This window comes from Megalobrama amblycephala, linkage group LG13 (genome assembly GCF_018812025.1).
Source record: "Megalobrama amblycephala isolate DHTTF-2021 linkage group LG13, ASM1881202v1, whole genome shotgun sequence".
Classification (NCBI taxonomy): Eukaryota; Metazoa; Chordata; class Actinopteri; order Cypriniformes; family Xenocyprididae; genus Megalobrama; species Megalobrama amblycephala.
In genome coordinates this window covers 29806802-29878890 of record NC_063056.1, presented here as the reverse complement: position 1 = coordinate 29878890, position 72089 = coordinate 29806802, and the positions used below count along the sequence as shown (strand labels likewise).

Here is a 72089-nt window from a genome sequence, read left to right as displayed (position 1 = left end):
GCATCCACACTACCAGAAACACCAATCGCCAGCAGGTGCAGACAGGGTATAAAACTCCTGTGCGTGTCAGGATGAGACCGCTGGAGCCAAGAACTGTGCTTGACTTGCCTGGGAACTCCACAAACATCTGTTTCCACCCATTGGAGAGCAGCGTTTGATTCACAGTTTAGGCTCTTTCTTATTTGCACATATTAGCTAAAGAATATTCTTGTCAGGTTTTCTAAATCAAGTCTATTGAGACTAATACAGTCTAGGCTCTTATACTCTGATTCTATTATATTGAAATGACACTGACACAAATAATGGCCCAGGTACATTAGTTTGTTCATTAAAGCCGGAATAAAATGTAAGTTTTCTTACATTTGTTGTGTCGTAGGCGTATATCCGAGTGAAACGGCTTCTCGAACAAGAAAAAACGTAAGGCGGGACTTATCGTGTGAGTGACAGGTTGTCCCGCTCTCGCGCTAGTAAACACGTCATCAAAGAGAAGAGATGAGGGGAAGTTATTTTGATTAAAGATTACGAGGGCTCAAGAATTAAAAAAATAAATAAATAAAATAATAATGTGCACGGATGAATCATTTATAATACATACTGCATATTCCATAAAAAAAAAATGATTTCATGGTGACTTTAAGATGAGCGAGAATGCTAGATGGCGAACAAGGTTGAATCATAAATATAGAATGATTCATTCAGGTCATCATGTGTTCTTTTGTATCATAACAATGTCAAGTTTACCTTGCGATTTCATTTCTTTGTATGATATGATAGATCAAGGCATTTTAAAAACGCTCGAGACGCACCGTATCATTTGTAGTTTGTGATTATGTGTCTTGAGTTTTGACAATAATAGGAAAGTGCTGCCACTTAGTGGTTGTTGTACTCCAGCACTTCATCTGAGGGTCTTTGTGTGCAAGACGTTTTCTTTTAATGATATGGTTTGCTATATAATTACTTAGGTAATTTTGTTGGCTATATCATTTTCTAAGGTTATGTGACTGAATCTAGGGGGAGAGCGGGACACAACCTAACGCTTTTTGACTTTCTCAGTTTGTGTAAATCTACTTAGGGTTCAGGGAATTTCTTTTGTTCCACATTAATTTCACACGTCTGGTACAAATGTGTGGCTTTGTTTCATTAATACAGTGTATACATTTTTCTTTATTTACCCCGAAAGAAGGCAAGTGAAATGTGACAACATGCCCCATAGGTGGGGCACATTATAACATGTGATGGGGCATGTTGTAACATGACCATATGACAGCTAAAAATATTATCTGACTTAATTAAAAAAAATATACATGACAAACTAAAATATTTTGTCAATAAAAGACAATTTAAAAGATATTTTTTCATATAAAATAATAGCTTTTTTGTATAAATTCAAATTTAAATAATTTTGTAGTTTGACAATGAACACTGCAAAACACAGCTGTACAGCACTGGTCAAAACAATACACTCAAACACACACACATATATATATATATATATATATATATATATATATATATATATATATATATATTATATATATATATATATATATGTATATATATATTAGACATATATAAGAAATATATTGGACATTCAGAAAAACACAGACGAGACAAATGCTGAACATTTCTTGAAATAATATTTTCTGGATGTTCAGGTTCTTCCTCTCAGTCTTTATTCACCTTTTTTCCCATAGTTTATCAACAGAAATTCATAAAGGTTGATTATGCCAGCTGTATTGTAACTATAGAATAGTATAGTTCTAATAGCGGGGCACATTGTAACGCAGTGTTACGATTAGCATCTGCGCAACTGGAATTTAAACCTGGCTAGTGTCTTCTGATAGTTAGTGAAGCATTAAAGAACTACTCAAACTGTTAATCAACAGATTGGAGATTAAAATAATATCAAATTTGTCTAATTTTAAATAAAAACAAAAAAATATATAGATGAAAAATTAGCTTAAGTACAAAATTTACTTTTGCTATTGTTAAATAAATGTTCAGTGATTTCTTCCAAAGATATTTGAATTTTGGCACAATTTTTTCTCTATATATTGTCGATATACCAACTAGTAAATACGCTAATTTTCTTCATGCCAATTTTTAATGTGATTAACTAGCCTATTTATGTGAACTTGAACTAAATTCACATGTAGCCTAAAATTCTAAAAACATGGCTAACGTCTTATATTTACTATAGCCCATTTTATTGTAGATTCTTTGAAAGTCACATTTGTTTGAACAATTTTACAATTAACAATTTACAGGCAACAGTCAAAAGACATATGCTAACAATGAAAAATCCTGGGGATGATTTCAAGGGCAGGGTATAATAATTTTATTTAGTCAGTGAAATTTATTTATTTAAATTTAGGGGTCAGTGGGTCAGACGGGCCACGAAAAATCCTTTGACCAACAGAGGGCGCTGCTCGCTTTAGCAGCCTCACGACGTGTTTTTTTTTTTTTTTTAATCTTTCTATATTAATTACATGCTTGTTTTGCCTTAGAAACTGAACTTGGGTCAACAATCGTAAGGATATGAGTTATCAGTCATTGTGTCATCATTATCATCTTCAAAGTAAGCCACACAAGAACTCCCTTATGCATTAGGCTACATGTGTTCTCTTCATTTATTCATAGGCTATTGATTTATGAATCATGCAATCATAATGGTAGGCTACATTATATAACCAGCTTATTAGGAACATTCTATTCTAGGCTAATTGATATTCATAAGAAAAGGACTTACAATACAGGACGCACATACACAAGTAGCCTAGTTTATGTCCACTTCATAGAAGTTGGTGACACTTTATGAAAACTTTGATGCTTAACAGATCAAATAAATAATTAAAATAAAATAAATGAAGTTGAAATATTTATGTACGTCATAAATGTATGATTAATATGATTTCATACATGTCCTATTCATAAACTACTGTTTAATGCGTATTTTTTGTTAATGTCGACTCTATTTATTATAAAACGTTATCAATATTCCTGACAGTTTTGATATCAGTGAAGATGTCTAATGCTCTTTTTTTATTTATCAAGTATCTTGATATGTCTCTGAATTGTGTTGTAATTTTTAATTCGGTTCTGTTTGTGCATGTGTTGTATTGTGACATTGTAGACATTATAGTATAATGTTGATTGTGAATCATTCTTTGTCCACTAGAGGGCGGCGCATCATAAAATTAACTTCGTTCTGGTGAAGGAGAAATGTACTCTCGACTGATACCTGCTGCTTATGCAGTAGATATTAATAGTCATTGCACATATTAAGGATGAAAATAATTAACATTTTTGTACTGCTGTTTTTGATTGGGTCCTAAAAGAGGAAGCTTGCCAAATGGACTCATGATGAGACTCGATAGAGTAATGTTAAGGTTATTAAGGAAATGTTATATAATTCACTTTGATCATTATGTGTGAAAACTGCCCTACTTATGTTAGACCTCAGATCTTTTAGACATCAGTGTAATAATTGTGAAACGCCACAGGGCCACATGACAGCTTGTCACGCTGAGTCATTTTTAGCTCCTGCTATCGTGTTTGTACTCTTAATTGCTTAATTTAATGCAATAATTCCTGAAAAAAGAATTGTTTGAAGGACGATGTGCAGTGTTTTCAGTGAATTAGACTTGGCTTCACATGACCTGATCTACAGGTGCACATGCCAGAGTAATGTTAAAATAGAAGCAGCAATAATAATACAAATAGAATTTAACATTTAAAGAAATGTTTAGGAATTCTCATAGTTGCTAATCAGTGTCAACATGATGTCCTGCCAGCATGATTTTCCTGATTAGTCACATGGCTTCATGGCAGAGCTGAGCAAAGATGGCAACCAAACTGTGAACTTCCAGCGCAAACTGAGCAAATGTTACCGAGATAAATAGGAACGGGTATTACAGAGCCTTCCTTGATTTTAACCTCTGACTGAATTCCTTAGAAGTAATTTGAGAGCATCAATTGTAGGGTGTTTGTAATTGTCTCCTTCACCTCATCTGCTTCACATTTGCTTTCCACTCATTGATCTTACACAAAGACATGTTTGTTTATTAACCTTAATTTTTGTTGTTTGAGTTTAACTTTGGAACACTTTTCAGATGGTCTGCTGCATATTTGCAGTTGACCGTCTTATATTGATTAAAATGATATGTTTAGAACCTGAACATCAGTCTTTATCTGATCTTGCACATTAAATCATCACTTTTCACAATCATTTTATGATTTCATGATTTAAAGGTGCCCTAGAATTAAAAATTGAATTTATCTTGGCATAGTTAAATAACAAGAGTTCAGTACATGGAAATGACATACAGTGAGTCTCAAACTCCATTGTTTCCTCCTTCTTATATAAATCTCATTTGTTTAAAAGACCTCTGAAGAACAGGCGAATCTCAACATAACACCGACTGTTACGTAACAGTCGGGGTGTACGCCCCCAATATTTGCATATGCCAGCCCATGTTCCCAACATTATTAAAGGCATTAGACAAGGGCAGCCAGTAACTTCTGGATCTGCACAGGTGAATCAACAGACTAGGTAAGCAAGCAAGAACAATAGCAAAAAATGGCAGATGGAGCAATAATAACTGACATGATCCATGATATCATGATATTTTTAGTGATATTTGTAAATTGTCTTTCTAAATGTTTTGTTAGCATGTTGCTAATGTACTGTTAAATGTGGTTAAAGTTACCATCGTTTCTTACTGTATTCACGGAGAAAAGAGCCGTCACTATTTTCATTATTAAACACCTGCAGTCTGTATAATTCATAAACAACTTCATTCTTTATAAATCTCTCCAACAGTGTAGCATTAGCCGTTAGCCACGGAGGACAGCCTCAAATTCATTCAGAATCAAATGTAAACAGTATAACAGTATACAATACTCACATAATCCGACGCATACATGCCGCATGCATGACGAACACTTTGTAAAGATCCATTTGAGGGTTATATTAGCTGTGTAAACTTTGTTTATGCACTGTTCAAGGCAAGTGCGAGCTCCGTGGGCGTGGAGCACGAGAATTAAAGGGCCAGTAGCCCTGAATCGGCTCATTTATAATGATGCCCCAAAATAGGCAGTTAAAAAAATTAATTAAAAAAAATCTATGGGGTATTTTGAGCTGAAACTTCATAGACACATTCAGGGGACACCTTAGACTTATATTACATATTTTTTAAAAAAGTTCTAGGGCACCTTTAAATGTATGCAAGATATAATGGCACCATAATGATTATTGGCTATTAGATTTTGACCAATATTGGATGAATAATAATATTCAGTGTCACATGATCATTCAGAAATCATTCTAATATGCTGATTTGGCACTGAGTTATAAATTACTGCTGGTGTTCAATTATTAATATTTCTAAATACTATCAATTTTGAAAACTTTTTATTTTTGTGGAAACCGTGATATTTTTTTTTTTCAGGATTCTTTGATAAATAGAACGTTCAAAAGCATTAAAACAAATGGTAATTATTCCAAACTTTTGACCGGTAATGTAATTTAATATTTGTTAATGTAATGTTCAGCAAATCTCAACATGAATGTCCCTTTTTTTATATTGTAAATGTACATTATAATGTTGTTTGATTGATTTTACTTGTTAGTGTTATTCAGTTTATTTACATAAAATAGCATAGAATTTTAATATTCAATCAATTTATTGTTTATCAGCCATGAATTTTAATATCTGTGCCTCACTATTTAAATATCATAAAAGATTATAACAATAGCTGATAAAGCAAATAACTGTTTTTGTTTCAGCCACCACAGTTTAACAAAATGCAGCTCGTATATGCACGTCCAAGTACATGTTTCGTTGCCAAATGGAGTTTTGGTGATATACCAACACAAATGTAACGGACGGCGTTCAGTTGTCTTGCTGTAAGCCTGACACATTGTTATATTTAGGCAACGCAGCCCTTTTTCACCCACAGAAATGGCTGCTTGAAGAATGGAGTGTCGGATAACCACTCAAACCATCGTAGTCCATCCACAGGAAAGAAATGTCTTGACCTCAGAGCAAGAGAGAAAGATAAAGACAGAGAGAAGGGAGGAAGAATATATTTTGGGGAAAGCCAAACCGCAGACGCAGCTTCCAGACCTTTACCATTAAACATCGAGCCTGAGGGTGTCACTTAAAGACTTAGACTGATGACTTTGTGTTTTGCCATTGAGCTACAAATTCTCTCATCTCTCATTTCGGCCTGTTTTGTTGACAGGAATCGAGAGTGATGAGGTTTTTGAAAAATCTCTACAGCAAAAATACATCTGGCTCTATTTGGCGAAACAGACCTCAATGATGTTGTCCCTGACAGAAATATCAAATACATCGACTGTACTTTTGAACTGGATTAATATAGACGGAGAGACATCCCATGTTCCCACTTTTAATTCCCCACAGGAATGGATTGTGACCAAAATCAGCTTTCTTTATGCAACTGTAATATTTGTCTATTATTTTATGTTGTGAGATCCTGTTTATTTTGCATATAAAAGCATCTGTGTCTCCAAGTGTTGACTGCACAGACATGTCTGTGGCTAAAGCAACGACCGAGCACCATGTCATGTGGACACTCGCTCTAAACCAAACGCTAACGGAGACCGGTGGAGAGCTTCTCTGGGATTGTGAGTAAACCCTTGGAATGCACTGCCTGGTTTTACACGGCTCCTTCGCTGCACATGCCTAGTGCCACGTTTCACAGCGGCAACAGTGAAAGGTCATCCCTTTTTTTCCCTTTCACAATTCTTTTTTCTCCTCCTCTTCTCGCTCCATTTCTCTTGCTAGTTTAAACACACCAACCTCTAAATTATGATGTCGCCAGATATGATGTTTATTATGCTTGATTTCGAAGAAAGGAATCACCTCACTAGTGAATTGCACAATTTATACATACAATTTTGAAACTTCTAGATGAAAGGTGCCTAAAACCTCATAGGAATGTTTGCAAGACGTGTACAGTGCAACTGTGCGCTATTAATTGTCCAGAATACCATATATAATGAGGATGGCAATAGCTAGTAAAACTGTTGACTTGACATTTATGAACATTAGACCTAAAAGTTTAACAATATTAATCTAAATTACTGACCGTTTCACTGGAAAGAATTTCGTATGCCAATATTCTGCAGTTTTAATTTGCCAGTAAGAAAACTTGCATCACCATCTAGTGTGTCGGAAATGGATAATATATTAAAGGTACAATAGGTGATTCATTTTTAGTTATACTGGTCTCCTCATATCTTGATAGCAATCACTATGTTAAACAGTCTAAGTGTACTTTTATAAATATATACTGTCTGTAGAAATTTGAGGTAATCAGTTACATTAAATTTTTTGAGTTATGATGTTCCTAATTCTAAATAAGCAGAACTATCAATTTTTGAGTTTGTAGAACTCATGCATATTAATTGCTCCTAACTTAACTAACTCATACATTTTAATAGAAATTAGCTTTTATTTTGAGTTCTTGCAAATCAAATGAGTTATTTACTTCACTGTAAACCCTAATATGAAAATTCAGAAAACACTAATTTGTTAATTTTTTAACATGCTAAAAATAGCATAGTATAACACTTACTGAATGAGTACAGCAACTAAAAACATGTAACTTACCTGCTCTCAAACCAAGCAGCATGTGCCGCTTGTCACCATGATGGTTACTCTCCAAAAACTCACATTAAACTCTTCTAAATTAGCATAACAAAACATTAATCACTATTATTTCCCCCTTACCATTAATCTTGCACAAAAAAACAAACAAAAAAAAAACATGATATAACACTTAATTTTAGCATTTACTCTCCCTTTCGAGTGCCATGGGCAAAGCATGCTGGGAAATAGAAATCCCAGCCCAATTTCAGTTAAATTTAAGTTAGTCTAAATTAAAAGAAATGAGTTCATACAACTCAAAACGATGAAATAGTTCAGTTTACTTGAAATATGTCAGTGCTGTGATCTCAAAAGAAAAAGAAAGTTCTAAATACTCATAACAATTAATTTAACTGAACTTATTTGCTCAATTGAAGTTTGTCCTACTCAAACCAATTAAGTATTTTGAGAGTTAGGGTTTACAGTGAAGGCGTAGGACCATAAAATGTTCATCCAATTATTATATTCGGTCCGAATGAAATAATACAATGTCCTACCTGCCTGTCAACATAGGTTTTTACATTCTCTCTCGCACCCTCTGCGCAGACTCATACGTCATCAGCGCGTTTCATGCTATGCAGAGTTTATACGCATTACAGACAGACCTCAGTCACAAAGCACCGCAAACAAACAGCAGCCACCTTTTAAGCCGGGGACACACTTAACGATTGTAAGGCCGTTTATGAATGTATTTGATACGACTGATCATGCCTAAACGTGCCGAGTCAGAGTCAGTTGCGTTCAGTCAGTATTTTTTTAGTCAGCATTTAAAAACATATAGTGTTGAGTTCAGTCTTAGAATGTTTCAGCTAGTCATTAAGTGTGTCCCCGGCTTTACAGTTCCTACCGAATCAAAACAATGCACTTATCCAGTGTTCACACCATAACTACTAAGAGATGGCAACCCGTTCCACTCGCACGGAATTATTGTGTTTCCATGTCAACAGTATCAACACTAAAAAATGAATCTGCAGCAGTCAGGTGGTACAGGTCAGTGCTCTCTAAGTTGTTTACATTCATTATTACTGTAAAAATATGTCAAAATAGCGATCAAAGACTAAAGATTTTAGCCTAGGATTACAGGAATCTTTTAGGATTCTCAAAATTTGTCTCGGATGACCAAATCGTGGCCAAAATCACACAGTGTGAACCCGGCTTTAGTGCCAGGAATTGTCTCATCGATCAGTGGCTTGAAAAATCACTAGGTGTTCATGTCAACTGAAACCATGTTCCATACTTTGTCTTCTTGACCTAAAATTATATCAGAAAACAATCCAATAATTGACTTTTACACAGTTATTTAAGAATACTGACACAAGGTAACACCAACCAAGCTGACTAATCATTCTGAAAGCCTGTCTAGACATCTACCTATGGGACTCTGTCACTCTGTAAACTGCAGCTGTTTTGTGAGTGATACGATATCAGCACTGACATCATTTATGACTGTAACAGTTTCGTTTCCCTCCCTCATTGTTAGGACACATGGAAAAACTTGAGCTGAAATGTGTAATCAATGTGATTCATAAGGACTTTCAACGGCTGCGAATCTCCTCAGCTCCTAAACTGCTTAGGACGTTGACCTTGCTTAGCCATCATATATGCTATTTTTAGGTTTTTGTTGTGTGCGCCAGTATTCAGCAAAAAGAACAAACGGGCTACTTTTCCTGCAAATGGCTCCTTGATCTGTCAGCTCAAACACAGATTTCATAAAGGTCATTCTGGTAAACAAGATTAAATGCATTTCTGGGAAATTCATTTGACCAAGAACTTTGCTCAATTTAAAAAAAATTCACAATAATGTTTAAATTGTGATCAGGTGTTTGTCATATGGTGTGACCTAAGTGCTAGCGCATAACGTGGATGCTGTTTGCTAAATGGACTGATCTGCGCTTTATAGAGCCACTTCCTGTTGAGATGGAGTCCCGGTTTTAATGAGCATTTAAGTTCCATTAGCCTCCCACTAATTTTACAGCCAAATTTAGCGTGATGTCTTTACTGGTTAAATAATCACTGTCTGGCATGTGTTAGAGAATGCGTCTTGATAATAACAAGCAGACACATAAACCAGTATTACATTTCTTAGCTTATCTGTGAAAAATGTAATGAGACTTGTAAAGAGAAGAACCACAATCACAATTGGGGTTATCGAGACACATAAAGCTGAATGTACGCGAATACAAAACATGTTATAAGCTATTGTTTCCCACAGTGCTTCATTACTCTCCACTTAGTGTCATCATGGGAACTAGCAGTGTGTACAATAAATCATCTGGTATTTTCAGAGAGCATTTGGCTTCACCGGACAGGCTAATTGTTATAGACATTTCAGCACTTAATATACAAAGCTTTCAGATGTCACTTGAGAATAAAGTGAGATGACATCACACACTTTCTCATGCCAGACTTTTCTCTGCTGATTCTCTGGGCATGATTTGGATAAATAATAATTCAAGTAGAATCCAAGGAATGCAGCTTAATTCTGTTTGCACAAATTACATCGGTGATATTTTGGTTTAAAATGAACAAGAACATAAGTTAGATGTTCTTACCTCTGCAATTTATACTTTTATTGCCACTCTGGTGAAATTCACTATTTATTTGCCAAAGTTCTGTTCTGTAAATATGTTTTTAAATGACAAGTAATGCTTCCCAGTTCATTTTGTATTGGTTGTGAACTCTGCTATGAAAGATGCACTGACTGAGTTTGATTCAAACCACTAACTCTCAAGTGAGTTTGAGAATGTTTAGTGAATCAATTTGACTGAATCATTAAAAAGAACCAGTTCCTAAGAGTCATTTTCAACAAACGCTGTAATATAGAACTGCCCTAAACTCTATAATTTCTGCTGTCAATAGCAGCTAGCAATAGAGCACATCAATGACCTCCAATGTTTGTGGCGGTTCAATTTCCAGAAGTATTATTTTCCATTCATTTTCTCCATAGGTTTTTCAAAAATGTGACATTTTTTTTTTTTTTTTTTTTTTTTTTTAGAAATCAATTTCTCCATCGAGAAGATGAAGGGAATATTACTTCTGTAACTGTACGGTTGTGATCTTCAAATCTATATCACTTTAATTTCAAGACTATTCCCTCATTGTACTTTCTTCTGAAGTTTCTGCACTTTCAATTTCACTCTTATCAGTCTCTCCTTTACTCTTTTACAAAAACCTTCATTAATCTAGTAAATGATCTACTGAACAGCATCCCCTACCTCTCCCTTTTTTGTGAGACAACAATACTGATGTTGTCACACCAATCCTCAAGGAATGTTGTCTAGATCCTGCAGATTTAAATAATTACACATGATGTTATCTTAAATCTACCTTTTTAAGAAAATGTTTTTCCACCTGTCAGCTCCATTTTCACCAAGTTTCAAATAATCTGCATAAGCCTTTCTAGTCTGGATTTCATCCTTGACATAGCATGAGACAGCTCTCCAGAATTTCTACAGGTCTTCCTTTCTGTTGTTTCCATCTTCTCAATTTAAATCATCAACCATGAAAGGCTTTGCATGTGATACTGTCGGCAATGATATACTTGAGTAATTTGCATTGCTGACACAGGTCACTTCTGGTTCACTTCTTACCTTTATGAAAGTATAGTAGTTTTTTTTTTTTTTTAATTAACACAGTCCCTTCCTTCCTTTTTCACAAGAAGAGTACCCCAGGGATCAGTTCTCGGTCCTCTTCTTTTTGTAAACTGGTAAAACATATACTTTAGTATAATGGAATGTTATCAATATATATTTTGTTTGCAATTACATGTATTTTGTCACAATACATGGCTACTTTTGGATGTTCGTTAAAGGTGCCATCGAATTGAAAATTGAATTTACCTCGGCATAGTTGAATAAAAAGAGTTCAGTACATGGAAATGACATACAGTGAGTCTCAAACATCATTGTTTCCTCCTTCTTATATAAATCTCATTTGTTTAAAAGACCTCCGAAGAACAGGCGAATCTCAACATAACACCGACTGTTACGTAACAGTTGGGATCATTAATGTGTACGCCCCCAATATTTGCATATGCCAGCTCATGTTCAAGGTATTAGACAAGGGCAGGCAGTATTAACGTCTGGATGTGCACAGCTGAATCATCAGACTAGGTAAGCAAGCAAGGACAATAGCAAAAAATGGCAGATGGAGCAATAATAACTGTCATGATCCATGATATCATGATCTTTTTAGTGATATTTGTAAATTGTCTTTCTAAATGTTTCGTTAGCATGTTGCTAATGTACTGTTAAATGTGGTTAAAGTTACCATCGTTTATTACTGCATTCACGGAGACAAGAGCCGTCGCTATTTTCATTTTTAAACACTTGCAGTCTGTATAATGCATAAACACAACTTCATTCTTTATAAATCTCTCCAACAGTGTAGCATTAGCCGTTAGCCACGGAGCACTATCAAACTCATTCAGAATCAAATGTAAACATCCAAATAAATATTATACTTATACAACGAAAGGGTCGAGAGCTCTGGGGGGGCGGAGAGCGAGAGCAATTAAAGGGCCAGCAGCCTGAATCGGTGCATAGTTAATGATGCCCCAAAATAGGCAGTTAAAAATTATTTAAAAAAAATCTATGGGGTATTTTGAGCTGAAACTTCACAGATACATTCAGGGGACACCTTAAAAAAACGTTCGATGGCATCTTTAATGAAAAATCAGTTGGTGTAGTGCCGACAACTACCAGTAGGGGCTATAACGGCGTCATGCTTACCAACAAATCATTAACCCCTTGGTTTTGCCCCACAATAATTTGCTGATCTACTTCACTAATGTATCTTGTGTATCAGCTACAACCAGTTTTACAAACGATTGCACTATTGCTCCTATACTGAGCAATATATTGTTATATTGAGGTTACTGAACGTGAACATTTTTGCACCAGAGTAAATTAGTCAAATGTCTTTGTTATGATTGGTTCATATTTTAATACACACAGTGCAGACATTAGAATGTCAGATAAAGTTAATCCATTCACAACTGGATCAATAGAAGAGGTTTCACAATTCAGTGTTTTACTGCAGTTGTTAGGCTTCATCATTTATTCATCAGTTTTGGTGGTCTCATTACTTTATGATGAATTAAATACAGGAGCCACTTCAGTCGGTGTAGTTTGACTTCACAGTGTCTGGTTTTCCCACAAGCCTTCGTTGGTAATGATTCACCCACCACTCATGTGATCCTCCTAACCATCCTCCATTGCCTCACTGACCCTCTCTTTTTTTCCCATAAACCTCTTGACTGTGTGTATGTAACTGAACCCCAGTGGAAGTGCCATGGACCAGCTCCAAAAGCTTCAATCTTCCCTCCCTCTCTCCTCTGTCGTCCTCTCATTTTCGTTTTCAGCTGTTCTCTCCCACATGCTATCCCGACATCCACCAAAAGGTCTCCCTCCCCCACCAGCATCTCCCGATCTCCTTTTCCATTTCCTTCTTTGGTGAAAATGCTGAAAAGGAGAAGGGGAGGAAGACCTTCACCAGTGTTGAGAGGGAGCGGATTTGGCCATGTGTTTGTTTTAAGTTCTTATGCCTCATCAAGGTGAAGAAATAGCACACTCAGCACGTTTGCACATAAACACACCCATCTAGCGACACAAGGTAACCCCAAATGACATTGAAGACCGTAGTGGAAAGTAGGCTCTTGGGTATGTAATTTGGCCTAAACTCAATTTGTACCAAAAAATACTTGTTTTTGGTGCTTTTGCATAATCTAGACTCTGGAAAAAAGACATCAGAATATGTATAATTTATAAAATATTTATTAACAAACAAACGATATATTTTTTTAATTATTTTTAAAAAATGAAATGTTTTTTTTTTAACCACACCTCAAACTTACAAAAGCTTGTATCACTTGAATCATTTTCATTAAATGCACATTAGCCAACTCTTTCTCTCCTGCATTAAAGCTCAAAGTGAATATATACTTATACATTTAGAAATATTCAGAGGGTAAAACTAGTAAAATTGGCATTAAAAAAATAACACTTACTGTCTCAATTTGTCAAAGTTTGACAACATGCATACTATCGTTTGTGACATACTGACACAAATATTGTTTAATTGCATTCATTCTTAACACAAAGACATGTTTAAAAAAGATTTAAGAAATTCTGAATGTAGAGGTCATAATGTAGACAAATGAATTATCAAACAACTAAAAACAGGAAGTGAACAGAAATAGTATGTAATTTGTGTATATACAGTGTAATGCGTGCTTTATCTTGAAGTTTCTGTGCTTCTATAGATAATTCAAGCTATAGTAGTGCAAATGCAAGTCTGTCTTCCACCTGTATTCAAAATGCATTTCAAACTTCATTTTCCCACTCATATCTGAACCGCAGAAACATTTCAGCTGTTATTTTTTCTGACATTTCTATGCATTTTGGAAGACTCTCCACTGTTTTGAATGCATGTGCAATGCATCAAGAGAACTCATTCTGCTTAGATACAAAACGGTTTTAGTGAAGTTTTAGAAAATGTGCTCACTAACTACAGCATTCAATAGTCACATACATATTTATGTGACATACATGGTGTGTAAAAGCTAGATGTTCAGCTTTGGGTAGCTGCTTCTCAAAATGTAACTTTTATTGTACCCAAAACGCAAAATAAGTTATGCATTTATTCATGTTCTTACACTTTGCTTGGCACAAGAGTGATTGGAACAATTCTAAATGGGCGTTGTCACTTTAACAGAACACCAAACCTTTGACCTTTGGGTGTTTATGAAGGAATCTGTTTGAGTTCTTTCACAGGCTGCAAACACAGACTACATCCACCCATTAATGACCATTACCAGCCTAATAACAGCTTTGGCTGGCCAGGAAAAATAAAGATGGGAATAACTAGTAGGCAGATCAGATATTTTTATGTGTGCATAGAGACCTACATCATTAATATAGTGTTGATTCTGGATTAGTAGGGACTCAACGTTGCATGGCTTTCAAGTCTCAACAGCAATCTTTGGTGCATCTTTTAAAAGTTTTCTTTTATCCGGTCGTAAACCAGCAAGCCTATTCTTGGAGTATTTTGGTGAAGCTGAGACAATTGTGTGTTGCTGGTTTGCTGTGATCTCAAACAGCAGTATCAGCATGGGCTTAAATTGAGACAGGAAGTTCTCAGGTGAGGGCACAGCAGTGTAAAATAGAGACGTATGCGAGTGTATGGAAGTACGGTGTGTGGATGGGTGCTGCGTTCTATAGGTTGCTGTTGCAATTGCGACAGAGGATCTCATCTTGCTCGGGGAAGAAGCCGGCACCCACCAGAGACACGGAGCATCGAGAGCAGGTGAAGCAGGGTTGGTGCCATTGCCGTTCCTCGAACGAGATGTACTTTCCACCACCAAAGCCTAAAAGGAAATAAAAATTATGTAAGATGTCTGTAACTTTTCGTCAAATGAGTTCATGACGCGATCATTTCACGACATCTAAGTGAACACATCTCTAATCCCCGACCCCCAAAACTCCCCATCAGTTTTTAAAACATCCCTTCATATTTTACCTGTAATGGGTTTGTTGCAGGCTTCACACTTCTTAGCGTACAGGTTGCCAAAACATTTGAGGCAGTATGGGCTATCATCCCGGGAGGTGAAGTGCTGGCCAGCTAGTTGGACTTTACAACTTGTGCACACAAAGCACTCCTTATGCCACGGCTCATCTCTATAGGTAACACCACCTTTAGCCAAGGCCTGAAGTGGAGAGAGTTCATCAGAGACATAAACAGCAACCTGTCAGAACAAGCTTAAGGTATGACATTCAAATGCATTTACAATATTTAGCATTTACCAAACTTCTTTATATCCATTGTTTGCTAGGCATAAAACATCTAGAGAGTGTACATTCATATAATATGTAGCAATTGTATGATAGGGATGGGTCATAATAGTTGTCCAACAATTTAAGTTAAGTAGTTTTAACTAGATTTGAAGTACCAAGATTAAAGCACCACCGCAACAGCCTTACATATTTAGAAGAAACATAGCGTACAGTTTTATTCCTTTTTATAAAACGGTTAGTTCCTGTCCTTGATTCTGATTGGTCAACAGCTGTGTTTTATTCACGATAAATCACGGCTATGACTGCGTCACCCAACGGTTCTGTGTATCACTACACAACGCCCTTAGCAACCACTCTTAGCAACATAAACTGTATGTTCTCAATTGATATTGTTCATTGAAGCTTACTGTATTATGTAGAAGAGTATTGTGAGAAATATATCGAGTGAGCGAGTTTATTACCTGCATTCAGATTTAGCATTTTCCTTCAGGTCAGTCCTATGTTCATAATAAAAAAAATCTGTTTAAATGTCCGATGTATTATCTTGTCCTTTTAATAATTAAGGGATTTTCCCGTGACTGACAGCGCTAGTCAAAGCATTTGTCAGTTGCGTCTTGTTCCGTGTTCACAACAATTCAGTCTTTTCAATGTAAAAGTCTTCGATACTGACTGACACACTCATAAAAGACAGTCTTTGCCGCCATCTAATGGCGTAATAATGTAACTTCTGTTGCTGTTCATGGTCAGGGACTATTTTTTCCGGCGGAAGGAAGGCTTTTATTGAAAGTTTACTTCATGAAAGTTGCATACATATTTTGATACATATTTTTGGCCTTAATATTTTAATATTTGTATTGTGTGGTAACCCTTTTAATTAGTCCGGTTTTGAGTTCACCTCACCCTGATTGGATAAGTTAACAGCTAGATGGTATACATAAGCAATAAGGTACAAGAGGCTGTGTTGTATCGTGAACAAGTCACAGATGAAGGCCACTGTTAGGCACGACGCGAAGATTACGTATAACTTATTGCTTACATATTGCTTACGTATACCATCTACCCGTTAACTTATCCAATCAGGGTGAGGCGAACTCAAAACCTGCCTAATTATACCGATATTAAAAAAAAACATAGTTTTGCACATCCTATCTATGATTATCTATTATCTATGAGAGAAATAAATGTGTTTTTTGTAGGTCACTGCACAATAGAGCCAAGACTCCAAACAGATGGTGGTCTGTCAAGGCAGGATGTGAAATTGACAGCCAGAGTTAATCAGTGACTAGCAAGACGTCTGATATGCAACAGGAAGGAGGAATGAGGTCAGAATTCTGACTTTTTGTGAAGGAATGTGTGCGTGGACTGATGGGGAACACATGGTTACGCATTTCAGGCAAAGAGGCTAGTAAAATCCCACCACTGACCTGTTTACATCGAGTACAGCGTGGTGCAAACTTGTTCTCATAGCAGGGTACGCAATAGTGGTCATCTTTATCGGGGATAAAGGACTTGGAGCCTATTGGCTGTTGACAGCTGTTGCAAATGAAACAGCCCTCATGCCATGTGGAGCCAGCATACTCAAGCTTCCTGGTTCCTGTGAGAGAGAGAGAAAAAAAGGAAGCCTTTAAAACAAACAATTTCCTGCACAGACCACAGTGCTGCTACAAGATCTATAACTTTTGTTGGTAAAGTAACTTTAAACATACAATAACTAGGGCTGTGAATCGATTAATAAATATATAGACTTGAATTCAGTACTGAAGACTCACTCGTATCATTTGAATCAGTGAGCTGTTGACTCGAGAACAGATGCAATCAGATCAGTCTAATTCACAAATGAATCATTTAGTGAAATTTGTGACCCGATTTAACAGGTTGATTGAAATGAATCAGCTTGTTCACAAATCGGACACCACTATCGCATCTCTGAGCAGGTGATGATTTCTTCATTTCAAAATAACAAGGACCTACATGTTTTTATGAAATGTAGTAGAGTAAGAATTACAATAATATGCTTTGGAATCTAGTGAAGTAAAGTAAAAGTTTTCCAAAATAAAAATACTCCAATACAGTACAGATACTTAAAAAATGTACTTAAGTACAGTAACATAGTAAAAATACTTTGTCCTACTTCTAGGCAGTGTTGGACAGTAACAAAGACCATGATGCACTTTGTTTATTTGTGTCCACTGATTACTAAGTAACATGATCAGACAGTTACGCCATTGTCTGGTCCTCAAGTCAGGGGAAACATCAGTGTTCTGATACATTTCAGATCTCCCAGTTAAGTATTAGCGCCATTTTGGTGGGAAAGAGAAATTTCTCATTCTATAATAAAAGAGTCTTTCCATTAGGATCACCAAGGAAGCTTAACAGAAGTGGAGGCCCATCATAATTGCATATATTCTTTGCAGCATCCCATTGTGCGACCTGCTGATGAGCATGTCACTAACAGTCATTTCGCCCAGTTTGAAAGACAACTGCATGTTTCTTAAGAGATCTCGACTGAGACTACTTATTTCCCTACAAAAGACGAATTTGAGCTTTCTAAGTGACAAAATGATAATCAGACAGTCAAAGCTCATTAACTGATTAGAAGGTTAAAGGTTGACGCTCATAATCCACTAAACGTTTCACACGTTAACCAGATCAAAAGCCCTGTAGAAAACCTACTCAAAGAGGCCCCACTGTCAAAATCACCAAAGCTTTACACAGAGAGCAAAAGATAAAGGTCGTAAACCCCTGGATAATGAAAGACGTAGAAGAAATATCAAGTTCAAAACCCCAAAATATGTGTCACCACATTCATCAAAGCAAAGTATAATCTGTGAAACAGAGCCCTCCATCCTTTTCTCTTTCCCTTGTCATCTGCACATCACAAACAGAGGTCCTAACCACTAACAATGTGTTCCTCTGCCTAAAATTGTGGTGGAATATGTTTTATATCTTCTTGTTTTTGGTTTGGCAACTTTTGGAGGTTGTAATACAGTTTGATTTGTTCACTGGATTTAAAATAAGAGCCACAGATTTTAATGTCAATAGCAACTTGATTTACGTTTTCAGGAGGAAATACGAGTGGTGCAGGGATGACGTCAGAACCTGGAGGACTAATTTGCCACCAGTTCCTTCGAGATTTTCCTATGGGGTTTTATAATGGGGTTTTCAATTCATGAGTAAAATAAAGCATGTGGTAAACATAACTTGACAGTACTTTGATGTTTTGTTCTACAACGTAAATTACACACACCCATACAAAAAATGTGAATTTTTAAGCAGTTATGTTTATTTTTAAAAACATATGTTTCTACTAAGTAACTAGATAACGTTTGGGGTGTGAGCGTGTGCAGTTTACGCTGTAGAACAAAACGTCAAAGTATCGCCAAGTCATGTTTACCACAGGCTTAATTTCATTCATAAATTGAAAAACCCCATTATAAATCTCCATAGGAAAATATGGAATGAACCAGCGGCGAAGTAGCCTTCCGGGTTCTGACATCATCCCTGCACCACTCTATAGCAGTGCTTGCAAGCCAGCAAAATAAGTGTTAAAAATACAATCTAAAGGCGACTTTATATGGTTAAATTGGTGCAGGAAAGAAAACCAACTCCAAATCAATATGCAAATAAATGTCAGGAAGAAGATCACTCACAATTCAGTATTCAAATAATATGATGACATCACCATTGGTTATATTTTCAGTGCTGAACATGGAAGTCAATGGGAATTTTTCAGTGTAAAATTACAAAAACCAAAGACTAACACACATGAGACTAAAATGACCTACAAAACAAAGTTTAAATGGAATTATACTACATTTCAGAAGTTGGTAAAATTCTTTAATGTTTTTACAAGTAGTCTCTTATTCTCACCAATGCTGCATCTATTTAATCAAAAAGAAAAAAAAGGAAAACAGTAATGTTAAGAAATACTATTACAAAATATTAATATTTAAAAATTTATATTTAAAATGTTTTTTATATTAATGTATTTTCATTTTTTTTTTCATTTGATGTAGCTGTCTTCAGTGTCACATGATCCTTTAGAAATAATAACATGCTGATTTGGTGTTCAATAATTATTTCTTATTATTATCAATGTTTAAAACAATTGTGCTTGCTTAATAATTTTGTGGAAACTGTAAAACTATTTCAGGATTTTTTTAATAAATATAAAGTTCATAGCTCAAGTTCAGAGAACATAATTTGAAATATTGAATATAAATCTGTCAGTTTTGTTGCATAAGTTTCATTCTTGGGTTTTATGGAATATCAATGCCTTCCAGGCACTATAAAAATACGTAAAGGTCTTTCAAAATAGGGCTCACCTTGCAAGCCTTGTGAAAGAACATACGTAACCTCCTGGAATTGTTACCTACTTTTCAGATGGATGCAGCCTTGCTGAAATATTTTACTGGCTTATCTCCTCCTATCATCAGAGGTTTGGACGGCAGCCATGCGCAATGATTTGGCTGAGAGACAGCAAGCCAGGCAGACTGGCAATTATTTTGTCACATCTAACCTGGTCCTCACCGCTCTCTCACTTCTCTCTATTTGCAGCTAGTACTTTGGATTTGCTTTGGCAGAACTTTGCAACTTTCCCCCTTTCTCTGTTTTGGCTCCTTCATGTTTGTGAATCTAATGTTACCTGCATACTTGTGGTCATGAAAAGCAGTCTGTTTAAGAAGTGTGAAGACTTGCAGTCTTACACAACAGGATTGAGAACAAACTAAAGGAGCGGTGCCAGAGTGTGAAGAAAGGGACTAGACTTGAGACCAGTCTGAACAGGACATATCAGGTAATGACATGAGTTATGACCAATGGGGTCTGTGGTGTGCTGATGTCATTTATACCAGGCATGACGGTTTTATCGCAGGCCACACATTTGGAGGAGAACTCGTTGCAGTAGCAGTCGTTGCACAGAAGAGCATCGTCCTGGCTGGTGAAGGGCTCGTCGGCCAGCGAACGGTCGCAGCGGAAACAGCGGAAGCAGTGTTCGTGGTAGTGACGGTCCTCGTAAAAAAGCTCCTGAATCACACAGACACAACAAAGGCATGTTAAAGAACATTTTAAGGGATAGTTCATGTAAAAATCATATGATGTTCTTTCCTCCTTGGAACACAAAAAGAAAAATGCTGAAGAACGTAATTTTGTGTTCCAATGACAATGTCGAGATAAATTTGTAATTTTTAAGGTGAACTCTCCCTTTAAACCAACAGGTTTTCACTAGCTTTCCTGCAACTCAAACTGAACTGCACGGTGCTAACAATGCCAAGATCATGGGTTTGATTCCCACGGATAAACACGTAAATGTGTACCTTGAATGCAATGCAAGCCGCTTTGGATAAAAGCGTCTTCCAAACGCATAAATGTTATGTCAATGAATGTACAAACATGAGCTAACAGCAGAGGGTGCACTGTTGTCTCCATATTAAAATATTAAAAATGTGTGGTTATTGTTAAAGACAAGTTTGACATACTAACAGATTAGCCTTGTTATAAGAAAAAAGTAAAAAGAGGCCACAAATTAAACAGCTTTTCCTCAATCCCAAGTACATTTCTGATTAAGATCTCACGTAATGGCAATGAAACAGCATTTCAAATGCTAGCACATGTGCATCTAGTTATGTTTTGTGTGTGTGTGTGTGTGTGTGTGTGTGTGTGTGTGTGTGTGTGTGTGTGTGTGTGTGTGTGTGTGGAGAACATGGCGTCTGGGTTGACTCTTCATGTAAAATATGTAAACACATAGTAATAAGACAGGGATGGGGAAATGTATGACCTGTGCAGCCAATGGCCAAGACAAACAGCGACTTTATTTAACATCTGTTGTCCCTCATTGTCATCAGAACTTTTGTCTGTTTGTGCACAGATTCCTGATTTCCTGTGGGCAGTTTACTACGGTGCCATATTAACTGCATTGTTTGGTTTTTATTTAATTTAGATGGGATTAGTTACCCTCAAAAGGAAGGATTAAAGACTCAATTGGTTGCTAATGTTTCGCCTTAGGTTTTTAACATTGCTGCCCTGACTAAAGTTGAATGACATTTCTAATTGGACAATAAATGCCACTCTCAAAAGAACTGCTAAACGGACAGTTTCAGGCTGAAACCACATAAAAAAGCTTTCACAGTCTAATTGAGTCTAAATTTTTTTCCAACCACCATGGAAAGCTCCGGTAAAATCAACATTTTGCTGTATAAAGTGAACCAGACAGTACTAGCACGTCTTTTTTAGGGAATTGTTCACTCAAAAATATACATTTTGGTGGTCTAAAGGTCTGGTCAAATTTACTGGACACATTTGTTTGGTGAAATTTTGCAGGCAACATCCAGTCATTCCAATATGAATCATACAATCCTGAATTTTGTGTGAGGGCCAAAGATTTACTCACGCATATTTCGCATCGGGTTCAGGTTGGTCACTCAGATTCTTTGCGATGTGTGAGCTGTGCTTCATACACTATTGCTAAACTACTGACAACGGACAGGGGCCTTTTTGTCTGCGAAATTTTGCTTAAATTTGATATTCAGTAAACGTGTTAAATTAATAAGAATAAAATGTAACTCAAGAATCATTTTAGAATCGGAACATGATTCTCAGAATCGAATCGAATCATGAGGTGTCTATGGATTCCACCCCTAATTTTCATTGTATTTAAAAGAGCAGCTTAAACATTCTGCAAAATATCTTCTATTGTGTTCCACAGGAGATATAAAGTCATACAGGTTTGGAATGACAAAAGGGTGTGTACATTAGGAGAACTATCCCTTTTATTAGTGCAACTCACTCGTGAATCATGGCCAATCAGCTCTTTGCACTCATCACAGGTGTTGGCGAACAGGCTGTCATAGCATGGGATGCAGTAAGGGTTGTCCTCCGCCTGGATGTACTTCCTGCCGTACAGGGACTCCTTGCAGTTGTCACAGTCAAAGCGCTCGCTCATGTTGCTCCTAATCCGAGTCAGTCCCTGTAACACACAAGGAAGATATAGAGAGGTGAGGCTTCAATCACAGCTGCATCATACTGAGAGAAAGAGACACTAACAAACACATACAGGCAGATCTGTCATGAGGCACTGTGCAAAACGTCTATTAAGTTTTATAGCTCTGTGATGATAGCTGGGAAATGAGAGGGAGGAAGCTGGAATTTTAGCAAGCGCACAACTCTATGCTGCATGTGACGTGGCAGCGCAGCTGTAGCAGAGCTTCAATTTCTCAATTCTCATTTTGAGAAATAATCATTGTTTTAACAACTTTGTTTTGCTTGGCCACCGAGCAAAGATGACTTTGACCTATGCTTTTCAATTTTTTTTTATCACCATCTCACACTGTGATGGCTGTGTTTTTAAGATACTGTAGCAAGATAAAAGTAGTTTTAACTTAAAAATGCATCTCAAGGCCTTTTTTTTCAATCTGTTGTGTCTGCATTTTGCTGTTTTTGAAAGCAAGATCACGACCTGTGTGAACTGCCCCTAACATGGCTAGCCTTTCAGCAAATTATTTAGGACTACTTAATTAGGCAAACATTAAATCATAATTTAATGTTCACATATCAGACTGATAGATGTATTAATATTGATTTGTCACCTTACGCTACCATTCAATTTATTAAAAGAAATTCATACTTTGATTCAGCAAGAACGCATTTAATTGATCAAAAATAACAGTAAAGACATTTATAATGTTACAAATTTCTATTTCAAATAAATGCTCTTCTTTTGAACTTTCTATTCATCAAAGAATATTGAAAAAAAATGATCATAGTTTTCAAAAAAATATTAAGCAGCACAACCGTTATCAACTGTGACAATGATTAGAAATGTTTCTTAAGCACCAAATCACATATTAGAATGTTTTCTAAAGGATCACGTGACACTGGAGTCTGGAGAAATGGTATGTCTGTATGTCTTTTCCATGTACTGAACTCTTGTTATTCAACTATGCCGAGGTAAATTCAATTTTTGAATCTAGGGCACCTTTAAAGACCCAAAAGACCAGATATGATGAATGAAGACAGAGTTTAAAAAAATAAATTTTACTGAAGAATAGAATGCAGTTTCATCAGCAGAAGCCAGCTTTAAGTCTCACAAGGAGTTCGTATACAGGCCGCTCTGCATACATTCACATTTCCACAACAATTATACTCTAACAGAATCTACTAACTACGTCATTACTTCAGGTTGAATGATTCTGATTGGCTAAGAAAAATAGACAAAATTAGTAATCTTCCACATATGGACAGATAGCCAGAAGCGCATCTCCATTCGTCAGGATGTTGACGAGGGGACCCTGGATTTAGGTACTGGATGTCCTTTTAGGGTCATGACATGGCATCTGCTGGTCTCAAGCAGAGTGCCAGTTGTCCACCAGTACAAAGGACCTGCACAGAACACTTAGCGCACAGATACACATGATTCACAGCTTCTTCAAGGTTGAAGTTGATCTGAGCTCTGCTCTAAACAGGAAACTTTCCCAAAACATACTGATAAGTTGTACTTTTCTCTTAGTGAGAGGTAGACAGTATTCAAAATTATTTTCTAGTGTTTGAAGGATGAAAAGGAAAATAAATGCTTTAACATAAGTTGAAGAAGTCATTCAAATAATTTAATATTTAGAAAAATGTTGATTAATAATTTAAAGATATTGAAGCAGCAGTGGATTCCAGAATCCACCCCTTCAATTTAGAAAATAGTTATTTTGATTTGTAATAATCTTTCACAATATTACATCGCCTAATTAATATTTCATTTTACATTCATGCATTTAGCAGAGGCTTTTATCCAAAACTACTTACATTGTTTTAAAGGTAAACGGTACTTGCTTGCACATAAGGCCAAATAAGCAGATAAAGCTTTACCTTTCAGTTAAATATGTAATTTTTCATTGATTTCCTCTCTATAGGTTTTATCAAATTCCTGGAGTTTGCACCTAACCCAGGCTTTCTCGCTTTGGCATCGATGTGCAGAAAAAACTGCATGACGCATTAAAATGTCTACAAGATCACATAGGTAAGACTATACTCTTGTTTGGAAAAAAAAACTCATTCTGTTGGAGGTCTGCACATTTGCATGCTTCACCAGCAAATATTTGTGAATAAACACTTCTGCCTTGGATGCGTAGACCACCTAGGGAGAGTGTTTAGAGCAAAAGTGACAAGAACTCTTAATTTTTTTGAAAGAACAAGCGCTGAACCAAAACAACACAGATGTTTTTTTTATTTTGTAATGCCTGTCTTACATCACACAATCTTCATAGGGGAGTACGGATCAGATTTGTTCACATTCGGTACAATAACATACCCTATGTTCACAATGCGAGGTGTTAAAATTTACAGTACACACATAAACCAACAACGTAATAAAAACACCAGGTTGACCTTAATGTGAGCGTACGGCCCTGCGAGTGCCCGTCACGGAATAATATTGTTACAGAGTTGCGGCAACGCTATCAGGTTGCCAAAACATTACTGAGACGTTGGAGGAAAGCCTTATGATAAGTGATAGGCCTCCCTGGCAGAGACAAGCCCAGTGTATCAGTTTCCACCCAGCTAATAATAATAATCAGCCACCGCCGAAATAATGAATCTATTTGCGCTGCCTGTCTTACACACGCCCACAGGGAGGTTGTAATCACGGGATGTGAGATGAAAGATATCAACCACCGTGTTTCATCTTTCCTCTTTCCCCTGGCAAGACAAAAGGCTCAAATGATCGTGGGTGTGAAAGGCCAAGATAAAAAAAGGGCAATGCACCTCCTGAAGCTTCATAAATAATCAGCTGACACTCTTTTACTACGATGATACCACTTACCCTCAGCTGAGAGCTGCTCTAAAAGCTTCTTTGCCCTGAATCTGCTCGTAAATTAGGGAGTGCTCATGTTAAAGGCTCCCGTGGCCTGAGGCTGCCCCTGGTTTACATCATTACAGACCTGCGTTTGAGAGAATATGAACCTTCTCCATTCCCATCAAGGGTATCATGGTTCTGTGTTTGACACACAATGACATGACACACTTTTTTTTTGTCCTAGTCATTAATTTATTCAAAAGTATATTAAAAAAATGCATATTCTCTTTTAACAAATAATTTGGCTTTGTAGATACAAGAAAAAAATGTAATAGTTCTTATGAATTAATAATTTATAATATGTTGTAAAAAATTACTTTTCTCCTTGAAAAATACGTTTAAAAAGAGATTGATTCTGAAGAGAAATATATATTATTACTTGACGGTTACACCACATGACGTTTTAGAGTCATTAAATAAAAAATTGTCTTAAATACTATATGTTTTCAAAATTAAATTAAATCTACATTTATAAGAAATTGGCACACATTATATAGTAGATTTTTCAAAAGATTTTTTCCTTTTATTGACTCTTTATTGTCATTATACTATGATACGCCCAATCAATGCTATTTTAGAACGGCTTTTATTTTTATATTTTCAGTTTTCATTTTAATTTGTTTAATTTTTTGTACTTTGTACTATTATTTACTTTTGACATTTTGATTTTGGTTATTTACTTTTGACATTGGCTGATTTATTATATATATATATATATATATATATATATATATATATATATATATATATATATATATATATAAAATGTATTTTGTGTATTTTTTATGTATATGTGATTTGAGACTCTAATTAATGACTCTAATTAATTATTTTTTTTTTAATTTCTAAATAATTTCAATTTAAAAAAAAAAAAAAGTATTTTTTGTTTAAAAGTTTTTCATCTAAAATTTATATTTCATTTTTATTTCAGCTTTATTTCAATTAACAAAAAACTTTTTTAATAGCTTAAGTTTTAGTAAATGATAACAGCATGCCATTTGACGACAAGTAACAGGAAAAACATGTAAAAGCGGGTAAAGACAGCTTTTGTGCAGGTGTGCGAACACCTGGGATCCATCCCACAACCACCATCTACTTTCTTCATCTTGCTTCAGATCTCCAGAGCTAATGGCTCTCACTTCCTGGCAACTTTTTAGACTGAAAGAAGCAGAAATGAAACCAGGCTTAATGCTAAATGTAGCATGTTATAAAAAGAAGTTATGGAGGTCTGATAAACATCTTTTAAATGTACGTGGAGAAACTATGTTTCTTATAATGAAAGTCGACAGATCCATGCATCTTTTTTCTTTGATTTGGCAAGCATATGCTAAATTTCACTTTAAATTTCATCTAAACACAGGACGGGCTGTTTGCACATGCCAGGAAGGATCACCAACAGAGTTTCGAAGGCCTCATCGTTCACCCAAATAACGTCAACAATAGCGGTTCTGCAGCTTGACTACAAGTGTGTTTACGGTCTCTGGGGAGACGTGAGCTTTAGTTAGAATAACTCGCCTCCTGGTAATCATTAAAGATGAGGTAGGATCGAGTCCGTCACTGTACGGAGGGAAATATTATTCCAACTCAGATGATATATAAATACTTATGTTGTCTAGGGTGGGGGTTGTTATTACTTCCTTTCTGTGCTTAGTTTCTAAAACATCATGAGAGCAACATGAGAGTAAATGGGCAGTTTGGACTAAGGTGGAGGGCATGATGTCATCTGTGACCCCAGGGCTAGACGTCCAGATGTGATTCAATCCAGAAGCTGGGAAAATGAATTAAGACCTTTCCCTTTACTTACAAAGTCAGAGCTGCTTTTGGTTGAAATCTAATGTGGTATTTTGTACAGAACCATAAGGAATCCACTGACAAGTTGCAGTTGTTATTATTCAGATAAATTTGTTTTATGTAAGATTTTTTAAATTATTTTAAAAAATTGCATTTAAATTGCATTTTTTTAATCATTATTTATTTTGTTACATTCATGGAAACGCTCTTCTGAAAGGACATAAATACACAAATGTAATCCCTCCTGTTTGAACCGCCCGCTCTAAGCGGGACTCGAACCCGGGTCTGCCGACATGGGAGTCGGGCCCTCTAACAAGGAAGCTTAAGACCACAGTCTCTAGTGCCAGTCGCTAGAGCGCCTCTTGAGATCAGGGGAGTGAGGTTTACACACACAGCTCCCACCGGCCTACGTCCGATACACAAACATTTTATGTAAAAAATGAAATTATCAACACTGGAAGTATCTTTAGCGCCACATAACAGCATGTCATAACGCAAATTCAGTTGTTGGACACTTGTTGTCTATTTTTGACACACTGCAGAACAAATCCAGCCACATTATTTCTCCTGTTCAACTGAAATATAATATTTGTAAGCAAAATTATTATATGCGTGAATAGCGTATAACAAATGTCATTCATTTTACAGTATATTTAAATAACTTCTGTCTTCACTCGGAGCCAGCTCATGATATTTCTGGTCTCTGGCCTTATGTTAATATTCTTTGTTTCTATCCATGATATTGTAGCAATACTAACATACTAACTAACAGCCATTTACTGTTGCTGATTGCACAATTATAGTGAATACTCTGAAATGACACGCAGCTTTGTCGCTTGCAGCGTAGACAACCTCACTCGTTTGAATCGTTTCTCATTGTCGGTCACTTCCAGTAGTGCAGACATGCTGCCAGGCTGTCTTCCTGCAATACTATGAGGGAAATAACTGTTTTAGTGACCATAAGCCAGCTCTTAAATATTTCAAAGCAGCTATCTTGTCGCCTTTTGGTCCTATCTATATCTGAAGGATATGGCGGTCCTTCTCAGAACAGTCTGTGAGATTCTTGGGGAATGACAAGGCCACAATGGCATGTTTGTCTAACTTCAGAGAAGCCAGACTGAAAGGGAGCAAGGCTGCAGGGGCATGGGCGGCGTGTTCACGCAGACCCCCGTCCCGCTGCAGTTTCAGAGACAACAACACTAATCCTCTGACCAAACTCCCATCACGCTCCACTTCACATTAAACGGGCCGGCAGTGCCTCCCGCTGGGAAACTGACCCAGGCCCTTCCTATTCCTGGGGTCCAGCCAGAGCTCAGCCTGTCAAACGTCTGCCTGGGCAACAGGAGGCAATGGCTACTTGCCACCTCACCGTTACTATTATATAATACAACAAATTCAATAACTCGCTGACAATATAGTTCTGGAATAACATATCATGCATTCCATAGTACAAATGGATTCTATCAGATTAATACTGAGGCTGCCTTGACTGGACATCATTTTGGGCTTGTGATGAATGTAATATTCTCTGTACTGTTTATGTAATATGTAGCTTTTCTAATCTTTAAAGGTGAAGGATGTAGTTTCTGCGACACTAGTGGCATCTAGCGGAATTACAAAAATAAAGCATATTTTGCAAAGGCCCCTTTCGCACGTTGCACCTCCCCCAACTCAAACATCACAAATACAGCTCTTAAGAGTCCTTGTGAAGGCATGTCTCAACAGGTAAAAGTAGGCTACTTTGAATAAAAATCCCAACATATTAGAAATACTTTTAGCTGTGTTGTTATGTATCATGAGTAAGCAATTGTGTAGCTAACACTCTGTCTAGAGCAAATGTGAGAGTCTTGCTTATAATAAACCCATCTAACATATCTGCACAGGGCACATTTTTTGACATGACGCAACTGTTTGAGACTGTCTACACTGAACACATCCAAGTAAACAACATAAACTGGAACATTTGTCTTTCTGAATAGGTGCATGATAATGCTGTACGGTAATGTTGTATGGCTCACTTTGACATTTTCATGACCTCTTTAATCTTTGAAGGTACACTTCTGTAAAACAGACTTTTCTTTTCCCAAGTAATGCGTCATGGTCTGGTGAGTGGCGAGTGAAAATGCAGCATATGGATTAACAGACAGCAGCACACGGAGATCAGTCTGCCATTGGAGCAGCTCCAGGAACAGTGATAGCTCTAGATTTGATTTACAGTCAGCAGAAAACACAACACCAGCAGAGTGTACTGTATATCATTTGAGGCTAAGGAGGCCATTGGCAACATACAATTTCATACGTTTTGGTAAATTTGCACAGTATCGTCAATTATAATCTTATTTTCATTGACTAGATTATGCTAGACTAAATTTCAATTAATATGACAATGAAATATTGTGTTTTGACAAATCTGAAGTGCTCAAATTAATGTCTGACAAGTTCCAGGGACAAGATGGGATGGTGTCTGCCTAACAAAACACTTATGATTCTATTGTAAAGTCACAGTATCAACATGAAAAAGCTGCAGTGAAGAATATATACATGTGCATTTGGTATTGCCTTTTAGGATTGGCTCTCGTCACATCAGATAAGGCAAAAAACAGCAGAGAGAGGGCGGGAAGAAAGGGAGAAAGAGCCTTATCGGAGGAAGCAGTGAGGCAATTGGCGATGAAGATGAGATAACATTAAAAAACAAATCCAAATGTTTGCTCTCGCTCATTGACATTATCTCTGTTAAAGTACTTGATGCATGACAGATGACACATACTGTATATCTCTCTACTTTTTTTTTACTTGTATTTTTTGTACAAAGTAGCTGTCTTCACACATCTGCTGTCACATGTGGTAAGACACACCAAAATCTGGAGGAAACTACCAAATTCCTGAACCTGTTAGCATTCCACTGTACTGCCCACGGTACACATACCTTTCAAAAGAGACCAAAACCATGCATATACTCCAAATGGTTCAAGAACAGCATGCAATTTACTTTGGCTATGCCTTTTTTAGGCATTTTAGGCAAATTTTACAGGAATGCTAAGGGGTTAAAAAAATTACTTACAGTTTTAAGCTTATATTAAATGCCTACTTAAACTAGCTTATATTACATCCTACTTGAAATAATACTTTTACTGACTAGCTAGATACTAACTATAGCTAACTGGTGCTTGCCCATACAAAAGTCACCTCCACAATGCTAGGTGGTTTCTGTGGTTGTTTCCATTCTTTCTTTCTTTCTTTCTTTCTTTCTTTCTTTCTTTCTTTCTTTCTTTCTTTCTTTCTTTCTTTCTTTCTTTCATCTATATTTAATTATAACGTTTTAAAAAAATCATCAATTTTATTTTAATCTGCAGACCAATGTTTGAGATCCCCTGCTCTAGAATATGCCTCTTGGTAATGGCCGTGCTTGTGAAATTGGGCCTTTGTTGTTTACTCTCCCTGAAGCAGACAATTTGACAGTGTTAGTAAATGATCTGTTCGACTGCCGCCACTGAGTTTAAATCCTACACATTTTCTCTAGTGTGACGGTGATAACAGTTAACATGCGTACTGGCCAGACACTCAACATCGCAACCGCAAAGGACTCGGTCTCGCTTACACCCTGAATTCATCTTCTGTTACAGGCCAAGCCACGTGAAGCGGACGTCACTGACCACAGTTATCCTTCAGAATGACCATCATCAGCAAATAATCCAAACCGAGACAGCTTTGCAAAACAACAAGGTTTGACGTAAACCAGACAATGACCCGCATAAACAAGTTCTCTTTCTTTCTAACCCTTTTTATCGACCAAATGTATTATTTACCCTTACACTACTTGCCTCATTGACGCAAGGAGGCAGATACTCTTGGGTGACTGATCAGCACTGAGTCTGTTTGTTCATTTTGGATCCTCTTCTGTTTTAGTGCATGTTAGATGTGAGACAGAAACAAGCCAGAAGAACAGACATAGACCAGGCCTAACATGTCATTTCCATTGAGCCCTTTAAACACAGCCTTATGCCACATGAGGATGGCAGTCAGGTTCACCTCGAAAACATCAATGAACATTAATGAGCACCTGCTTAGGGAGCTAACATTAACAAGGATGTCATTTTCCTAGCTTTTAAGCAGAAGAGAGGTGTGAATATATGCCCTGAAAATCACCCTTACAAACCACAGGCCATTCCAGAGGTATATGGATGTGTCTGTAAGCCATCATCCAAGGCTAACTCTGACTCCCTCCACAACAATAATGGCCTTATTTGACCCTTTTTGGCTTTTTCATTAAAGTTGTTTGACATTTTAAACTTGATCTGTGCCAAGACAGTTTAGATAAAGGCTAGTGCAGTCATTAGGACATTAGGAGGACACGCAGAGCTGCACAGTCAATTAGCAAGCCCTAAAGGAGTGCAGTGCTAGCTAAAGTCACTGTGCTTTAGCAAAGGCCCTGAGGACGAAGAAATTTTCGATTTCACACAAACTTTATTCTAAATTGCAGCTCTGTATGAAAGAGGCAATGAGCCAAAGTGGAAAGAAAAAAAAAAAAAAATGATGATGATGCTAACTTTACATTCAATCTACAACTATAGCTAGATATTAATTATAACTAGGGCTTGTCCATACAAAAGTCACCGCCACAATGTTAGGTCATTTCTGGGTTGTTTCCATGGTTTGTCATGCAGTTGCTAAGGCTTTCTAAGTGTTTCTTTGCACTTTGCTGAGTGGTTCTATTGTCTGTGGTTGCTTAGTGGTCCAAATTTGAGATTTATATATTTTTGCTTGGTTTATTACACACCATTCAAAGTACATAAACTACCGTTCAAAATTTGGGGTCAGTAAGATTTTCAATTGATCAACAGTGACATTTATGTTTATGTTTAAAAAAATGCTGTTCTTTCTGTTTATCAGAGAATCCTGTAAAAAGGTATAATGGTTTCCACCCCCCCCCCCCACACACACACAAAAAAAAAAAAAAAGCAGCACAACATTAATAATAAGAGATGTTTCCTGAGCACCAAATCAGCATATTAAAATGATTTCTAAAGACTGAGAAATGGCTGCTGAAAATTCAGTATTTTGAAATATATTAAAATAAAAAAAACATTATTTTAAATTGTCATAATATTATTTCAGAATAATATTAATGATAAGAATGTTTTTACTGCACATTGACAGAATCATATTTCTATACCATGAAATGTATTACTTCATAGATACTTCAACTTTCTTTTTTTCTTTTTGTTAGTGTTTGCACCGCTGTTACTCTATCTGCATTTCAGGTGTGCTTCTCCGCAAGCTACTATGTCAAGGAAAGGTGAAAATAGAGGTAGATTTATTCATCATTTGTATTTATATCCATGTAGATGGTTAAAAAAGGTCTCGCCTACATATTTCTTCCTGTGTAGTGAGAGACAGAGGAAAAAAACTGCCATACATTACAGTTTAACATCTGCTTTCTATTGACAGAAGTATGCAGTTGACTCCAGAGTGCCAAAGTAGGTTTGGAGAGTCATTGCCCGAAGAATGCAGGAAGGGCTGTCTTTTCTTCACTTTTTGTGGTATTTGCCGGTAAGTGCTTCAGAGGCAAAAATAATACAAAGATAGAAACTGACAGTATGAGGGGCGTACTGGGATGAAACTAAAAAGGAGATTTGTATGGTTTGAGTTGTATAAAGTCTTGGAAATCAAGACAAACCAGAGAAAGACCCAGTGAATGAAATGTTCACAGCTTTGTTGCAAAATGAGAGCAGTGGAGAGAGTCAGAACAAGAAGTAGTCTTTTAACCGGGGCGAAGACGACTGAGGTTGGGTTATTGTTGGGGGAGGGGTGTTCAGAGGATAATGTAAGACAGTAAGAAAGAGGCAGTGAGCATATTATTGCTCCAAGAACAAACAAACACAATTGAAATCCCATGAGCCCGCTTGCTTTACTGTTTCCCAGTGGCTACGCAGAGTAGAATTTATGACCAAACATGGTCATTGGCGTCACTGTCTTCCATGTGTCATCAACCTTCTGTAACTGAATGCTCCTTTGCTTTAACGTCTGAGAACTGTAACCTAAAGTCACATACGGTCAGGTGAATATCAACACATGCTCCTATAAGAGGATGAGGCCAGAGAGGAGAAGCATGATGAAGAAAGGAAAGAGGAGAAACAAAAGCATGGAAAGGAAAATAAAAGCAAATGGAAAAAGAAATGAGAAAAAAGTAAAGTAACTTGGACAGAGGAAAGCAAATGGAAAAGGAAATGGAAATAAGAAAGGAAAGGGAAAAGGAAATGGGAAAAGAAAAGGAATTGGAAAGAGGAAAACAAAGGGGGGGAAAGGAAATAGAAAAGGTAAATGTGAAGTAAAGGGAAAAGCAAACAGGAAAGTAAAAGTAAAGCAAATTGGAAAAAGTAAAAGAAAAGGGGAATGTAAAACGGGAAAAGGAAAGAAGAAAGCAAAGGGAAAGAAAATAGGAAAGGAAAATGCAAACTGCAAAGCAAATGGAAAAGGAAAGGGGAAAGTAAATTGAAACAAAAAGGTGAAAGCAAAGGGGAAAAAAAACAAGAAAGTAAACTGGAAGGAAAGAGGAAACCAAAGGCAATAGGAAAGAGGAAAAGTAAAGGGGAAATGAAAAGGAAAGGGGGAAGAAAAGGGAAAATTATTGATGAATGATTGACTGACAAAACTCAAATAGCAAAATCAGTAACTCTTTCTCATTGTAGCTGCAATACACTTGACTCGAGTAGAACCAACGCTGAGCTGATCACTCATCAGATGTGAAGTGTGGACACTGGATGCCTGAGTGCTGCCCATCCCGCTCTGAATATTCTAGAACAACCCTACGATTAGAGCAGAGTGCTGCAGAGGCTTGGCAATGCTACACGTCAGATGTCTGGACTCGTTCTTCCCCATGCCGAGTAGAAAATAAAGACAGAGAAAGGTGGTCTGGCAAACACAAGGGGCATTTGTAAAGCATTTCCTTAGGCTAAGGGTGGGCTCCTAAATTTCACTGGTGGTTTTTCAACACGCTGTAGCAGAGAGCTTTTTAACCTCTGGAACACTTGTCTTGATCAGATGTCTTTTGATGTTGTTGATGGAAACCGCTCGAGCACACTGCTCCATCCTCAACATGACAAATTATTTACAATGGTTAGAATAATCGCTGGTGAGCTAGATTGAGCGTAGCATTCAAACCTGCCTTTCCAAACCCGCTTTATAGGAATGCCCAATGACAGCGCTGACTGAGACGTTGTATAACCACTCACTAGACAACAGTATAACCAAAGAGCCTGAACTCATCTGCTCAGTTACCAAAAATTAAAAGTAAATCTTTTTTATGTTATTTTCACTTTCTTGCGCCTCTTTTCCACCCCAAACAGTTGACAGAAATCACTGAGAACCCAAAGTCAAGTTGATGATGTGCTCTGACCTGTTTTAAGTTAGGAAAACAATGAGAACAGTGGGAACATAGTTGTGATATTGAGTCAAGTTGTGATTTTCCTTCAAGTGCCATAACATAGCAGGCAGTGAAGGGGTTCAAGGCCTTTCCTATTTGCTTTCTGTGTTTGTACTTCTCTCTGCTAGTCACAACTGCTATTCGTTGGCATCACAGTGTGGCCTGTTAGGTCTAGTCTCCAAGGTTTTTGGTGCTATCTCCTACATTCTTTCTCATGTCAACACAGAGCAAATGAGCTGAAAGTGTTGTCGTTTGTTTTTCACGTTTTCCATGCAAAAGGGTACAGAATAGCCTGAAACTGGTCAGTTAATGGAAGTTTAGCCTTCTGATATTGTTGAATGGCAACTTTGGGAAATCAAATTATTTTATTTTCATGTGAGGTTTATTCATGCTATGAAAGAACAGAAAGACATGTCTAAATACATTTTAAAACTCTGATTTGAGTAATTAGAATATCAAATTATGCCAGAATGGTATCAGGGTTGCAAATTTAGCATTAATTTTAAATATCACTCAGTAGAAACTAGTTATTTTGGGACCAAATGCTGGTTTGTATTTATTGGTTAACTTTCCCTTTAATTAAAGAACTATAGTTTATATATTATAATACATTTATAATAAATAATATAAATAATTATTACACCATCCAATAGTTTGGAATCTGTAAGATTCTGTAAGTCTCTTATGCTCACCAAGGATGCATTTAATTGATCAAAAATACAGTAAAAAAAAAAAAAAAGTTATATTGTGAAATATTATATTAATATAATATATATATATATATATATATATTATATTATTTGTTTCATAATTTGACTAATGCAGTAAACATAATATTAATAAAAGAAAAATTTGATTACTTTTTGGTGTTACAGGCCATTCTAAATAGGGACTTTTCATTATAGGTTAATTATGTAAAATAATTTATCACCACAGTGTACCATATTAGAGGAAAGTACCTTTTATCTTCAGTCCAAAATGGGAATTATGCACGGCTCTAATTTTGCCACTGAAGTGACTCCAACAAACGACATTTGACATCATATGAAGTTTTCAGAAATTAAATTAGGTCATGGAGTGGTTAAAACACTCCTTTTGTTGAATGGGTTTCCTCTCTGATCTTTATTTCTGGATTTCTGTACCTACTATTAATACTAGATTTGCTTTACAAATGTTTCCATTCATGTCAAGCACCCCATATGAAAGGAACATCTTTCTCCTAGTAGTGCTTGTAATAATTAGATGAGTTTTGCACATCACAGCACAGTATAAGAGTGCATGCTCCCTTTCACATAACGCATGAAAGGGTGGATTTAAACCTGACTTGCACCATAACCACGGCACAGCAAGAGCATAAGGCTAATTTGGGTCAAAAATGGTAGCTAGGTAGTCCTAGGTGGTCTCTGTCTCACTTTGTTTTTTTAATGAAAAGGTACTAATTCAGCAAGGTCAGCCTTACCAGAATGAGAGCAGCGGTTTTCAGGTCAGTCCGAGCATCTGCAAGCAATCAACCCTCAAAAACACAAAATTGGTGCCGCTATGACCGACCCATGAAATAATTCACTCTATTTCACTTTATTTCAAGTATTTCACATAAAAATTAAAATTGTCATTATTTATTTACCCTCACGGTGTTCTAAACTTATATGACCTTCTTTTGAGCAAAACATTTGATATTTTTTTTCATTCAACAATGCATAGTGATGGCTGTAAAGATCAAAAAGATCCTGAAAAAAAAAACACTATACAACTAAACACTAAGTAGTACTCATGACTTATCCGCTATATTCCATGTCTTGTGAAGTTATATGATAGCTTTGTGTAAGAAACAGACTGAAATTTAAGCCATAATTCATAATTTTTTGAGATTGTTAAAGGGTTAGGTTCACCCAAAAATGAAAAATTTCTGTCATTAATTACTCACCCTCATGTCATTCCACACCTGTAAGACCTTCATTCATCTTCAGAACACAAATTAAGATATTTTTGTTTGTGTTTTGTCAAACAAAGTCACGTGATTTCAGTAAACGAGGCTTTGTTACGTCATAAGTGTTTCGAAATTTCAATGGTTCACCCCTTTGGCAGTTTGATACACACTCCGAACTACTGATTCGAAACAAAACATTCATAAAGCTTCATGAAGCGGTGTTTTGAAATCGCCCATCACTAGATATTGTTGAATAAAGTCGTTATTTAGTTTTTTTTGCCGCACAAAAAGTATTCTCGTCGCTTCATAACATTAAAGGTGCCCTAGATTCTGTTTTTAAAAGATGTAATATAAGTCTAAGGTGTCCCCTGAATGTGTCTGTGAAGTTTCAGATCAAAATACCCCATAGATTTTTTTTTATTAATTTTTTTAACTGCCTATTTTGGGGCATCATTTTAAACGCGCGTCGATTTTATGCTGCGGCCCCTTTAAATCCCATGGTCCACGCCCACAGAGCTCGCGCTTGCCTTGAACAGTGCCTTAACAAAGTTTACACAGCTAATATAACCCTCAAAATGGATCTTTACAAAGTGTTCGTCATGCATGCGGCATGCATGCGTCGGATTATGTGAGTATTGTATACTGTTATATTGTTTACTTCTGATTTTGAATGAGTTTGATAGTGCTCCGTGGCTAACGGCTAATGCTACACTGTTGGAGAGATTTATAAAGAATGAAGTTGTGTTTATGCATTATACAGACTGCAAGTGTTTAAAAATGAAAATAGCGACGGCTCTCTTGTCTCCGTGAATACAGTAATAACTGATGGTAACTTTAACCACATTTAACAGTACATTAGCAACATGCTAACGAAACATTTAGAAAGACAGTTTACAAATATCAATTTAAAAATATCATGTTATCATGGATCATGTCAGTTATTATTGCTCCATCTGCCATTTTTTGCTATTGTTCTTGCTTGCTTACCTAGTCTGATGATTTGGTTGTGCACATCCAGACGTTAATACTGGCTGCCCTTGTCTAATGCCTTTTATAATGTTGGAAACGTGGGCTGGCATATGCAAATATTGGGGCGTACACCCCGACTGTTACGTAACAGTCGGTGTTATGTTGAGATTCGCCTGTTCTTCGGAGGTCTTTTAAACAAATGAGATTTATATAAGGAGGAGGAAACAATGGAGTTTGAGACTCACTGTATGTCATGTCCATGTACTGAACTCTTGTTATTTAACAATGCCAAGATAAATTCAATTTTTCATTCGACGGCACCTTTAAGGTTGAACCACTGTAGTCACGTGAACTGTTTTAAATATGTTTTAAGTACGTTTTTGGGCATCTGAAAGTGTTAATTATCTTGCTATCAATGGAGGCCTCACTGAGCCAACGGATTTAATCAAAAATATCTTCATTTGTGTTACGAAGATGAACCAAGGTCTTACAGGTGTGGGTGTCACATGAGGGTGAGTAATTAATGACAGAATTTTCATTTTTAGGTGAACTAACCCTTTAAGCTGAATCAGATCAGTCCAATTTGTCAATTAATAGCTGATTTGTGAACCAGATTAAAAGAACAACCCAAATGGACGCATCATTCACTCAACTGGTTTTTGTGTTCAACTCATTGACACAGTAAGATTCAAGAGATTTTTTTTTACTTTTTGTGCTGCAGAAGAAAGAAACTCATACAGTTTGGACTACTATTGTTTATGGAAGGCAATGCTTTTGAGAAAAACTTTAGCCTTGTGAGTACTAAATATTTGCCTTCTGTGTTATCTTAAGATTAGCAGTATTAACGTATTATCTAAAGATTTGCAGCGCAGCAGGAAATGGACAGATTTTCCCTCCAAGCTGACAGAAAGGGAAAACACTCATAATGGCAAAACATATGAAGGTATCCTGCTAAATAGGAAGCGTCCAGGATGATTTAGTGTCAGAAGTCAGTCCAGGATACTATCCCTTTATTTTTCTACCATCTCGTTTATGGCTCTTCTCCTTGGCAACATGTAAACAGTACCCTGGCTCCACAGAGCCATAAAATACCAGTGATGTCTACCTTCATCATACGAGTTGTATGGGCATCACACACCATATCTCAACCGCTTAACCAAATGAATTCTCACATGTTTCAGCAGCTTAGGAAAAGTTCCAGTGCAGTTATGTGATACGTTTACAAAGATACGTGGTCAGTTTTCTTTCCTGTGTTGGCATATTTACTATTGAAACAGGATGTTTGGTGGGATGTATTGCAACAGTTGGGTTCCAAATCCCTTTCATTTTCTCCAAAGAGAAATTGATTTTTAACAGTAACTTATAAACCTTTAAAGACAGACCTTGAGCTCAGAGGTGGTTAATCAATGGTATATGCTTCTGCTGAAACCATTAGCCCATATTTACTGACTAAAACTTGACTGAACTACTGTATGTGGTCTCGCTTCATTTGCATCAAACTACTTCTATATTTGTATACACTACTGTTCAAAAGTTTGGGCTCTGTAAGATTTTTTAAAAATGATTTTTAAAGAAGATTCACTTCATGTATTTGATCAAAGATTTTGATGTATTTTAATGTAATTTATTCAGCATCATTACTCCAGTCTTCAGTGTCACATGATCCTTCAGAAATCATTCTAATATGATGATTTGATCAAGAAACATTTCTTATTATTATCAATGTGGAAAATGGTTGTGCTGCTTAATATTTTTGTGGAAACCATGCTACATTTTTTTCTTGGATTCTTTGATGTATATAAAGTTCAAAAGAAAAGCATTTAAATAGAAATCTTTTGTAACTATGTAAAAATCTTCATGGTTCCTCACTTTTAATCAATGTAACTAATCCTGGCTGAAAAAGTATGAATTTCTTTAAATAAATAAATACTCCAGTACAACTTAATATATTCTTTCAGTTTTATATATTTTAAATCAGTTATTTTTCCATTGTTTTTGATTGTTATTCGCAATGCATCATGGGACTGTAGATAATTCCCTCAGCAAAGACACAGTGTTGCACTTTTTTTCTGAATAATTTTGCTTTAAATCAAAGTTTTTAATGTTGTGATTCACCTTGGAGATGGATGGTTGGAACAGAAACTAGAGTGGCTTCCTGTTGTAAAGTGACCTATAGCTCAGCTGCATTGTGGGGGTCTTCCTTTATGTCAGCTGATCCCAAACCTAATCTATAAGACATCTGAACTTCTATAAGTCCCAGTAAAACTGTGCTCATAACACTGTAATGCAGATCTTTTCATTGCACATCAACTTTTCTCAGGGGGCGTCTTCCTATAGCCCCTCATTCAGAGATCTGCCCACAGCATCTGACAGCTAGACAAACAAACACAATTTGTCAGTAACAAAAACAGAAGGCAAAGACAGAGACAGGGAGAATGATAATGGCGATGCGTGCACACCAAAACTAAAATAAACGCAGCAGAAGATCTAGAAACAATGGGGTAGTTGTTCAGGAGGGGCCGACACTACGAGCAGCTGCATACACACATCTTTTCTCTTACTCAGTTGGTGGTTGCTTTCCACAGCGTATAACCACAACCCCACACTGGCCCACTCCTAATCCAACAGACTAGATAAGATTATATAATGTGATAAAGTTTGGAAATGAGCTGCACAAGACTGTCAGGTCTAATTCCCAATAGTGGATGAGAGAAAAACTATTCCTTTTATGCTCTGGAGTACCTGATTCTGATTGGCCAGTAGAGGAATTCTGCAGTCAAGTATGTTTATTTAATGACTTCTAAACTGACCATTATCCCTAGCAACCGATTTACAATTATTTATCATTACTATTAATATTTTTCATAGCTTCATAAATCTTGTATCACTCTTTCTAACTCAAATCAATATTTCATGACCATTTGTTAGGGATGCATGATTTATCAGTTATCGGACAATATTAAAGTTACGCAGGATCCACGAATATGCAAATCAGCCCCACCTCCACTCAATCTCACCAGCTCGGACTACCTGATCCACTCGGCCAAATGTAGTAAATGCTACGCAATGGCAAGAGGAAATATTGGTTTGATTCAGCCATATATTTTTGATCCAGAAACTGATTCAGAAGAAGAAGAGGAAGAGGCAGGCAGGTGGGCCTGGTTCTCAAAAGCAAGAGCACCCTCAGTTAATACTGTATTATCATCATATTGATGAAACAGATTTGGTATTTGTCTTTGCACTCTGGAGAATGACAAATGTTTCTATTTATTACTATGTGTTTTTGCAGCGGTGAACAATGTAGCTAATCACAGACATGTTTGTTGATCTCTTGAACACAGTGACCAATCAGAGGGGTTTAATTTAGTCAGAATCCACTCACAGGTCAAAACGCTGGAATTTTTGTTCTGTACAGAGTTTTGCATGCTAGTGAATCTTCTCAGTGCAGACACAATGTAAATAATAGATTCATTGTGCAGTGTATACAACTTCATTGATTATAACGGAACTTTGTGAGATTGCGAATTGAGATGTGTGACAGTTTTTTAATGACTATAAAGGGAGCTGTCTTTGCGCGCCGTCTAGGCTATATATAATCCATTCAGAATTTGATATTAAAAACACCACATATAAACAACAACTTGATTATAAACTTATAAACTTATTATTCTTGATAAAAACTTGATTTTCAACAGGGGGTCTTAAAAAACAATAAACGGTTAAATGTAATCTTTAGCCAATCTCAAAATGAATAACCATTTTATACTATACTGTACATAATTGTGTGACACCTAAATTCACTTGTGGAATTTAAGATGAATGATCTTAATTTTTAGTTTTTTAGACAAAATATTATAGAATTTTAATATATGCCTTTTTTGGTTATCGGCCTTAACATGAAATATCGGTTAGACTTTTAATATCAGTGCATCCCTACCATATTCATTAAGCAGTAATATAGTAATTAGCCAGTCAATAATGCAAAATATTAAAATCACAAAAGTCTTGATTTATTATGCAGTTTAAAGTTAAACTGTGCTCACATAAAGAATAAAGTATCACACATTTATTTGGCTTATATAGAAGCAAATAATTCATCAGTTTGTTTCAACTCACTGCAGAAAAAAAAAAAATGCTCCTAAATATAGACTTGCATGTACATGTGCGCACATGTGCAGACACACACTTTTTTTTTTTCCTGTGGAAGGATCTAAGAAAAACACAACCGCCACTGGTGGCTGGATTGGGCTTAAACACGTCTCCCTTTGGTTCTCTTTTATGACTCTCCAAGGACTCATCTAGACCACCTCCCTTCTTTTCCTCGTCCTCTCTTTCTTTTCCTGCCACGTTTTTCTGTAACCTTCAAGATAAATGTCACATGCAGAAAAGCAAACCCAGAAAAAAAAACCTTACGCACATGGCTAGACGCATGCCTATAAATTGCCATAAAATGGGGAAGCGTATACTTTGCATGCAAACGGCTGTGGGTGTTGGCGACCTCCAGGGGTCTTTTTTTCCCATTTCCATTCGCAGGGGACTGGTCTCCAGGCACCAGAAAGCAGAGCACTGGCCACGCTGCTGGAATGAGCTCACTTCAAAGGTGACCATAAATCAAACAGTCGTGCCCCCGCCATCCGCTACACCATCCCCCAAAATCCCTTCTGTCATTCTCAAAACGAGGGGGCTGGGAGAGGGGCATTACCTCATAGACTCTGGGTTCAGGCTTCAGCACTCATTGGCTGCCTGTAAGGGCCGTCGTTTAATTTGCTGCTTCCTCGATTATCAAACTACTCAATTCAGCTACAATAAAAACTAATGCCAAGTGTGATATATGTGGCTGTGTCCCTTCATTGGCATCATAGGTCTGATTCTCAGATGTACCAAAATCAGGTCAAGTGACAGAAGAAGTCCAGAGTCCTGAGATGGGTGAGGCATTTGTGGGTAACCTCCTGTCAATCTGCAGTTCCCATGGTGCCTGTGGTTAGTTGCTGGATCAACGGTAGGTTATCTTGGCAAACGTTCAATAGACATGTACAATGCATTTGCTAGTCCATAACTTTTGGATTAACTACTGCTGAAATTAGCACGCTAATTAGCATAGCACACATTAAAACACCAATTCACCTAGCTGGAGCGATATCCACGCTGATATACTACGGTGTGGCATCAATTTCCGCTGAGTTGTAATGTCATAAGTATGTTTTAGGCCATGAAGTAAATACTGTAAAACTCTACATTGATTGCTTATGCGATTTTAAGTCTGATGGGGCAAGTTGAAAAAAAAAAAAAAAAAAAAAAAACATTTCTTTGACTTTGGGGATAAGAAGGATAAGAAGGGCAATTCATCATGGTCTTATCTCGCTGTGTCACGTGGGACTCTCTTTATCATGCATCCATGCAAAAACACCATTTGTCTTCAGTGCCTTGTTCGTTGCAAGTGATAAAATGTATGTTGTTTCTTGAGTAGAAAAAAACGTTAGCATGGATAGTTTGGCGAATGCAGATAAGACGGTATAATTATGCAGATATCAAATCAGAAGGCCTCATCTAAGTGTCTATCAAACTTGGGCACCTCCCTTTCAAAGCTCTCTTACTATACGCCGCTTTCTGCCATGATGTTTCCAACCTCATTAAACCCCACAACCCTTTAAAATCTCCATCTGTTCCACTTACTAAAACAAACCTGGTTGATTTACTTGACAAACTGAGTTCCACTGTGCAGTTGTGCATTTTTAGGCCAAGTGGAGCAGCTCACCACAGATAAATGAATATGCAGACAGCCAAACAGACCCAAAGCCAGACGTAAAGACATCGGTCTTAGGTGGCGAGTGGCGCCAGGTTCTGCACATGGCTTTCTGAAAATCTCATCATAGATCATCCAAAAATATAGATTTTGTCATGACAGCTGCATATTAATAGGAAAGACTGCAGTTTTTTGGGCTGAGCTAGCAGCCTAGTTCAAAGTCAAGGCATCTTGTTTTAATAGCACTGATTTATTCCTTTACATAGAGCTTAATGTGCATTGTTAAATATCTGTACATATTCCCATTCTTCTCAGTTTAATTGTTTTTTTTGTTTTTTTTTCATAATCATAAACAGTATATGATTATGAAAAAAAGGCTTTCAAGATTAACATTCAGCAGTTGGATATTTTCAGAGTGAGGCAATGGCTTTTAGTGTCAGCACTCCTGCACTTGAGTTTAGGCAATCTGGCTCTTGTTTTGTGTAATTATGCATTTCATCCATTTCCCTGCACTGGTTCGATATCCCTCTGTCTCTTGTATATAAAAGAACGGCAACTTCATGCCATGGGGAGAAACACAATGTTATTGTTTCCATTGAAGAACCCCTCATTCCAATTCAGTCCATTTAATCCCTCTCTAACTCCTCCTAAAACCTACTATTTAGGGAAAAAATCATAATACAGGACTGCTTTAACTTCTTTTCTTGAGAGACATTATTAGTCATGTCATGAAGTTTATGCGGTGTACTGTATGAATTGAATGTTTTGGCAAAATGCTAGTTAGAACTATTTAAATATGTGCCCACATTCTCTTAAAGATTTTCCGAAGCTATAAGGGAACATCTAAAAAGCAATCAGTATAACAGGATGTGAAATAATGCAACAAAACTAGATTGTTCCCATTATAATCAACCAGCTGTCAACACTACAAACACTGTCAAAACATTGCACACATGCAGAGTAGAAAGCGCTATTGATTATATTAGGAGCGAATAAGTTTTGACACTATTGGAACCCATGTCCAAATATGACAATAGCTGAGAAGTGTGTTTAAAATGAAATTCATGTTTTGGTAGAGTCCATGTGTTAAGCGTCAACAGCAAACAAGTCATCGAAGCATTCAAAGGGGCTCTGTGTTTGTATCCTCAAGGTTTTTCTCAAGGCAGCCCTGTCAACAAGTGTCAGACAACAAGTGTCTTTGCTTTACCATTGCTCTGCTCTTATCCAGGCCCTCTGCACTAAATCATCGTCATCTTTCTATCCACTATAGCCGGCATCCTTTTATAGACACAACACGGACACTTTCTCCCATTTATGGGCTTCTGTGAAGTGCAGAGCAAAAGTCTTTTGAGGTGTTCCCTCAAAGAAGGCGACAGCTACCTCCGCTCACCATACTGCTCCATGGAACATTGCAAGAAAAAATAAATCTCCTCAAAACCTATAGGGTTGTCACACTACCAAAACCAGTGGCTACCAATACCAGGGAAATTTCATGATTCTCTAAACCAATTTCGATACCAGAGCAGAAATTCATATGTATATGTGTGTGTATATGCAGTAAATATAATCTACGGGGCTGTTGAATACTTGATTCTGTCGGTTGTAGTGTTGTCAAAAGCAGAGTCCTGCAACGGGTCGGGTACCCGCGGGATTGTGACATGCCTAAAATTCACGGGCGGGGATGCGGACGGATAATTAACTCCTTGCGGGCGGGTAGTAGCGCGGATGAAAAATATGCGCAATATTTGTATGTCTAAATTACCATTATACGCAACAACGATATGACATTTGACCCATCACGTCACCACCACTGTGACAGTGCGACTTTTGTTGATGCTTCTCGTAGCCTAGTTGCACAGATGTCTATGGCCTAGTTGGAGCAAGCGTTGCATCTCCATGTTTTCTGTGCTGATGCGGTCGTGATGAGTTCATGTAGGCTAACATGTAAGGGTTGCGCTGCCAATAAAGCACCTAAAAGCTGTCACAAAGAACCGGCAAAAAAGTAGCCTAATGATTATGATTATGTAAAATATCGCAAGGAAGGAGACATGTTTATTATTAAACAAGTGTTTTCTGTGTCAGTGGCTGCAAAGATGAAGTTGACGATGCTGACTCGCGATCTTCGCAGTAGTGAACGCGCCTGAGAGAAATGCACATTTCATTCGGATTACATAAGCAGAGAGCAGTCTGTTTTCTTTCGTTTTGAATTGCTCTGTTTAAAAGTAGACATTCCAATATAGATATTTTCCTCAGGTCTGTGAGGCAAGTAGGCTAAGTTACCTTATACGCTGAGTTTTAGTTCATTTATGATACGAGCTCCAGTTCTCCCCGGCGCCTCCGTGTCGTGATCATCTATTGTCTGCTATATTTACTTAAACAAGCAATTGGTTGATGAAATATTGATTAAAATTAAGATACAATTAATACAAAACGAAATTAACTTTAAAGAATTTTAAACTGAACTTTAAATTTTAAAAAATAAAGCACTTTAATTGGAATGATTTTAGCATGTGTGATTTATCGCAGGCACGGGTCGGGTAACGGGCCAAATATTAACGGGTCTGGGCGGGTGCGGATTTAATTTTGATATTATCACGGGTGACGGGTCGGATCTGGTGCTGAACTTTGCGGGTACGGGCGGGAGCGGGTCTCCAAAAATGGACCCGTGCAGGACTCTGGTCAAAAGTACCGACTTCAGTACCAAGTCAGTACTGAAATTTTTAAAATGTGACGCTTTGAGCACTGTTGAGCGGATTCGTAAACACCTCTGATTGGCCATTGTGTTCACATGCTCTCAGATATGTCTGTGATTGGCTGCAATGATCAATGCTTCAAAAACATCAAAAGACATCAGTGAAGCTCTTCACCAAACGCTTACACAGATACACATCTATCAGCAGACTAGTCCACTGATAGACGCCTGCTTTCAAACACTTCCGTGTGCTTTCAAACGCTCCCGAGTGTTGATCATTGTAGCCAATCACAGACATATCTGTTGAGCACATGAACACAATGGTCAATCAATCAGGGGTGTTTACCAATTCGCTCAACAGCGCTTAAATTGTCACATTTTTTCAGTAACGACTTGGTACCAAAGTCTGTACTTTTGACAACACTATTTGGTTGATGAACATTTTAAACTCAAGGGTGCAAATATTTTTCATGAAAAGCACCAAGTAGTTCCAGGCAAGTCTTGACTGCATTATAGTTCCTTGCCACTTTGACAAATTATTTCAGTTATATTAAAGGTCCTTACAAAGAAACAAAAACTACAGACACTGACCAAGCAAATAAACATAACAATAGTATAAAAATGACAAGGTAGTTCCACATTTTTCACATGAAATTACATTTTATACTGTACAGACACACATAAAGGCACTCATGCCAGCCTCTTTCTGACGCTTCTTCATTAGACGCAGTTCAGTGCTGCAGCTACACATACACATGTCATATTCTAAGACAACATCCTCCCTGTTGTTTTTGGAGTAGTTCTAACAACGCAATGTCATTGCCATGGAAACCAATGCAAATATTTCAGAAATTGAAAGAGAGCCTCAGGACACATGAATCAGATCTGAATAGCTGGCATAAACAGTGTGGACAGTCAATTTAGATTTAGATCAGATTCCAATCGGATACACAAATAATCGAATTTGGGCCGACAGTGTGAATGTCCAGCCTGTTTACATTCTCTTAAGACAAACTGAATGTTTACATTCATACCTAGAAGTGCATTTGACCATTCACACATGCATCTGCATTCCTCTACCAGATTTCTGTATGATGCAAGTATCTTGCAGCTGTTTACTTAAGAGGGAAACACTCTTGCACAGCTGTGCACCACATAAACATCTGCATAAATCGGAGGGGAAGGAGACTAAAAATTTCAGAAGCAATCCCAGTGAGCATTGGTTTTATATGCATTCCACTGCAGTGTGCTCCATAGGTCAGCTAGGGTGAGCCGGTTCATTGTGCTCCATAAAAGATTATGACAGCTTGTATGGTGTCGAAGTCAAGGTTTGTTTTGAAGTCCAAAAGCAACCGAAATTAGTCATTCATCCCTACATACAAACACAAAACAGATGCACAAACACGGAATGGAAACACTTGAGTCAGATTTCCTCTCATCAGAAATGATGTCACAGCCATTTGCTCTCATCTCTTACAGATGTGGAGGCTAATTAAGCATTGGGAAGTGATCAGCACTTACAATCCTGACTTGGCACCCTATAATGTGCTTAAATGTGTCTGCTTACACATGTGGATTTGTGCATGTGTGCGCATGAGGAGATTCCAGCTTTATTAAGATAAGCCTTGTACAAAAACAGGAACTGCGGTGGGGAATTGCATGTGTAAGATGTAATGATTGTGATTAATGCTTTTAAATGGCTTCTTGGAGAATTAATTGCTCCTCTTGACGATTCCAGGCCTAGTAAAAAGCTAAACAGCTGGGCCGCTGGATCTGATTCACAACCAGTGGTTTCAAATCTAAATATTTGATTTAATTTTTTCCTACAGTGTATATCTAGCATACTATTCTCTTAACGCTTCCGTGCTGTTACCATTGAAGATACAACATAGCTTTTACTGGATCACATTGACCCTACTTGAGAAATTACAACTCAAGTGTTGTTTGTAACTGAGAATGTGTGAGAGACATGGTGACAGTGAAAGCATTTTACATTGCTACGTGCCAATTATATAATCAAGTATAAATCATGTATATGGTTCTCTGTGCAAAGACCTCACTAATTTAATCAAAACAGAGAGGTGGCACAACTGATGGAACATAAAAAAAAAACAAAGTTTAATTTATCAGCAAGAACGTATCATGTCAAAATAATAAGCCTGCAGGACAGATGTTTGAACCGTAAGTTTCCAGCATGTGGTGAGTCACCGACTCCAAAGTAGCAAAAACTCCCAACCATGAAGATGAACTGAGCGGTTTGTATCAAACCATGTGTCTCACTTTTTAAAATGTGCCATTATTGCTCAGGTAAGATATGCCTTTTCATTAGTATGTTGCATTTTTACATTTTTTAAAGATAACCTTTGTGAAATTATTTTTCTTTTTAGATGTTTTTGATTTCGATTAAATGATTGTTTTGATTATTTTGTTTTTGTGTTTCATGAAGGATAAAAAAAAAAGAATACATTGTGATTTCTATGGCAGTGCACCATGGATTTGGTTTTCCACCACTCTTCAACTACAGGTTTTATTTGCACTGGATCCAGATTTTACAGGAAACACCCTGCAGTTATACACATATTTCACTCTCATTCTGATAGTATGTTACAGTAGGTTTGACAGTCATAGCTTTGAGAATGCCAACCAGACACGTTTTATGTGACTGTTACAAGTACAGACCAGTGTTTACATTCCAGTGTGGGCATTCATTGTCAGGTTTAATGCATCTCTCTGACGGATTTGAGAAAATTTCCTCTTGGGAGTTGGTGATATGTGTGCAAGATGAGGGGTGAAAACCCAACCCTGTGACGGGACAGCGTATAGTGCATCTCACAGCACGTACCTCTCGGGTGACTGGATTCCTGGTCTGTACGGAAATTAGGTGTGTCAAAGCTGACTCAGGGACTGTGTCTGGGTGACAAAAGAGTGTGGATGGATAGATTGCACAGTAACATCTGTTGATTGTGATACAGTTGGTATAACAGACATAATAAGCATGGTCCATTAGAAAAACTGGAATTGCTTAATCCATGTAACCAACAGATGTTTACTGACGCAAGCAATGCATCCATACACATGCCATGTGGCATAGCTGAATCACACTCATAAGGTCTGATTCAGCAAGTTTTGAATGACCGTTATGGATGGGAATTGCAAGGACTTTAAAGATTCCAGTTCTGATTCCATCAATGATTCTTAGTATCTTTGACTAAGAAATATTCGGGAAACACATATGCTATTCAATTTCCAAATTATGAGATAATTTAGGTAATAAATGTAAAACAATCCATCATACAAGTACTCCACATGGCTCTGGGGGTTAATAAAGGCCTTCTGAAGTGATTGTTAAATCCATATTTAAAACTTTATTACCTATAATAACTAGGTTCTGGGAGACGGCCGTACACATCAATTTGTGGTGGAAGAGTAACCCCTGACTACGACGCATGACAATGACCAATGCGGAAGCACAGAGGATAGAGCAAAACAAAACACCGGTCACAAATTAGAAGTCTAAAATGAGAAATTTTAAAGAGAAATGTCAGAGGATTTCAATATAAGAGAAAAGGAGCTTGAGTTTGTTGCACAGCTCGACACTGCATCATGGGTTACTCTTGTGGCACAAGTCGACTTGGGCAGTGTGCATACGGTCGTCTGCCAGAAGCTAGTTATTTTGTTTTATAAAATTTTAAATATGGATATTTTTCTTACAAAAAACCATTGCTTCACTTCAGAAGGCCTTTATTAACCCCTCGGAGCCATGTGGAGTACTTTTATGATGGATGGATGCACTTTTTTGGCTTCAAAATTGGCCCCCCATTCACTGCCATTATAAAGCTTGGAAGAGCCAGGACATTTTTCAATATAACTCTGATTGTATTCCTCTGAAAGAAGAAAGTCATATACACCTTGGATGTCTTAAGGGTGAATAAATATGGGTTAATTTTCATTTTTGGGTCAACTATCAATGGCAACATATTTCATTCATTAAATTACTTTTTAACAAAGAAACAGCTAACACAACATTTTTCTCCTGACCTATATATATTGAGGTCTTATGAAGTCTTATTTACATCATTATTCCCTGACAAACAAGAGTCTGGAGCTCAAGCTTTTTAATCACATGATAACATATGTGCATTAGTGTTTTACTGAAGAAATAATGTTATCTACATCTCAGCCTGAGGGTGAGTAAATTAACAGCAAATTTTCATTTTTGCAGAACTATTCCTTTAAGTATAACAAAACAGTAATTAAACTGTATTTAATTTGCTAAAAAGAACCGACTTATTAGAGCGATTTGTTCGAAAACCATTATTGGAATGGCTGAACTGGCCAAATCTTGACCTCTTGGTGCTCACGGTGACACAGAGCAGCATATTGGAGTGTTGTAGAGAAATGACCGGAAGACAGACAGACAAAAGGGTTCAACAGCAAGTGGTTCAGAGCAAGACACAAAGCGTCTACGAAGGACAACAAGGCTTGCGAGAGGAAGAGAGGGGAAAGGTAAATAAACAGTACAAGCGAGCTGATAGCACACTGAGCAGTGGGTCGCATGTCTTGGGACCCAAGCTGTGAGGATCTGATTTCATCCATTCATTCTCCCCCGGTCTGGGAGGAAGCCACCATCTCACTGGATCACAGATGCACCTGGAGTCCCCCGCAGGAAACCAGCAGTAACTTCCTTTAATTCAAAGTTAACCCCCCCAAATAACCAGTCATACAGTATGTCCCCCATGAGCTGTTTGAATAGAAATGTGACAGTAGAACACAAAAAAGTCTGATAAAAATAAAAGAGAAAATAATTGAGATTTTCACACAATGAGCTTGTGATATATATGGGATGGTCCCAGAGTTGAGACACTAACTCGTGATGTAAAGAAGACAGTAAATGGAGTGTACTGGTATGTGTTATTCTTTCAAGACATTTGAATTCACATTGCTTCCCCTGGCACTCTTATTAGAGATGAATCAAAGGGTTCATTGTCTCTGGCTTTGAGTTATCTTACACATTTGGTTACAGAGCTGCTTTATTGATGGACAGATGTTCAAGTCCAATGAATTTGCATGTGGATGGTCTGATAAATGTTTATGGCTTGGACACACTTGTTCACTCTTTTGTATGCCATTCCCTCTTGTGAATGGACAACTACATTGAATATTTGTAGTGACCAAGCAAGTGGTAGGCTTTGAATAGCATACCACACTACTCTTTCTAAGGCTGCTGTATATCGTATGTATAATGAGCACAGTATGACATTTTTTGTATGCATAGACTACAATTGCCAAGTGAACAGTATTCAGTGGAGCTTACTATATGGAATACTGTATCCCAAAATGCATTGCACTCAGTCCTATCACTGATGAACAACAGCCCCTGCATAAGGCAGTGTTTCCAAAGAATGTGGCCATGATCACGACTGCAGTCACATCAGTGAAAAAAACAAATGCATTTTCAATCTCCTTCAGTTTCTGACGGTTCTGAATATTCCAGACACCAAAAAATGTTCTGCTGAGGTGACATCACATTTTATGGACTTTATGGACCTTACATACTACCAAAGGGTTCAGGGATTTCGAACCACAAGAAAAAAAGACTGAATTACACTGAAGATTGAAATAACACTGAATTTTGTTGGCACAACAGGACACTTCAGAAACCACGGTTCTTATAAGAGGAAGCCCTGTTGTGGTTAGCACAAAATGAAATACGGCCCAATTTAAGAATTTGGATTTCTTTGATGGGCATGATGAGTTATTCACAAGCCACTTTTGATGAAGCAGTTTTTCTATGTATAGAATATGGTAAAGAGAGGGAAGTTGCAGTAAATAAATTTTAACATAAATAAATAAATATATATATATATATATATATATATATTAAAGTCTCTAATGCTTACCAAGGCTGCATCTATTTGATCAAAAATACAGTAACAGGCTCCTAGGTTGGTAAAAACAATGAAATATTATTGTAATTTAAAACAACTGTTTTCTATTTTAATATATATTTAAAATGTAATTTATTCATGTGATGGTATACAGCTGAATTTTAAGCAGTTTTATTCCAGTCTTCAGAAATCAATGCAATATGCTGGTTTGGTCCTCAATAATGATTTCTGATTATTATCAATGGTGAAAAGTTGTGATGTTTATTATTTTTGAGTAAACCATGATATATATATATATATATATATATATATATATATATTGCAGGATTCTTTGATGAATAGAAAGTTCAAAAGAACAGCATTTATTTAAAATTGATTTTTTTTTTGGTAACAATGCAAATATCTTTACTGTCACTTTTGATCAACTGATGCATCCTTGCTGAATAAAAGTATTAATTTCTTTAAAAAATGAAATAATAATTTAATTTAACTGATTACATAATAAGTTTGTGGCATGTTAATGAAAGGGATGGAACTTAAGTTTCAAAGAGATGATTTTGTTTCTCCACAAGCACCTCTGAGCTCCCACTCTTGTAATAATGAATGGGAATGGAATGGCAGAGAGCTGGCGGCAGACAACATGGGAATCTGGCTCTGAGGTAAGCAGTTTCAAAGGCTTCTTAATGCACCAAAAGGCACAGTGATGCACCTCAAAGATCTCTACTCTGCTTTTTTCTCACGCACACACAAACATGCATGTCAGCACATGCCATGCTGCACTTAAAACTTAAAATACAACTCTTTATAAAAACACTTTAAAAGTTAAAAACTCAATGATCTGCAACGTCTACAGGATGCCAATGAATAGAGGCCAGTCACAGCAGCAGGGCTTGAAAATAGAAAAGAAAGAGGAAATGAGTAAAGGACCCAGATCTGTTCTTCCTGCGAACTTTTCTGACATGTTCACTTCAGTTTTTGCCCTGTTGTCTGTCTTGTCAAGACCTTTCCTGAGTCAGAAAGCATTGCTTAAATGAAAAATCTCTGCCAAATTAGTTTAGTCATCAGCGGATCTGATATGTCAAGAGGACCCACCCACTGATAGATAAATTATTTCCACTCACCTTTTTTCAATTACTCAAGGTGTGTCTTTATGAATCACATCAGTCACTGATATGTGTTATCCATTTCCTGTTTTATGTTTAACTCAAGGTTACTTTCTATAAACACTGCACAAATTTTGAAATACCATAAATATTATCAATCTCAATGGGTGTCTATATTATTACCTCACCAAACAGGCCAAGAAAGAAAAGTGAGCTGTCTGAAGTAACTTGCAACAGGGACCTTACAAGCGGTTACTCAGACCATTCACTGTGCCTTGGAATGCAACATGTTCTGGGATGAGGTGTGTTCAAAGATGTGTGATCAAGTTCCAACCTGGATCTGCCTTTGACTAAACTCAGGAATATGTCAGGGCCCCACAGCATGCATGCTTTCAATCTGCTTTTCTAATGGTTATCTGCAGGCATACAGTTAATTCCAAGACTTGAGGTTTGGCTGTCAGAAAACTGTCATGACACGTGTGCCTGATGCCTCCAAGGAATTACAAGTGTGTAGATTACAAAAAGTTCACCACAGGCATGTCATTAAACACTGACTTCAGAGAGTTAAAGATGACTTTGAAAGGGCTTGCATTTAATAAATTAGTCTGTTTTCTCTCACTCAGGTCTTTTTGGTAGCTGCTGCTGGTTCAGCAGTTATTGTATTTTAAACTAAAACACACAATGAGTAGCCTAAGTTTTCAACAGGTGATTATAGGTGTTAAGAGTTAGTCAAAAATAAGATTTTACAGTTACTGAAGTAGAACAATACACTTTCTAACACTTCTTCAGGATACTCCATCACAACCTGGATGAATGAAAACATTTATAGGCGAACAATTCATCGATTTTTTTCCCCGGCTGGGTTTGAATGAAAAACGGTTGATAATCATTAGCTCTGTGTCACGTGAGTTTCTAATTTTAAATGACAGAGTAAAGAAAGGAAAGAAAAGAAAAGAAGAAGCGCACTTACCCTGTCAAAACACTTTCAGTAGGTGTCTGTCCGTGTCGGGTGCGCTGGGGTCAGTTGGGTTGGCCTGTTTAATAGATCTGTAGTCCTGTTGCTCCTCTGGGGTGTGAGTGTTCAGCTCTCTCTCACAGCAACGAATGAGAGAATGCTCGCGCTCAACTCTTCCATGCGCTACTATGGAGGAAGTTGAGTGAGTCACAAGCTCCCGCCCCAGTGGATGAAAACGGTCTTCCTTCTTTCCTGAAGGAAGTTTCAGTAAATTATCTTTATATTGAGACAGTCTGCATTGTTATCTGCCCGACATGTTGTTTGCAGTTAGCTTAGGGCGCAAGAGAACGTCTGTCTGTAGTAAATGAAAGAAGCATAAATACTTACCTGTTATTTGACACCCACATCTGAGGGGGATGAATCGTCATGACAATGAACAACTTTTTTTTCTTCCTAGCCGTACTGCTCATGGGGGATGGAGCATATTTTAGAACAGGTTAATAAAACAGAGCTTAAATTATTTGTTTTGTCAAAATCAGACTAACCATTCGAATAGAGAACAGGTATGCTAAGTTTTTCAAAAGATTAAAATGTCTCGTTCAGTGGATTCAGTGTTATAGTTTTCAAATTCAAACATACTATGGTCAAATCTTAGCTTAAAGGTTTACATCACTGGTTGATTTTTAACTTCACATTTAAAATGTCTTGGAAAAGTTCATCATTTAGGCTATTTGCTACTTTTCAAATGCCATAGACTTTATTGTTTCACCATATGAACATCCTTGATAAAAATGTGAATTATGACATATTTAAAAGTGTATTTATCTATTATACATGATGTTCATTATTTGAAAATGATTTCTAGCATTTTTATAGGCTATGCTATGATGAATGTGGTTTAAATATGAAACAAGTGTGAAAATATGATTTAATATTTCGGATACTAAGCTACAAAAATTACCCCTTTATACCAAAAATATTTAAAATATCACTTTCACAAAATGCTGTTAAGGACATTACTGTGATTAATAGTAAAATCAGTTGTGATGGAAATGAAACTGTGGTGGAAATGTTCATGACTTTCAGAAATAATGACCATGTAAAAAACTGATGCATGTACTGTACTGGAGTGGGCTACCTCTTGTGCAAAATAATTTAAAAACACTTTTGTCTCACTCCGTATTAATGGATGAACAAATTATTGCCACTTGATATTTACAAGAGTTTTCTATGGAAACACTTCATGCACTTAACTGCTATAACAAAGAGGTAAGTTTTGCTTTGATATTCATTTTCATTTTCACTTTGTATTCATGTTTGTAATGTAATACTTGGATGATGATACCATATAAAGAACCTCTTGCAAGATTAAAGAAATTACCTTTGTCCTTGTAATAACTTAGGCAACCACAGAAAACACTGAGCAATTGTTGTAAATGAAATTATGAAATTTGTGTCCAGCCATATCAGAGATTATATTACTGAAACTAAATTTGTTATCTTCAGTTGACTTGTATGATTTGCTAACAATAAATAGACTCAGTGATTGCCTCAGAACAGGTGATTACTACCCTCTTGTACAACTTTACCAAAGACTTCATGTGTAATTGAAATTCATTAAATTAGCAAGAAAGAGACCCCATGTTTTTCTCTTTTCTCAGTATCTGTTCCTCTGCGTCAGGACTGTAATGCCGTTGAGGTTTTATTGCCACTCTTTAATAGTTTAAAAGAAAGGTTTATCAAATTATACCAAATTAAATCAAGTGTAAATTGTGAAATACCTCCATTATATCTGCTTATATGATAAACATTCCTCTTATCCCTGAAAAAAGGAGACAGTTGTGTCCTTGCCTGTCATATCATACCTTTAGAGTTCTTTTAAGACCCTAAAATATTTTTTGTTGACATTTTTTACTGCCAGCTCAAACTGGATAATGTAAATAGTGATGACTGTTAATTGTCCCATATCCACTCTTTACAGGGTTTTGTGGTCGAATTTTGAGAGCGAGAACCAAACATTCAAGAGAGACCTCTTCCTGGAAGGATCTAGTGTTCAGGCGGTGTTTTTAACATCCTTGGTTAAACCTGAAATTATAAGTTTTAAATCTCTTAAATGGTTTCCTATGTTTCAATGAATACTCCTCAAAAACATTTCCCGCTGACACAGAACATGGAGTAAAACAAATAAGATTTCCCACAATCCAGACTACCTGCTATATACAATTTGTACAAATGGAATCAAGCAAACTACACATCTATTAATTGAATATGACCTAAAAAATTAGATGAAACCTGAGTTATGAACTACAATAGTGTAATTCACGTGAGAGCTCCTCTTGATTTGTATTAATCTCGCCCTCTGTGTATAGAAACCTTACATTGGTTAGGAGCGACATTCCAAGGTCTTGAGCTCAGCTACTGGCCAGTAACGTTATGTCATTTGTGTGATTTTTAAAGGCCTATATTAAAAACCAACCAGTAATATATCTGTCAAGCAAGGGCATTCCAAAAACTCCGAGCTATCATAAACCTATAACCCCTTGTCCTGCCCATTTGACATTCTGCCCTCTCTTAAACACAGGTTTGGATAGCTGTTCCCTAAAGATTTTTGTTTTTGTTAAGAAACATATATAATCCAATTAAAATGCAGTTAGGGAAATGCTTTAAATCTCATGTTTTTGTTTTACATGCTATATTGTGGTTCAGTTTCTGTAGGAAAAGTCTGTCGGGTCACTTGGTTTTGTATGTCTTGCATTAAGAAGCTGAAAGCCCACAAACCCTGGGTCAATCAAGGCTATGACATCATATGGAAAAAGTGACCCCATGAAGGGTTTCTTTCTCAGCAAAGAATCTGCATGATTTGCAAATCTCACACAGTTGACTTTTTTCAATCATGAAAGAGGAAATAGAGGATAAAAATGTCATATGAGGTAATACATAGAATGTGTTTGTAGTTGTTGCACAGTAAAAAAAAAATAAATAAAAAAGATGAAATTACTTCAGTGATCCATGAGGTTCCTTATACTGAAAAATGTGTTTCATTTAGTAAGTTACTCTGTACCTGTACAGTGCCTTATGAGTTAAGCTAAAAAAAAAAAAAAAAAAAAGGGTGGGAAAGGAATCACAGCATCAGAACATGATGTTCTTTCTGAGTAATGCGCAGTGTTTTGGGGCCAGAGGAAAAGCTGGTTATTTCAAATCTGCCCTTGCTTATGTCCCATGCCCTGCATGTTTTGACACACCAAATGGCTATTTTCTGCCCCCACTTTCATTCTCGGAAGACGAGCTAACTAATGGATAAACTGGACCTTCAAGGCTATAAGAGGCGCACGGCACAGGTGTCGTCATCAAACTTTAGCTCTGACATTTGTCACACTAATGGCTGAAAGCTGTCCTTCTGGTTAAGATTCAAATTAGGTGCTTGGACTAACACACTTTTTAAAAACCCTGTATGAAAAACACCAAGTATTATTTGTTAGTGTTAACCAATCTCTTTGGCAGATAGAGGCTGTCATTATCATGACCAAAGTGATTTAAAGTGTCAACACACTGGCCAGATATATAAACTAAGTGTCTCAGCACCCAAGGTTTGTTATTGAGTTCTTCCCCACATTGAGCCTGGATTTCTTCCTCATACAGAACAGTAGACAACTCCTGTGATGGTTATCACTGATTAGATGGCCATATAAAGCTAATGTTGTGGTGTCAGCTCAGTGTCAATGTTACAGCTTGTGACTCTCAGAAAAGTGCAGTTTTGGGAAAATGACTTAGTGATTTGATTTCAAAACATAACATTTATTGGAGTCAAAAACACTTTTAACTTTATGGAACTTTCATTCAAATTTTAAAGGTAGTTTTTGGATGAATCCGAGTATCAATGCACGCAATGCCTGGATTACACTGCCATCTGCTGTCGACACTTTAAGCTAAATTTCTTTTACACTACTTTTAAAGTTAAGGTACACACGTAAATATCTATATTTTGGTTCAGTTGCTGCTTTTACACTGTTAAATAATACCGAGGAATACTGTAGATATTTTTATAATTAAAGAAACGATTTATTAACAATTTTACTAATTCGTCTTTTATATATCGTTTATATTCTATATATTACATTACCTTAATTTTAATTTAATTTAATTGTTGTTGTTTTTTTAAAGAAATGTCGTAATTATGTATAATATTGATATGCCTGATTAGGAACGATACAATTGTTTAGCTGCGAATCTGCTTCCGTTAAACACCACGCTACTGTTATCCATCGTTTCCACGTGAGAGCAGAACCATACATTCGAGATTGTGCGGTGTACATACAAATTCCTGTCTAGGTTTTTCCTCTCAATCAGAATCGGATTTGTTTTCAGATTTTTACAACCATGTCTTCTTTTCGAAAAGCCTTGAAATCTAAACAACGAGACCACAAAGAGCGATCACAGGTAAGTTTAAACATATCTGTATCTCGCGTGCTGCCTTGCTAAATAGCGAATGTTGTAAAATGACTCAAATTGTTGACATTGTTATATTTAACAAGACAAATTAATTGTTGGAAGGATGTAGTTGTGGGTTAAGTTAATGCTTTAAAGTAGGGTTTTTCTGAAAGCTTTTGTCATTCCCTAGCAGCAGCGAATGTTAAGGTTTAGCTTTCCACATCTCGTTTATTAACGTGACTTTTCCCCTCTCGCAGCTCGGTTTCAGGAAACATTTGGGTCTGTTAGAGAAGAAGAAGGACTACAAACTTCGTGCCGAGTAAGAAATCACACTATTTATCATTTTGTTGGATGTTGCACTTTTTACACAATGAGTTTCATGTTTGTTTGAGTCAGAAGCTCTCCGAACAGATCTGTCAGTGCCTTTTGTGATGTTACACAAGCAGTAATTTGTCATTCTTTAAAATAAATCATTATTAATTATTAAATCTCAAAAGGGAAAATATGAATGTGTGTATGTACATGAGTATATGTATTGAGAGTTAAGATAGTAGTATAGTGTACTAGCAGTGAGTTCTGTATAATATGACATTTAGATGTAATAAATTTTACATTGATAAGGTCATATTGCATAGATTATATTACTTAAGCCTTTGTAATTTTACTTTAGATTTGTTTGTTATTAGAATACAGTTACAATGCTGCACTTAAAACTTAAGTACAGTTTACAAACCTGTTATTTGTAATACAGTGACTACCACCGGAAACAGAAGACGCTCATGGCCTTGCGCAAGAAGGCCATGGATAAGAACCCTGATGAATTTCACTTTAAAATGATACACAACCAATTAAAGGTATGTCTTTTTGCAATTTTCAACTATTATAATCCGGTCAAGCAATGAGAACATTCATGACAGCTCTGCTTATTGTACTTCTGTTCATTTTGGTTAGGATGGTGTTCACGTGATCAAACCAAAAGAAGACGTGATAACGGAAGAGCAGAAGAAGATGATGAGGACCCAGGACATCAGATATGTGGAAATGAAGAGGGTGTCGGAGATGAAGGTATGGCTAATTCTTCTTATGTATCTGTGTATTTGCGGTTTCATCCCCTTACAGTTGAGATTAAAAGCATAAGTGTTTTTATTTTTCAGAAAATTGAAAGGATGAAGTCAGAGCTCCATTTTCTTGATGTTAACGAGGAAAAGAAAAACAAACATGTCTTTTTTGTGGACTCAAAAAAAGAAGGTAATATTTTCTCCCTCTTGTAGGAAGCAGAGATTGAGCAGGGATCCACCTGTTACATGATGGTGTATGAAATTTAATTTTGTATTTTAAATGTTCCCTATAAAAGTTTATAGTACCATATTTACACACTGTATAATTGCAAAACCAGAAAATTAATGTATATACATAATTATTAATGAGATGTACATTTTAAGTTTACTTAACTTTAGCTTTAGCTTTAGCTGAAGTTAATATTGTATCACTGTGTTTTTGTATTTTCATTTTGCGTATTTTCATTAAATAAAGTTTGACATCAAACAATAATTGGTGGATCGCTCTGTTGAAAAAGATTTTCTTTTTACTTTTAAATTCCAAAATCTGTTTTTGTTTCATGCCAGTGGAGGACTTTGACCTGGCCAAACACCTCAACACGGTGCCTGATTTGGTGGGCCGAGTATATAACAGACCTACAATAGAGACCCTGAAAAACAAGAGCATTCTGGGAGCAGTGGAGTCAAAGACGTTAAAAGTAACACATTCTCTGTATAGCATACTTTATACATAAATATTTTTACTGTGTACGTTGCACTGCTGAATTATTTATTTCATTTATTTAACTTATTTATTGTTTTTATTTATAATAATGATAATATATAAATAGCAGTTAATATAAATAATTATGTAAATAAGTGTTATATCAATGATTTATCATTTATGAATAATATAAATTATAAAAATTTGTTTTCATATTTTCCTTTCTGCATTTACTGTCCTCTTATTATATTGGACTTTTTCTAACATGTTTATTTCCCCCTTTTCAGAAACTTTCCAAAGAGAGGAAACAACAGTATCTGAGGCTTTCAGAGCGTATAGACAGGGAACAGAAGATGTTTGTCATTAGTCAGAAAATCCAAACTAGAAAAGATCTACAAGTGAGTGCATTCATCTTCATATCACCTAACCATTTCAACATGAATACTTAGGATAACTCCTGTCTCATTTTTGTTTACTAAGGCATGGTTTGAACAATGATCTTGTATTTTTATTTATTTATTTAAGATCTTTCTAATCCTGTCTTATGATGAATTGTTGGACATTCTTTGAGTTCGTTTGCATTATTGTGACATCTGGGTTGTGCTTTTATTTCTGACAGGATAAGGTTAAGAAAGTGAAAGTCCGTAATGAGTCCAGCACTGCTCCTGCCATCTATAGATTTGAGGCCAAGAGGAAAAGATGATGTCTTTGGATCAGCACACCGAGAAAATGCTCTGTCTTGTGGTCCCCAATCAGCTGTACTATGCATGAAGTGGACTGAATCTTTCACTTGGATTTTTCACTGTGGATTTTTCTTTTGTTCTGTAATGCAGCCAGAGAAACCATGCTGGGCATCTTGCACACTATAAGGCAAGGAGTTTGTACATATTAATGGCAAATCATTTTTTGGCTTTGAAATAAAGTTTTGTCTTTAATGTTTTGTAGTCTTTAGTTTTATCAGTAGATGGCACTAGCACATCTCATCTGATCTCATCAAATTTACAACCATGATACTAAGTGAGCAACTTTCCTGTCACTTGGGTGTTGAGATCACTTTTGAAAATGTAACTAACTACTGTCTTCACAATTCAGCCAACTCTTGAATTATATCTTAAACTATATCTTACACACACACACACACACACACACACACACACACACACACACACAAAAAAACATTTAATCGAAGTAAAACAATTAAAAATGGAGAGAAAATCTCATTAAATAAATGGGTTTTCTCCAATATGCGTTGGCCACAATTATTGGCCCCTTTTTATTCAATACTTTTTACAACTTTGATTTTGCCAATATAACAGCTCCTATAATGCCTGATGAGGTTGGAGAATACCTGGCAAGAGATCAGAGACCATTCAACTATACAGAATTTCTCCAGATCCTTCAAATTCCAAGATCCATGTTGGTGTTTCTCTTGAGTTCACACTCATTTTCTAAAGGATTCAGGTCAGTGGACTGGAATGGCCATGGCAGAACTTTCATTTTGAGTTCAGCGACCCATTTTTTGTGTTGATTTTGATGTTTGTTTTGGATCATTGTCCTGATGGAAGATCCAACCATGGCCAATTATAAGATTTCTAGCCGAGGCTGTCAGGTTTTGATTTTTTTTATCTGTTGGTATTTGATAGAATCCATGATACCATCACGTATCTGAACAAGATGTCCAGGACCTTAGGCAGAAAAATAGGCCCACAACATTAAAGATCCAGCAGTATATTGAACCGTGGACATGGGGTGCTTTTGTATACCCTTGTGCATTGAAGTCATCTTGTTTGTTGCCTAAAAGCTGTTTTTTTCATTTGACCATAGAACCCAGTACCGTTTGAAGTTCCAGAAGTGTCTGACAACTGAATATGCTGGAGTTTGTTTTTGGATGAGAGCAGAGGATTTTCTCTTAAAACCCTCCCAAACAACTTTTGGTGATGTAGGTGCTGTTTTTTGAGGCTTTCTGACACCAAGACTCAAATAATTTCTACAATTCTCCAGCTGTGATCCTTGGAGAGTCTTTGACCACTCAAACTGTCCTCCTCGTCGAGCATTAAGACAATATAGACACACAGACTTCCAGGCAAATTCGTAACATCTTATTGGAACTTAATAATTATTGCCCTGATGTTGGAAATGGGGATTTTCAATGATTTAGCTATTTTCTTACAGTACATTTTTTATTTTGTGAAGCTCAATCTTTTGCTGCACATCAGAACTATAGTCTTTGCTTTAACACATTGTAAAGGATGATTAACCAAATGATTTGGCCTTTGTTACCTCAAATTTATACTCCTGTGAAACACGGAATCATGGCTGGATAATTTCATTTTCTTAGTCACCCTGGTGTGCTAAAAAATATACTTATATTTTTATATAGTTCAGAAATATTTTACGCAATAATTTCTAGGGGTGCTTATATATATATATATATATATATATATATATATATATATATATATATATATATATATATATATATATATATATATATATATATAATTTATAAACACAGTCAAACCAAAATTTATTCAGACACCTTGAACATTTCATTCATTATTACAGTTTATTCACAATAGTTTAAAAAAAAAATGGTAATAAAATATGACAAGATCTCAGAGTTAAACTGTCAGAAAAAAATAAATCTTAATTATGTCAGATAACACTTAAGCAAAACTTGGTCAGGTCAAAGTGTCTGAATAATTTCCAAATATTTATCAATTTTACTGGTAGTCCACTGTATGAGGAATTTTTGTGTATAATATGTCACAGTTTACCTTATTTTGCTATCCTCACTTACATAAATGAACTACAGTGTCCTGCACCCACTAGTAAAAATATATCAAAAATATTATTTTTTGATTGATTTATAATCAATAATTTTTGGTTTGACTGTATATATACAGTATCTCACAAAAGTGAGTACACCCCTCACATTTCAGCAACCATTTTATTATATATTCTCAAAGGACAATACTATAGAAATGAAAATTGGATATACTTTAGAGTAGACAATGTGCAGCTTGTATAGCAGTACAGATTTACTGTCCTCCGAAAATAACTCAGCATACAGCCATTATTGTCCAAATAACTGGCAATAAAAGTGAGTACACCCTAAGTGAATATGTCAAAATTGTGTACAAAGTGTCAATATTTTGTGTGAGCACCATTGTTATTTAGCACTGCCTTAATCCTCCTGGGCATGGAGTTCACCAGAGCCGCACAGGTTGTTGCTGGGATCCTCTTCCACTCCTCCATTATGACATCACGGAGCTGCTGGATGTTAGACACATGGCGCTTCTCCACCTTCCGCTTAAGGTTGCCCCACAGGTGCTCAATAGGGTTCAGGTCTGGAGACATACTTGGCCACTCCATCACCTTCAGCTTCCTCAGCAAGGCAGGTGTCATCTTGGCGGTGTGTTTGGGGTCATTATCATGGCATTCAGCCCAGTCTCCGAAGGGAAGGGATCATGCTCTGCTTCAGTATGTCACAGTACATGTTGGAATCCATGTTTCCCTTAATGAAGCGCAGTTCCCCAGTACCAGCAGCAATCATGCAGCCCCAGACCATGATGCTACCACCACCATGCTTGACTGTAGGCAAGACACAGTTTTCTTGGTACTCCTCACCAGGGTGTCGCCACACATGCTGGACCCCATCTGAGCCAAACAAGTTTATCTTAGTCTCATCAGACCACAGAACATGGTTCTAGTAATTCATGCTCTTGGAGAGGTTGTCTTCAGCAAACTGTTTGAGGGCTTTCTTGTGAGCCAGCTTCAGAAGAGCCTTCCTTCTGGGACGATGGCCATGCCATGCTCTAAAGCAATGCTGGCAGCACTCATGCATCTGTTTTTTGAAGTCAGCTTCTGCATCTGACGCACAGCACAAGGACTCAACTTCTTTGATTCAACTTCTTTGGCCTGTTCCCTCTTGGAAAACCTCTATGACCCTGGCCACTGTGCTGTAACTCAGTTTCATGGTGTTATCGATCTTCTTATAGCCTAAGCTATCTTTGTGGAGAGCAACAATTCTAATTCTCAAATCCTCAGAGAGTTCTTTGCCACGAGGTGCCATGTTGAACATCCAGTTATCAATATGAGAGAATTGTATTCAAAGCACCAAATTTTAACTGCACTTATACAAGATCCACACATTTGTATGGTTCTGTCAAGCAGACAAAAACATGAACATGATGAATAGAACATGTGGCTTTGCATGGTTAAACAACATACAACTGTTATCACTTAGGGTGTACTCACTTTTGTTGTCAGCTATTTAGACAATAATGGCTGTATGTTAAGTTATTTTCAGAGGACAGTAAATCTATACTGCTATACAAGCAGCACATTGACTACTCTAAAATATATCCAAGTTTCATTTCTATAGTATTGTCCCTTGAGAAGATATACTAAAATGGTTGCTGAAATGTGAGGGGTGTACTCACTTTTGTGAGATACTATCTATCTACTATCTATCTATATATATACACACACATGCACATACACAATAGTTTTTCATAAACTAAGTAAATTTACAGAAGTAAATTTTCTCCGAACTTTAAATGTCCCACTTTTAAACACTCTTGTACCAATCTCGTTCCTGCTTGTGTAATTGTTCATGTGAAAGGTTGTGTGCTGTCTGCGCAGACTGAGCTTTTTGTGTCGTCTCTGCGTGGCTTGATTGATCATGCAGGTGGCAGCGGCTTCATAAACAGGCCCCATCCATTACTCTCTCCTGGGAAAGGGAGGAGGGGTGAATCAGGAACAGGGAAATGTCACTGTGTTCAGGAGGAGCGGGCCAGGAGTCTATCTGTGCCAACGCTGACCACAGGAAAAGCTGTTTGTAATGAATGCGGTGTGGATACTGCTGCTGTACTGTAATGCTTGCACTAAACATTTAAAATTCTTACATGCTTTTTGTTAAAGGAAATACAAGTGCGTGATCACAGTGACATGAACATGCACGTTTAAGCCTGGTGATATTTACAAAGCAGCTCTGTGTGACCTATCAATATTGACCTTCTGTATTTGCACAATTCTCTGCCAAAAGAAGTGACAGGCGGAGTGTGCACGCATTTGTGCGTCATGTGGTTGAGTATTCGTCACTGCGACCGCCTTGGTTTGGAGTGGAGGGTCACGCAGCCGTGTGCACAGTTCCGCTCTGCTTCCGTCTGTCCTTACACAGAAGGCCACTGTTCTTACTGAAGCCTGTCTTTCATTCAGATCAGCTTTTGCACAGGGGTCATGGCTGCAGGTCTGCCAGTGCAGTGTTGGTAGTGACCCCTAGATTTGAAAGATATTGGTCAAAATCCACCACAATGTCCCATTTTGTTATTCACATTAGGAGATGTAAAAGAGGCCTCCTGTTGTCCTCATGGAGTTGACAATAGCTTTGAATTTGCTCATTTGATGGGATGCTGACCCTCAGTGCTTTTGCTCACTTTTTGTTGGTTTGTTCATTGGAACTGTACTGATGTGTTAAGTGTAATGAGGGACTGCAGGTAACCATTGTTATTTTGGATGAGTATAGATAATTTTTGAATGATTCTTTTAGACCTACAAAGAATGAATTGACTATTGTTAGTTGAAAGTCATATATAATATATATATGCCTCATTACCAGTTGTTTCTATGGACCACTATACATATGCCGTCCGCCATATTGGAATGGTCAAAGCCGGTCTGTGAACATTCGGGAACAAGTTGACTGAGCGCTTGCAATCGTAGTTAGACACAGGTATGAAAATCTATCTTGCTATAGACTTCAGCAGATGATTTTGCTAAACTAACACAATACAAGACGAAGGTTTCAGCTATCACGACATTAAAAATTTACCCTATAGAAGTAAAAATATTAAAAAGTACCATAGTAAAAACCTGTAATATTGAGTTAATACATATAAAAACACAAACCAACACATTCTCACCTGTGAAAGGTTATCCCATTTCTTTGGGAATATAAATCTCTGCGGTTTCGTTGTTTCATCATTGATTCTTACTGTGAATGACGATACGCTGACTATTTCAAGATTTCGGGTGTGCTGACGTGTCTGGAGCGTTTGAATGTGGCATCTACATATACATATCTATGCCTAAAAATGGCTAATTATTTTGGAAAATTGTAAACTCTTGTACACTACACTCACATAACATGAAGTTGCCAACAAAAAGTTGTTTTATTTAGCATGAAGTTGGTCACCTCATGGAGGCAGCCATTTTGAGATCACATGACCAGCTGAATACTACATATTTACGTTATTGGAGCCAGCACAACATAAATAAAAAATTACTGAGTACACTCAAAACAACACAGCTCAAAACAACAAACAAGAAATTTTGGAGAAAGAGGAAGTTTTTCCATTAAAGTCGCAATTTAACGGAAGTAGCGTTGAATAATTTCTTCCATATTGTGACAATATAATTTTTTTTTATGAAATAAGCATGAATGAATTCTACACAACAAGATCATTAAAATGCCTTTAGGGTGGAATTTCATGCCTACTTTTCCTTTTAAATAACCCACTCTAAAGAATCGTTTCAAATTAGACCATTTTAAACTCCTTAACCATAATCACTACCCTGAAGTCTGTCTTAAGAATTTTTATTAATCCATATTTGGGGTTCACATACAGTGGGTACGGAAAGTATTCAGACCCCCTTAATTTTTTCACTCTTTGTTATATTGCAGCCATTTGCTAAAATCATTTAAGTTAATTTTTTTCCTCATTAATGTACACACAGCACCCCATATTGACAGAAAAACACAGAATTGTTGACATTTTTGCAGATTTATTAAAAAAGAAAAACTGAAATATCACATGGTCCTAAGTATTCAGACCCTTTGCTCAGTATTTAGTAGAAGCACCCTTTTGATCTAATACAGCCATGAGTCTTTTTGGGAAAGATGCAACAAGTTTTTCACACCTGGATTTGGGGATCCTCTGCCATTCCTCCTTGCAGATCCTCTCCAGTTCTGTCAGGTTGGATGGTAAACGTTTATGGACAGCCATTTTTAGGTCTCTCCAGAGATGCTCAAGTCAGGGCTCTGGCTGGGCCATTCAAGAACAGTCACAGAGTTGTTGTGAAGCCACTCCTTCGATATTTTAGCTGTGTGCTTAGGGTCATTGTCTTGTTGGAAGGTAAACCTTCGGCCCAGTCTGAGGTCCTGAGCACTCTGGAGAAGGTTTTCATCCAGGATATCCCTGTACTTGGCCGCATTCATCTTTCCCTCGATTGCAACCAGTCGTCCTGTCGCTGCAGCTGAAAAACACCCCCACAGCATGATGCTGCCACCACCATGCTTCACTGTTGGGACTGTATTGGACAGGTGATGAGCAGTGCCTGGTTTTCTCCACACATACCGCTTAGAATTAAGGCCAAAAAGTTCTATCTAGGTCTCATCAGACCAGAGAATCTTATTTCTCACCATCTTGGCAAACTCCATGCAGGCTTTCATGTGTCTTGCACTGAGGAGAGGCTTCCATCGGGCCACTCTGCCATAAAGCCCCGACTGGTGGAGGGCTGCAGTGATGGTTGACTTTCTACAACTTTCTCCCATCTCCCGACTGCATCTCTGGAGCTCAGCCACAGTGATCTTTGGGTTCTTCTTTACCTCTCTCACCAAGGCTCTTCTTCCCCGATAGCTCAGTTTGGCCGGACGGCCAGCTCTAGGAAGGGTTCTGGTCATCCCAAACGTCTTCCATTTAAGAATTATGGCGGCCACTGTGCTCTTAGGAACCTTAAGTGCAGCAGAAATTTTTTTGTAACCTTGGCCAGATCTGTGCCTTGCCACAATTCTGCCTCTGAGCTCTTCAGGCAGTTCCTTTGACCTCATGATTCTCATTTGCTCTGACATGCACTGTGAGCTGTAAGGTCTTTAATAGACAGGTGCGTGGCTTTCCTAATCAAGTCCAATCAGTATAATCAAACACAGCTGGACTCAAATGAAGGTGTAGAACCATCTCAACGATGATCAGAAGAAATGGACAGCATCTGAGTTAAATATATGAGTGTCACAGCAAAGGGTCTGAATACTTAGGACCATGTGATATTTCAGTTTTTCTTTTTTAATAAATCTGCAAAAATGTCAACAATTCTGTTTTTTTTCTGTCAATATTGGGTGCTGTGTGTACATTAATGAGGAAAAAAATGAACTTAAATGATTTTAGCAAATGGCTGCAATATAACAAAGAGAAAAAATTAAGGGGGGCTGAATACTTTCCGTACCCACTGTATATCAAGAACCTGGATACAGGGGTTTCATTTGTCAAGTGTTTCTCACATCTTGAAAAAAACAGATCTAAAAAGACTGATACCGTAGTGAAATCATTAAGATGTGTAATTGGGATAATGTCTTTAACTTGACTCTTGAGTAATTAATGTTCAGTGATTCTGAATGGCGCTAATAAAATGAGCTGTAAATGACGTTGAGGCCCCTCAGTATGTGAGTGGGAAGAACGTTTTCATAGTAGAGCAATTTGCTTATTGCAGAGTTGTATCTCTCTCTTATTTTTTTAATGTAGATTTTTTCCTTGTAATACATCACATTGTAACAATTTCCATGGATTAAACTGTAATTACAGGCACACATATTATGTCATGAATAATATGAAAGCATTATTGTTTAGGCAGTTAAAGCAAGAGCTTTTCACAGATGTATAGTGAATTGAGCATCGTGAAACACTCTGGAAGTAAGGCCGTTCCTTAATCACTCTCCATACATAACAGCGTTTGGTGACTCGGAGGAGCTTTGGCCAGAGAACGATGGCCTTGGCTGTTATTAAAGCACCTGAGCCCACTGGATGTCAAGCCCTTAGCTGCCTCTCTTCTGCCGTGCCTCAAAGATTTCTTTCATGAGTGAGGTTAAGAACAGCACTAATCGATTTGCCAATTACGGCGCAGGGTAATCGGGTGGGTGAACAGAAGAATCGGTGGGTCGTGTGGAGAAAAAATGGCAGAGGTTCTTATGCCTCTTTGAGTTGCACCGCAGTTTGTCACACAGCTTTTGAAGTAGCGGATTGTAGCGAGAGCTTGAGGGGTGGGGGTTTGTCTCTGTGCCAGAGGGAAAGCGATTGAAAGAAAATCTTTATAACCCTCACTGTGTGCGAGTGTGTGCGTGTGTGAGGTGGGATCACAGAGACCCCTTTAAATTGTCACTAATTAGCCATGAGCCTGTTTGGAAGAGGCACTCGAATTGATTAAATTTGCATGGGAGTCTAAATCACGCTAAGGCCTCCTCCCCGGTGGAGCTCATTTCCCCCTCTGCTCCCCAGACATGGCGGGCCCATGGGGGGGACCCGCTGCGGGTGAGAGGACAGGACAAGGCGTGGCGCGCACCCATCTGCCTGGGTATTACCGTTAGTCCATCACTCTCCCACTGGCAGCCGTGTGCCTGGGGGATGTGTTCATTACACTTTAACTACTGGATCTGTCCTTGTCTGCAGGCAGCCGGGTGTCATTGTCTGTCTATCTCTGCGTATCCCTCCACACTCTACTTCACTCAGCCTTATAGAACAACAGTCTGGCTTTATGGTCTATTATGGCCTGTTAACGGATGCACCTTTTTGTTCGCTACATTGTTTTGTCTCCCTGTAGGTTTTTGTTAACTGCTCTCCTGGAATACTTTGAGACTTTAATGGTGTAGTTCACCCAAAAAATGGAAATTGACATCCTTTACTCGCTCTAACATTGTTTTAAATCTGTAAATTTCTTCTTCTTCTTCTTTTTTTTGTCCACACAATGAAAGTCAGTAAGATCCAATGTTGTTTGAAATATCTTCTTTTGCGTTCTGCTGAAAAAAGAAAGTCATACAGGTTTGGAATGACATAGAGAATTTTTATTTCTGTATATATCCATTTAACCCTCCTGATATATTGAAGTTGACTTTTATGTTTGAACCCACTGATGTATGTGTAAAATAACAGGTAATTTTCCCTTTCAAATTCTTTTAACAAGTTCCTATGAAACTTTAACACACTGTTTTACCACAAAGTAGGCATTCATGTTTCAGAAATACTGTAGGGATGCAAAATATATCAGTATTGTATTGGTTATTGGCCATTATTCAAGTTTTTTGTTTTAAATGTTTTTAGAAAATAATTGGTTCATCAATTCATCAAGTCGTTCCAAACCCATAAGACCTTCGTTCATCTTTGGAACACAAATTAAGATAGTTAACATAGTCCATGTGACTACAGTGGTTCAACCTTAATGTTATGACGTGATGAGAATACTATTTGTGCGCAAAAACAAAACAATAATGTCCGAATGGGTTCTACGTCAGAATGCTGACTCATTATTGGCCAGCTCCTGCATCAGCATCATGCGCATGCGTCATGTTGCTCACATGTTCAGCGTCAGCCAATACTGAGTCAGCATTCTGATGTAAACATGGAAGTACTGCACTGTGTTTACTGCATCAACAGCATAGTAGACTGACAGGCAAGAGAGGAAATTGTTGAATAAAATTGTTATTTTTGTTCTGTTTTTGCGCACAAAAAGTATTCTCGTTGCTTCATAACATTACGGTTGAACCACTTTAGTCACATGGACTATTTTAACAATGTCTTTAATACCTTTCTGGGCCTTGAAAGGTACAGTGATGTTGCTGCCTGCCTATGTGTGGTTCAGAAACCCTCAGATCTTAATTTGTGTTCTGAAGATGAACGGAGGTCATTGCCATAATCTAATTCTCAATTAAATTTAATCATTAAAAATACTTGTCATCATCTAATTCTCAATTAAATTTAATCTTTAAAAATGCTACTAATAATTAATAATAATAAGAACACTGTTAAATCTAATCATTAGCAAATCTCAAAATAACTTAATTTTCATAGTGTACATTTTAATACATTTAAAATTATTTATTTTTGATTCTTACTGTTTTAATCTGCATTTATTTAGACAAAATAATGCACCATAATTGGTTATCGGCCATAACATGAAAATTATTATCAGAATCCTTTCTAGAAACTTTGTTTCTGTTTGTTGTCAATTTTACTCCAGCAAAATCATTGTAGAACGTACAATAAAACAAATGGCAGAGTATGTCTACAGTGTATATACCTTATGCTCCAGAGAAACAAGCGTGCAGCCATCTTTAGAATTTTGTGTTTGAACTTCCATTTTTGTGGTAGTCCTGTGCATTTCTCAGAGGTGTAAAAAGTACTCAAAAATGTTACTCAAGTGAAAGTACAAGTACTGAGTGAAAATTTTACTCAATTAAAAGTAAAAGTATCTGTCCAGATTCATACTCGAGTAAAAGTAAAAAAGTACTACATTAAAATTGTACTTGAGTATTAAAAAAGTAAAAGTAACAGCAAGAATGAAAACTAGAGATTCTTGTTTAAGCTTTTAATCTCTAAAAACATGAAGTGAATGAACCACATACAAAGTTTTATCCTCCTTTAGAACTGTTTGTGTTTAATTGTATTTAATTATCAAACTATAAGACTACTACCCAATGCCAGTATGCAACATGCTACTCAAAGTTGCAAAACCTCGGATTTAACTTAAGCAGAAGTTGATTTTCAAAATTGTGAGTGTCAGGCCTAGCTCTTTTGGGGCTAAAAATCAATCCTGCAGTGCCTGAAACACTGGTGTCTGAAACACAGGCCAGATATCCATCCAACTCTTTGCTGGCTTCATGTGTTGTCTGTTTCAAAGAAGCGAAAAAATCTTCATCATCAGATGAACTGTTGGCCATGGGTGCTCTTGATTCTGTGGCTGATTTTTGACTTCCTCCATTTTCTTCCACTGACTGTTATACAGTGGGTACGGAAAGTATTCAGACCCCCTTAAATTTTTCACTCTTTGTTATATTGCAGCCATTTGCTAAAATCATTTAAGTTCATTTTTTTCCTCATTAATGTACACACAGCACCCCATTTTGACAGAAAAACACAGAATTGTTTACATTTTTTGCAGATTTATTAAAAAAGAAAAACTGAAATATCACATGGTCCTAAGTCCTAAATTATTTTAGCTGTGTGTTTAGGGTCATTGTCTTGTTGGAAGGTAAACCTTCGGCCCAGTCTGAGGTCCTGAGCACTCTGGAGAAAGTTTTCATCCAGGATATCCCTGTACTTGGCCGCATTCATC

At 37.0% G+C, this 72089-nt stretch overlaps 2 protein-coding genes across 2 annotated transcripts; one reads left to right on the top strand and one right to left on the bottom strand.

Annotated features, from left to right (window-relative positions):
- Positions 1-13768: 13768 nt before the first annotated feature.
- fhl3a (four and a half LIM domains 3a) lies at positions 13769-54334 on the bottom strand. Its single transcript, XM_048153118.1, has 7 exons — positions 54186-54334; positions 53814-54050; positions 22254-22433; positions 20320-20494; positions 16894-17063; positions 15195-15381; positions 13769-15042 (listed from the first exon to the last, which is right to left on the bottom strand). Exons 3-7 carry the CDS (start codon positions 22407-22409, stop codon positions 14891-14893), a joined length of 840 nt encoding a protein of 279 aa, XP_048009075.1. The 5' UTR covers positions 22410-22433; positions 53814-54050; positions 54186-54334; the 3' UTR covers positions 13769-14890.
- Positions 54335-58032: 3698 nt separating this feature from the next.
- On the top strand, positions 58033-60922 carry utp11 (UTP11 small subunit processome component). The gene is made up of 8 exons (XM_048153974.1): positions 58033-58235; positions 58484-58545; positions 58978-59080; positions 59178-59291; positions 59381-59474; positions 59852-59982; positions 60275-60385; positions 60607-60922. Exons 1-8 carry the CDS (start codon positions 58176-58178, stop codon positions 60688-60690), a joined length of 759 nt encoding a protein of 252 aa, XP_048009931.1. The 5' UTR covers positions 58033-58175; the 3' UTR covers positions 60691-60922.
- Positions 60923-72089: the final 11167 nt, after the last annotated feature.

Bases quoted from the DNA above. Each gene is read 5' to 3' on its own strand.
- utp11 (XM_048153974.1), top strand. From the start codon at position 58,176: ATGTCTTCTTTTCGAAAAGCCTTGAAATCTAAACAACGAGACCACAAA. The intron at 59,081-59,177 runs GTATGTCTTTTT...CATTTTGGTTAG, and splicing joins TGATACACAACCAATTAAAG to GATGGTGTTCACGTGATCAA. The intron at 60,386-60,606 runs GTGAGTGCATTC...TATTTCTGACAG, and splicing joins AAACTAGAAAAGATCTACAA to GATAAGGTTAAGAAAGTGAA.
- fhl3a (XM_048153118.1), bottom strand. From the start codon at position 22,409: ATGAGCGAGCGCTTTGACTGTGACAACTGCAAGGAGTCCCTGTACGGC. The intron at 17,064-20,319 runs GTATAAATGACA...TCTCTCTCACAG, and splicing joins CGATAAAACCGTCATGCCTG to GAACCAGGAAGCTTGAGTAT. The intron at 15,382-16,893 runs GTCAGTGGTGGG...TCTCCACTTCAG, and splicing joins GCTGTACTCGATGTAAACAG to GCCTTGGCTAAAGGTGGTGT.